This window comes from Lynx canadensis, chromosome B1 (genome assembly GCF_007474595.2).
Source record: "Lynx canadensis isolate LIC74 chromosome B1, mLynCan4.pri.v2, whole genome shotgun sequence".
NCBI lineage: Eukaryota > Metazoa > Chordata > Mammalia > Carnivora > Felidae > Lynx > Lynx canadensis.
Window position 1 is genome coordinate 103,668,859 of NC_044306.2, and position 72,089 is coordinate 103,740,947.

Sequence of the window (72,089 nt, forward strand, 5' to 3'; positions counted from 1 at the left end):
ACATTTCACAGCCTGAAAGAAAGAGTATAAATATGAAGGTCAAGGTATATTATTTAGGGATTTCACATCACAAATAACAGAAATCAAGCAAAACTAGATAGTTTTAACAAATGGAGACAATTCATTATAAGGACATGGAGTGGTTCCCAGAATACAAGGGTGGGAAGGCAGTTATGCCTTAGAAAAGGCTTTTTCAGAACTAGAAAATTGTCAGGACTCTCTCCATCTCACAGCCCTGCATTGTCCTACTCATATGCTTCATTCTTAGCTCCCTCCGCACACAGAAGAAAATCTCTTTGGCTGGGATCAGTTGTTTTCTTTTGGTCCAATCAATTATAACCAAAGACGTGAGGTCAAGAAGTGTCAACAAGCCTGGCAACAAGCTCCTGGGAGTTACTCTCGAAGAAAGTAGTGGGTTGGGCAGACAAATCAAGTAACTTCAGCCACATAGGTATACAATTAGGTCATCCACCTACACATTCATTTTATGTGCAGACAACTTTGAAAAGTCCTCCTAAAAGATCTCCTACCCCAATCCTAGGTGTTATTTTTAGGGGCTGAGAAATGATAAGGCAGGCAAAAAAAATGTATGTGAAGAAAAATCACATAATGTATGCATTTTTCTTGTGAATTGTGGTTTTAGTGAGAAAATTTCTCCATCATGGCAAGATGGCATAATAGGAAAGAAAATGGACTTAAGTCAGAAAATCTGGTTTAAATCTTGGCACTGTTAATTAATGGTCATGGGAATGTAAGCAATTCATTCTGGTTTTCAGATAAATGATAGAATTGGACGAGATTCTCCTTAAGGCAAATATTCTTTGACTCTAATATAATATTTCCATTTGGTAGCACATAATTGCTTATAAATTTGTTCTCAGATTAATTGCAAACATACAGCAAAATGGTTAAGATAGGGAATAGTTTACAATAACTAAGACAGGGAAACTACCTAACTGTCAGTAATGAATATATGAAGAAGTGTGTATACACACACACACACACACACACACACACACACACACACACTGGAGTATTTTCAGCCATACAAAGACAAGGAAATTCAACTACTTGTGACAACGTGGATGGACCTTAAAAGCATTATGCTAAGTGAAATAAGTCAGACAGAGAAAGACAAATACTGTAGGTACTATATGATCTCACTTATATGTGGAATGTAACAACAAAGCAAAACAAAACGAAATGAGAAAACCCCCACAGAACTCTTAGAAAAAGAGATCAGGTTTGTGGTTACCAGAGGGGGTGTGGGGGGAGCAAATTGGAGGAAGGAGATTAAAAGGTACAAACCTGCAGTTATGAGATAAATAAGTACTAAAGATGTGATGTACCATGTGATGACTAGAGCTAACACCACTGTAGAATATACGGGAAAGTTGTGAAGAGTGTAGATCCTAAGAGTTCTCATCACAAGGAGAAGTGTCTCTTTCTTTTCTTTTTATTGTATCTGTATGAGAAGATGGACGTTAGCTGAACCTACTGTGGTAATCATTTCACAATATATGTAAATCAAACCATCATGCTGTATGCCTTAAACTTATACAGTGATGTGTGTCATTTATTTCTCAATAAAACCGGAGGAAAAAAAACAAAACATATACACAGGCTATAGAATCCTATAGATTTGAGTTTGCTTTTGGCCCTGCCAGTGTTTGACTTTGCATAAATTAGCAAATTAGTTAATTTCCTAAACCCAAGTTTGCTTCTCTACAAAATGAAGGTATGGGTGACCTCAGTGGATTGTTGTGCCACCGAATAAGAAAGTGTAAGTCACTGGGTTCACCGTGAGCACTCAATTCTGGTCATTGTTATCAGGCTGTGAAAATGCCTAAGCTTGTCTGCATCTTACTCTATACTTTGTATAAATGTGCAAGTAAGTGAAAATTAAACTCCAATAATCCTTAAAGTGTTCCAATGGCATGGACTGATGAATAAAAATGAGATTAGAGACCTGGAGATTCTAGAGAGGTACTGTACACAGATAAGACCTCCGTGCCATTGACAAACTCATTGTACCCCTGAATAGTTTGTAGTTAACTTTGTAAAATGTGACTTTCCCATGTCCCCAAGCAGATGTGAAAGCATGGAGTTGGACAATAAAATCAGAGATCTGATCGAGAGGAATGATTCTCCTGATCTTAAAGGGGCCACCCCAGGAGCCACACCAGGTCACAGAAATTCATGTTCTCTAAAGGTAAGAAACCACCTTTTTTCTACTTTTTCTCAAAACACCCTTCAACAGTGTGTTCACTCAGAAGAGTTTGGGACAGTCCCCAGATCATTTACAGTAATGTGCTTCCTTGATGACTGAGAGGTTATAAAGCCAACCCACTCTAAAACCCTCTTACACAGTCACTTCCTGTTACTAAGGAAACCCTTCAGCACAAACACTTTCCCATTTAAAGCTTGATACCAGGCAGGCAACTGTGACAACAGGGAAGCAGGAACAAACTTGTGCTATGAAAAATAATGTTTAATACAGCAACATCTCTTTTGGGGAGAGGAAGTAACCCAATTTGTGTAAACTCTCTTACCTTGGGTTACTAAAATCAGCATAATCCGTTGTCCATTTTTTAAAGAAAAAACAGGCTTTCTGTATAAAAGGAGTGGTCCGACTTTGAGTTTCCTCTTGTTTCAGGATATTTGTTTACAGTGCTTCATGGAAGCAAATAAAATTCCAGGGTAAGCTCAAGCTAGGAACTTTGTGGATAACTTCCTAGAAATGCATCATAAATGACAATACGAACCCATAGCCGTTCTGATTAGAAACCATCTCTAATGACCTTTTAAAAAAATCCAATAGAAATAAGTTTGAAAGCATGGCTGACAAAAAAAAGACAAAAAAAAAAAACAAAAAAAACAAAAACAAAAACAAGTGTGCCTGCGTGGCTTAGTCGGTTAAGCATACGACTTTTGCTCAGGTCATGATATCATGGTTCGTGGGTTTGTGCCCGGCGTCAGGCTCTGTGCTGACAGCTCAGAGCCTGGAGCCTGTTTCAGATCTGTGTATCCTTCCCTCTCTCTCTGCCCCTCCCCTGCTCACACTCTATCTCTCTCTCTCTAAAAATAAATAAACATAAAAAAAAAAGAAAAGAAATAAATAAATATTTTAAAAATAAACAAAAACAACTTACATAACTTCTTTAGTCCTTATTTCTAAAATAACTCATGTTCATTGTGAAAAAGTTATCCTAAGCATAGAGAGAGAAAACAATAAAAATCATGTGGAAACAGATTTCTGGTGGACCTAGTGAAGCTTGGATCCCCATAGCCAAATATTTACTTAGGTACTTAATTTACATTCATACATTTGTAACTTTTTCTTTTAAAGGAGGCCCTAGAATTGTATATGGTATAAACTTCTGGCCTCACTACACTTATATCTGTCTCTGAAATCTCCTTTTGGCCCACCACTCCCAGAGAGCATCTCTTAGCATTTGGGGTCTCTCTGTGTCTCTCTTTTTGGCACACACACACACAGACACACACACACACACAGAGGCACACAGAGGTTTGTTGAACTTACCTTTTTTCACTTTAAAAATATGTTATGGTCACTCCCGTAACTCTTTTGCATGCATTTAATAAATGCATATGTGTAAATATGCATTTATACATGTATTGTGTGTTTGTTCGGTATCTATGTACTCCTGTTTAGAAATCCACTTCTTCCTGAAAAGGTAGTATCTATTTTTTTTTAATTTTTCTTTCAATGTTTATTTATTTTTGACAGAGAGAGAGAGAGAAAGAGCATGAGTGGGGAAGGGGCAGAGAGAGAGGGAGACACAGAATCCAAAGCAGGCTCCAGGCTCTGAGATGTCAGCACAGAGCCCGACACGGGGCTTGAACTCACAGACCACGAGATCATGACCTGAGCCAAAGTCGGATGCTTAACTGAGCCACCCAGGCACCCCAGTAGTATCTATTTTTAAAGTTAGAAATGAGTATATGCTGATGGTTAAGAGCCAAGGAAGGTTTAGTTCTCCACTTCTTTCTTCTCATCTTACCCCATCCTCCCAACCCTCACACATACACATCTAACTCCCACTTAGGACTTTCTTTCTTCATAGAAATGTATGCTTTTCTCAAGTGGCCTTCTTGTCTACTCCTGAAAATAAGATTTTATGGTGAGACTTTGAATCCCCTCCAGTACCCTAATCCTCATATGCTCTGATTATCAGCCCCGAGATTTATTTGCTCATGACTGACTTCCCTCTCAACTCTGTTTATTTTGTCTTCTGGATTCCTCCTTATATGGTAAAGGCCTCTTCTACATCCTCATTGCCATCCTCTTGGTAACTAGTTTCCTCTATTTTGGAGAGTTAACTAAAACTTGTACTTCTCTTTAAGATACAGCTTCTCTCATCACTTCCCTGATGAAATGTGCTCGTTTTCCTACATACCACACATCCAGGCAAAGGATTAAAGATTCTTAGCTGATGTTTTTGTTTTTGTTTTTGTTTCCTTTTCCTTGTGAAGTGTGAGATAAAAACATTTAGAGAAAGTGAGAAAATGAGAGGTGAGATCCAGTGTATATGGAAATTGGGGATGGTAAGAAGTAGGGAGTGGGAGACAGAAAAGAGGCATAAAACTGCAATGAGTTGCTGAATAGCAGTGAGGATGGAGTTAAGCTTCACGGCCACCACTTTATGATAAGTCCGGTCACTGCATGGTATTTGAGTTCCTATATCTTCCACATCTCCATCACCTCTCACCAGCTTAAAATACGTTCTTGCCTCTTCTACCTTCTCCACTTTTAAACATATGTGAGGTCCCATATTATTTTATGGGGAATGTTTTATCTCATTCTTGGGCAGTATAGCCAAGCTTATTGATCAGGGTGTCCAGGGCTGTTCTGCCCCTTGTCACACCACCAATAAGCTCTATCTTGATAAATCCAATGGTCATTTTGCATCTGATTTTTCACTTGTCTTCTCATATGCATTTGATGCTATTTACTAATTGAATCTTTTAAAAATGTCTTACTCCATCAACAACTATAAAATCAATCTCTCATCATCTCCCCTCCCTTATACACACACTTTTGTTTCCTCTGATCTTTCCTTCTCATTCACCTTCACTTTTTCACTTCCATAACCTGCTTATGTTATATCAGTGTTACCCAGGGATCTGTATGTAGTCCTTGGGTCATTAAACTACAAAATATGTGCTGATGACTCCACACACACATAACTTCCTAAACATGGAGTTCTTTTCTCCATGCACATCTATTTCATTCAGTATTTTCCAAAGTGAATTCAATATCCTTTCTGCTAAAACTCCTTGTTCCTTCCCCCTTACATTTCCTACATTAGTTAATGGATCATTATTCACCCAGTAATCCAAATTTGAGTATAATCCTGTATTCCTCCAGGGCTACCATGCTGTCCAACTCCAGGAGGCATTCCTAGAATAATGGCCAGCCTTCACCCTGGACCCTCAAGTTCTTGCCTCTTCTACCTTCATAAAATCTTTGGACTTTGTTTCTTTTCCTTCATTCTTACTACCATATCATGGTTCAGATATTCATTATTTCTTGCTAGACTATCCCCAGAAGATGCCTAACTGGTTGTCCTTCTTAAGCGTTGCTCCACACTAATTCATATTGACCAATATAGATGTTGCTACTGTTCAAGTGCTTAGAACTTAAAAATAGACTTCCTTACCTGCATCGTAAAGTCCGAATGCCTTGACTTAATATATAAAATCCTCCAGGGTCTAGTCCTGGCCTACATTTAGAATAAAACAGTAGGAATAGAATCTAATATTTGTGGGTCAATGACCATAACAGATATGGAGGTGTTTTATATTATGTTTGATAACTATAACAACACTTAAATATGGCTATCTCTATCCTCATTTTCCAGATAAAAAAAAAAACTAAGGTTCATAGAAATTTTAAAATGTTACCTAAATTCATGAAGCTGCAAAGTTCTAGTCTCAAGATAGGAAGCCAAGCCTGTGCATATTTTTCTTACAGTGTCATGCTGTCTTCTACATATTCTGCCACTCTCCAAAATGCAACTTATGCTCTAGCCACACCATAATCCCTTAGGAGACCATGCAGCTTCATATGCTATGCCTTTTCATGTGCTGTTTATTATTTATGGAAACCCTTGCCTCCCCACCTATTTGAGGAACTGTCTGTTATGCCAATTCAAACTTTTCATTGTACCGTTAACCTCTCTCTCTAGTCCCACAGAGTGGCTCGAGCCCCTCCTGCTCTGTCCTAAACAATTTACCTTCCTAATAGGTCATTCATAGACTTTGTCATGTTGGGTGTTTAATCCTTTATGTATAGATATATCATCCCCACCAGTCAGACTTCTTGAGGACGAGGTATAAAATGTCACATGAAGTAGGTTTTTCTAGGAGGTATCAGTATGAAACAACACGTTTGATTTCATGAACCTTGATAAAGCTAGCTTTTCACTCAGCCTCTAGAGTCCATCCACAAGTAATTCTCAAAGTTTGTGGGGGAATCTCAAAGGTATACTCATAGATCCAGAGTCTTATCCTTTGTGTGGAAAGTACCGTTTGTTCTTGCCCATTCTGGTCTCCTAAATTATTGTCAATGACTGTCAGGTGCTTACCTATCACTGCTACTTCTAGATGTCAGCTGTACCACCCTTAAGACTGCTATGGCACCGCTCACTGTACTAAGTATGCCCAGCATGGGATATGGCCTCCAGGGTGCCAAATACAGCTAAACACTATTCCTGTCTCCACCTCAGTGGGAAGGCTTTTTCTTTCCCAATTTTAGCTACACAGGCTCCCAATGCTCCCTTACAGATCCAGTGTTTCACAGAGATATGTGTATGGTTTTCTATTTTGGGTGTTTTAGCTACCATCTACTGAGTGATTACTTTGGGCCAGCACTTTGAAAAGCATTTATATACAATCCTTACCCATCTATAGATGGGAATAATGAGGCTAAATCATTTTCCTACGGTCTAATGGAAATTAGACTCTGGACTTAAACTCAGTTCTGTATATCCTGAATTGAACTTCCTGCTCTTAATTCCCTCTCCCTCACATAAATCATTTGGCAACTGGGCCATACCTCAAGCTATTATCAGGAGTGATGTTGTTGTCAGAGCAACCCCTCCTCTCTGGACTTGAAGCATATCCTTGGATCAAGCCACTGTGATGAATGAACAAGGCTGGAGTTCCCTGCCTCTGCCCTGAAGGCTCAGGAAGGTCAGTTTTCCCTCCTGGAAAACCAAGATGTTGTCCAGACAAGAATCTCCATTTGTCCTTGCCCCAGCATCCAGGTATTCAGAGACAGCTGCACTCCCCCTACCCCTGCAGCAGGGATCAGTGAGCAACACGGTTTCTTGGGAAAATTCCCTTTTTTTGGCTCCATAGTATGAGGTAGGAGCTTCAGAGCAGGTCCTGGGAGTGGAGAAACTCTTTGTAGCTTTTGACCTACTTTTATCTTATGAAACAGTGTTTCAAACCCAGAAGGGAGCATAACCCTCCCATATCATGAAGGGGAAACTGAGGCACTGAGGAGCAGCCCTTTGGATATGGTTCTTACAGCTTCCATCTGAAGCTTCCATCAGGATCCCAGTGCTTCTGTCACCTTCTTGTCATCCTCTGGCCTAAGACAGAGTCAGAATGTGTGACCCTCCCCTAATAAAATGTTCCACAAAGACAAAAGCAAGCAAACAAACAAACTTGTGCTTTTACTCTCTCTATGAGTAAAGTTTGCCAAAAACAACCCTTGGGAGTCCTTTTTCATCCCAATAGATTTCGGGCATATCTTTCTCAATTGTCGTCTGAAAGTATCTTCCAATATTTGACTCCTTGAGTAAACATAGTTTAATTTCCAGCTGGAATCTTGGCTGAGTTACTATTTACCCAAAAGCACTCTACAGGGGGACTTCTACATTCAAAACAAAATGAAAACTTCTACATTCTCACTGAGATATTGATAGAACTGGAAAAAGCATAAGAAAATTTCTTTTTGGTGTAAGACAAGAGTGAGCCAATGACAGAGTGACAGTTGGGGGTGTCTCTTGTTTTCCACTGGATGAAATAACAATAAGAATAATAGTACAGTATACTTCCTTTCCAGGAGCAGAAAATGAATTTCTTTATAAGTTTATGAGATGGGAAAAGTGTTGCTGAATGAAGGAGACATGTTTTAATGAAAGAACCTGAGACATATGTCAAGTTCCCTTTTTGCCCAACTACCTTTGCCAAGAATAAGAGGGAGGATTACTAGAAGAGAAAATGAACAGACTGACTGTACTTTGAGGAAAGGGGACTGTACTTTGAGGAAACAGAGAAACATTATTGATGACCATGAGAAACTCCATCAGTATGAGAGCATGCTGGGACAGTTGAAGTAGACGGTTGGCAAACAAAGGGCATCAAAAGTCTGGTAAACAAAAGAAAAATAATTGCCTAAGTAAGAAAAATATTCAAATTACAAAATGCATGTTGAGTACGAGTTACACTAAGCCAAGACACGGTCCTAATGCTATGAGAAAATTAATATATGAATATTAATTTGGGACCCTATAATTGTAGGTCTTTAAATACAAAAGAAAATGAGAGAAGAATTAAAGTGTATTTTTTGGACAAATATATTCCCAGTAATTCTTATTTTTTTTAAGTTTATTTATTTTGAGAGAGTAAGAGAGAGGGAAGGGGGCAGAGAGGGAGAGACAGACCCCCAAGCAGGCTTTGCACTATCAGCATGGAGCCTGACACGGGGCTGTGTCTCATGAAACGTGAGATCATGACTGAGCTACAATCAAGAGTCAGATGCTTAACTGACTGAACCACCCAGGCACCCCTATTTCCAGTAATTCTTAGAAACAAGGATGCAACTTGGGAGTGAGAAAGAAAACTGTCCAAATTTTAATAAGATTCACTAGAATTGAATTTGCTTAAGAACCTTGTTTTGTCTCTGGATTCTATTTTGTTTTAACTGAGAGGCAGTACCCCAAATTGGCTTTTAGTAACTTTGCACAAGTTGAGGGAGGATTTCCCAGTAACTGAGGACAAATTCTAGATCCATTCTTCCCAATGTAAAAAGCCCTGGGAAAATTCTTTTGATGATTCAGAGGGTAATATAAACTTATGACACTTGGAAAGACAATAAAGGAAAAACTTCCTGCAAAATACAGTAAGCTGACACACGTTTTCTGTAACCACATTGTTAAAAAAAAAAAAAAGCTAATTTCCTCTTCCTTATTTCCCTTTTTTTGAAAGCTAAGCTAGTATTCTTTATCAAAATACAATTTTGATGATCTAAATCTCGTATTCTCATTTGTAAATTGGATTGTGATAAGAATACAAAGTGAGTGAAAAAGTAAAAGCATTTCATAAGTATAAAGAGCTAAACTAAACAAGCATAGCATTATTGCCATCACCATCACCATTATTTTTATGGTAGTAGGGTGACCTTGAACCCCCTCCATTTTTTTTCCATTTTTCTCATATAATGAGTAGCTTCTTTGAATCCCATTGTCTAATTTCAGTAGTGATGGCTTTGGAATGTTTTAATCCTTTTTTTTCTTCCTAACAGAAAAATATGTGTTGTTACATGAGTATTTGTTAACTCTTCATTAGGAAATGCCTGCACAGTTGGCTAGCTAAGCTCTGCCTGCATGTTCCCAGGCACCAAGAAGGCCTATCTTAGCTCAGCTGCCACACCTTGTGCTTGAAGCTCAGTGTTGGCAACCTGGGTGAAGTCACTTACATGAGCCATGTATCTTTCTCCATTTGTAAGTGCAGCTATTAGTTTTGAGTCTTCTAATTCTCAAAGTATAATCAAACTTCAAAACTAAACAGGTTAGTGGGTAAAGAAGCCAAGTTATGTTTCCCAAAAATATTTCCAGAGTTAAATTGATTCCATGGCTAGTCTAAGACTTATTCTTTCTTCCATTAATAACAAGGATTTTTAAAGCCTTCCACAATGCATGATTATCAGGTACATGTCCAGATACAGAGATCTTGCTGTGTATGCCCATCTTGAACTCTATTTTATAGTAAAGTATACCACCTGGCACAACAGAAAATAGAGACACGGGTCTGTAAGCTAAAACTGCACTCTAAGATACAAGAATTAACTCTTACAAAAGAAGGAAGGCAAAAGCTCTCCCTAACATTTGAGAGGCATCCGTTTGGGGTAAGAGAAGTGAAGCAATAAACTGAAACACTTTGAGAAGGACACTCTTTTCCTTACTCAAATGTTGCTCATTCCATTGCTGGGAGGATTTGCCCCAAGTTCCACAAGAAAGGGAGTTACAGAAAACTGGAAGATGCAGGTTGTCCTTTGAAAGATGGAAGCAATAGGTGGAAGAGTATTCTTTCTGCCTCAGTGAAAATAATAATTCTGGCAGCTCCAGTTTTGATCACTTGGGTCTGGAAGAACAGCATGACAACATGGGGTAAGAGTTGGGGTGGAGGCGGGGTGGCTGCTGGAGGAAGCCACCAAGACTTGGAGTGAAGAGTGACAACTGGGTGGAAATTATAATTGATTTTATAATTCCAACTGATTAAAAGAATATAAGGTATCCAGGAGTCTGCAAAGAGAAGAAAGAGAATTCAGAATCTCAGGGTTTCTACTGAACAGGTCAAAGGTGTTATCCTTCCTTTTAGAATTATTACTCTGCCTTTGCTTGTCTTCTCCCACACTTGTATGATTTCAACAAGCAAATTTGAAAAAAAAAACAAAACTTTAGCTATGTCTTCTTTATTATACAAGAAGAATAACATAAGCCTCTGGGTTAAGAAATTTGAAAACTTGTGATAGTATTAAAGAAGTGAAATATTTGGCTTCGGAGGTATTGTGAGTCATATGTTCGTAAGAGTTGTTAAGCAAATGTGTTCTTTATGTTCGTGATCTGTTTAGTTTTGTGACAGTTTGTAGATCACTCATAAGGACTTCTAAACCCTGTCTGGCTGGATTTTGGAATCCAGTGTCTCAAAAGCCTTGTTTCTCAGGCAAGACTTCCCACTTATAGTTTGGTTGATCACAACTTCTTTTCATAAGTGTGGGAAAAGTACTAGCCAAGTGGGCACTGTCAGCTCTCACTGAAGAATGCTCATATCATTATAATGGCTACCTTCTAGATGAAATGTATTAAGACTTTTTTTACTTTATATTGTACTTGTGGGGAAAATAAGGCTCGATCCATAAAGTTTATAGATGTCTTTTCCTACAGGATTCTGGGGTAAGTAGCAAAAACTGAAATCACTTCTTTTTTTTTTTTTTTTTTTTTTTGCCCTTTCAGTGAGGAAGCTTTACTTTTTAAAATACTTTTTTTCATCACTAAAGAGCAATTAGAAAATATTTGCAATTTTTCAGACTAGCATATTTTCTTTTGACTCAGGCTCATTTTCAGACAAAACCTTCCTAATACACACTCTTTGCATCACCTGTGTTTCCACTGAGTTATCACCACAGGCTCCTCCGATTCCAGCATCATCTTTATATACACATGCTTTTTCTTAATTATACTTAGTTATATTTTTATTTAAGAATTGTACCTAAATCTATGTATATGATGTTGGAATGTATTGTCTCAAGAAGAAAGTAGTCTCTTCTACATAAAATGTCCAAGCTAATTACTTGGTAATTATGAAATGACACAGAAACAATGTCATCATCAATGCAGTGGTCCCTCTGATCTTCAGATTTATAGTCAAAAAACAGAAAATATGTGAAAGACATGTCTGTTTTGTGCATCTTTATATCTTAGTACTTAGCATAGTCCCAAATCCATAGTTCGTAATCAATAAATATTTGTTATAAGAATATATACATGAATGAAACTGAGGTCAATGCATGAGCTAAGTAGGATAAAAATAAAGCAATCTGCATTAATATGGAGTGGTAAGGGAGAAGAGAAGAGAAAAGATTAAATTCAAGTCAGTTACCATCTCTAAATTTCAACTTAATCTTTGTTACCATCAAAGATACCTTTCCTGACAAGCTTATAAGGCTGTTATGAAGTTCAAATTAAAGCAAATAAAATGTTCCAAACCACAGAGCTCATGTGTGTGAAATTATATATAATATATATAGATTATATATATACATATACATGTACATATACACACATATATATGTATATATAATATATATATACATATTTTTTTTTCTAAACTGAATTTACCTTTGGTCTAGGACCCCCATCCTATCTCATAGAAGATAATTTAATCTGGTTGGCTACAGGAAATGTCAGTCATTTTATTGTTTTCTCAGGCAATTTTATATTGCAAAACTTCTCTCCTCTCCCTCCTTCTCCCCATAATGGAACCTAGGGTCTGTGAAGCAGATTTTGTGACGTAATCCAAGTGGAGTAGCATTGTCAGATGTAGAAATAAAAGTACAGGATACCCAGTTAACTTTGAATTTCATACAAACAACAAAATATTGGATGGGGCATAGTTATACATAAACAAAAACTATATCTGGAATCCAAATTTATCTGGAAGTCCTGTATTTTTTTGACAACTTTAGGGTGAAAACATTTAGGCTTCAATAATCCGCCATCTCACGATGCCATTGGGATTAATCTAAAGTACTCTTTATGGTCTTTTCATTGACCTATATCCTCACTGCAGTCACTCAAGCTTCCATACAATTCAATTCATCTCCTATCCTCAGGGCCATATGGTAAATATTCCATCTTCCTCAATTGACCACCTTTACATTTTTCTCAAGAAGGTAGCAAATTTCTGGTTCTGCTTCCACAGCGCATTAGGGTTGACCTGTCTTAGGACCTCTCTACCTAGACATGCCACAAAATCTCAGCAAGGTACCATGATGGGATGGAGAAATTCTCTTCAAGACTTGCCCTTTGCCCAGGCTTCACCCAAGGGTGAGGCTAAAGCTGTCTCTGCTCTTTGCTGTTCAATTTGGGCAATTGGATACATGATGGATGAGTCCCTAGAAGTAGGGGAATGGGGCTCCATTTCTTCATGAACCCTCAAAACCATCCAGATACTCTTTTACTCTGATCTTCCTCGTTTCCCTCAGGCCATGAAACCACTTGAAAGGATAGCCACTTGAAAGGATTTTATGACATACACCTATATGTCCACAACCTCAGTGTTGCCACCAATGTTTTTCTCTACTTATTTACCACACATCTATCCACTTACTCACCCCTCTTTCCATCAATCAATCCACATTTGATTTTGGATCAATCAAATAAAATCCACATTATTTTCTGAGGTATTCCAAAATAAACTGCACGAAAGGAATTAGTCTTTAAAATTTTTTAACATAATTTTCAGGAAAAAAATACTAGCTTTTGCAATTCAAAGCTTTGGTTTTCAAAGTTGGTTTTGGTCTCCAGAGTTTGGAGAGTCTATTTTGAAAATGACAGGTTGAACAGGGCTGTTTCTCCCTTTGCATTTACAGCAAATTTAATCAGTGCTGGAGACAAAAGATACCATTAACCAAGTAAACAAAGGAGTGGTTACATAAAACAAAGAGCAGTGTTCATTTGGAGGGATCATCAGTTAATACTTCAAGATATTAACTTGTCTCCTAAGATGTAAAAAGCACTGTACACATTTAGGAAATATTACTGAAGATCACATTTATGCCTTTTAAGAATTCCCGCATAGTAGGACACCTAGCTGGTTCAGTCACTTAGTATCTGACTCTTGATATTGGCTCAGGTTGTGATCTCATGGTAGTGCGATCAAGCCCCAGGTCTGGCTCCATGCTGAGCTTGGAGCCTGCTTGGGATTCTCTCTTCCCCTCTCTCTCTGCCCCTCCCCCACTTACACTCTTTCTCTCTCAAAATAAATAAATAAATAAACATTAAAAAAATAACAAAAGTTCCCCCATAGCTTGTACAATTATTTATATTGATTATTTATTAAATAATAATCAAGAGTAAGAGAAAATTAAAGGGGGATTTTTATGGAGATAGATATAGATGATACAGATATAGATATAGATATAGATATAGATATAGATATAGATATAGATACATAGATATGGATAGGTAGAAAGATATAGATAAATGATAGATAGAGAGATAGATCATATAACCAAAATAGGAAAGGTTAAAATATTTATACATAAAGAGAATAAAGTGAATAAAAAGTGAATGAAATAGAACAGTTTAAAAAAAAATACATTGAGGGGCGCCTGGGTGGCGCAGTCGGTTAAGCGTCCAACTTCAGCCAGGTCACGATCTCGCAGTCCGTGAGTTCGAGCCCCGCGTCAGGCTCTGGGCTGATGGCTCGGAGCCTGGAGCCTGTTTCCGATTCTGTGTCTCCCTCTCTCTCTGCCCCTCCCCCGTTCATGCTCTGTCTCTCTCTGTCCCAAAAATAAATAAAAAACGTTGAAAAAAAATTAAAAAAAAATACATTGATATTCCTACTTGATCTTTTTTTATTTTGAGGCAAAGTGTATAACTTTGTATATCACTGTGGTCGTTATCCTCTGAACTGTATTACGAGAAGCAGAGGTGTGTTATGATTCCCTACTGAAAATTCATGCATAAACTGATTCATTCAATAAAAATGAACAGTATCACTACTCTGATCTCTGAAGGTACTATGTTAGTTCCCAATGTTCAAGTGATAAAAATTGAGTCTACTACCTTCAAGAAGCTTACAGCCTCACAGAAAAGAAAGGTACATAAAATTCATGACTGTTTTACTGTAAATACTGGAAGTGATACTTCACAGAGCACCCTGGGATCACAAAGGAGGAAGTAACTAACACTACTTTGGAGAGCCAAGGGAGACTTCAGAGGGGGACTGATGGTCAAACTGTCTCAGATCCTTTAATACTTTGTGCAGTGCTGAGAAATCTTCAGACATGGAAGTTGCATAAAGTCTGCAATTTTGTAAAGACTACAGACTAGTTGGCAAAAGTCAATTTGCCCTAAGATGTATCTGAGATACACTAAAAACTAAAAGTATATAGTGGAAACAGACTTCAAGCAACACTTGTAAATTGCATGAAAAAATTGCTTCAGAGTTACAAGCTGGAGACACATAAGCATTTAGCCCCCATGAAGTTATAGGATTTGGGACTCCTCTCTCACCCAACTCTCTTAGTCCAAGCCCAGGCTTGGGGTCTGAAAGAGAGGTGATTTACTAGTTTTGAGGCTAAGAAGCTGAAATTCTGTTCTTTATATCTTTCATAGTCTCTTAAGAAGATAGCTGATTCAGGAATATTCTTGATTTAGTTTTTGGGTAGGGAGGGGCCATTATGTGTGTCTGAACATTATGTGCATGTGAGTAGGTACTAAAATAATTGGCATTATTTCAGATTTGAGAAATATGGAATGAACACAAGAGACAAAAATTATTGTCAATGAAGTTTACATTCTAATGGTGGAGAGCAACAAAGAAGAAAAATATATAGTATCTTATATATAGTACTATGGAAAAATACAGAAGGAAAGGTAGATAGAAAATGCTGGGTTGGAGAGCAATTTTATATTGGGAGGTCAGGTAAGAACTCAAGAAACAGGTGACATTTAAGCAATCACCTATTGAAGGTGAAGGGATGAGCCATGTGGATACTTAGGAAAAAGGAGTTCTAAGCAGAGAGAACAAGGAGTGTGCATAACAGGCTCATGGGGCAGCAGTGTGTACAGGACACAGAGCAGAATGAGCAAAAGGAAGAATACTAAGAGGCCAGAGAAGCACAGGCTACAGTGTATTTGGTCTTGTGGGACACTCTACAGAGTTCTGCTTTCATCTCTGAGTGAGATGAGAAGTCACTGAAAGGTTTTGTGCAGAGAAGTGACATGAAATGACATGTTCTTAAAGACTCACAATAGCTACTATATTGATAATAGATGGAGGAAGGGAGCAAGAGTGGAAGCACAGAGGCTATTAGGTTATTGCAATAATCCATGTAAGGGATGCAGGTGGCTTGATCAGTCCAAAGATGCTAAGCGTCTTCCCAAGGTCACATAACTAGTAAACATAGAGGTAGGATGTGACACGAAGTCAGATTTCAGCCCCTATTGGATGCTCTCTAAAAATTTTCATGTGAATAAAATCAGGACACAAACCGTAAAGTTCTCATTTTGAAAAAGTTATTAAAAGGCATGTTTATTTCACCTTGCCACTCTCTCATTAAATTGGGTCTTGTGCCAATGTGTTGCTCTCCTTTCTGGTATACTTTTGAAGTGCCTGCAAAATGTTCAGATAAATTGGATGCAGGTTGCGTGAGAAAGAGGAATCAAATATATAAACTCCAAGATTTGTAATATAGAGCATGAAAGTCACCATTGACTGTAATGGGGAAGACAAGTTTTATGGGGAAGATCAGGAAATAGGTTTTACGCAAGCAGAGAAAGAGGTAAATCCAGATAGAGATGACAAGAAGACAATTAATATAGGAATCTTACTGATTCATTCTGAGTGCCCTAGATGAACTGATTGTTAAATATCTGGATTACCACACGCTGTTAAATATTTCAAATATTGTTTTTGATAATATCTATGAAGTGGTATTGCAGTTCTCAATCTCACTCATTTGTTACATAATGCATATATCGAGGTCTATTTTTATGAAAACTCTACTTAGATCATGTAAAATTCCTTTTCTCAGGGATCTTCAGTGGCTCCTCCTGGCCTATGCAATAATCTCAAAATTTCTTAATGTGAAATTTAAAGTCTTTCACAATTTGATCCTAATCAACTTTAGATGAGCTCTACTCTAGTTACAGTGGGCTTGTTACAATTCTTCATACTTAGGTTCGTCCACTTCCATTCCGTTTATGTTGTTCACATTATAGCAATATACCTCAGCTTTTACCATCTATCAAAATCCAATCCACCCTTCAAGGCCCAGCAGAAAGTACAGCTCCTTCCATAAGGATTAAGGCTGGGAGTGAGCTCTCTGTCTGAATTCTTGCAGGCAGCAGATACATATTATGTGTATACATATTAATTTAATTGGAAGCAGGGACCTTTGCTTATTTTCTTTTGGCATCCATTCAGTGCCAAGTGAAACATAAATGATGTATGGTTCTTTCCTTTTTTCATATTATTTGTTGCACAAATAATTTGATCAATGTCCCCTTATCTTTAAGATCATATTATTAGCAGTAGTATCGAAGTTTTTATATGTGTTCTCACAAGTAGCAAGATGACACTATTAGGCCCCTAAGAGAAGGACACTATTACTATTCTCATTTTACAAATGTGGAAGTTGCACCTTAGAGGCCTTAAGCATCATGCCCAATGTCATGGGTAGTGAATGGGAGAGCCAACATATGAATCTAGATGACCTGAGTCAAGAGTCAGACCTTTTTTGTCACCAGACAAGGCTCTCAGTCCTGCCTGGATAACACACTCACTTAAAAATTCATGCAAATAGATTCAGGAAGCAAAAGAGGTTTTCAACCCTCATTCTAAAAGGATAATAAAAAAAGGGGGGGGTATGTTTATTTTACCTGATAAAGAATGCCTCCTAGCATTTGTAGAACTGTGATGATCTGTCTTAGACTAGTTCTGAGAGAATTATCATCAACTCAGATGAGAGTTACAAACTAACTAGTGGCTGGTAGTTCTTTGGTCCTTTTTCTTCACCATAGCTCTCTTTGTTAATTATTTTTCTCTGTGTAATATTTTAGTGACTTGAAAAATGAAGGCTCTTCAGAATCCCCTTGGAAACACGTCTTTTTCTCTGAGAGTTATTGCAGCTAGTAAGACTTCTCACAAAACAAAGCTTGACTGAAAGCCAGACTCTTTTTTTGTTTTTTTTAGAAAGAGAGAGCATGAATGGGGGAGTGGGAGAGAAAGAGAGAGAGAGCGAATCTCAAGCAGACCCTACACTCAGGGTGGAGCCCAACACAAGGCTTGATCCTCTGACCATGGGATCATGACCTGAGCCAAAATCAAGAGTTGGATGCTCAACCAACTGAGCCACCCAGGTACCCCTAAGAATCATCCTCTTAAGTACATAGTACATGTAAGCGGGCTGGAGGTGAGGTAAGAAGGGTATATGTAACAGAAAATGTCCAGTTTATTTCTAAGACTGGCCTAGTGCAAGCTCCTATTTTCTCAATCCAAACATGGGGCTCTCCAGAAGAGTTATTGTTAATTCATAAATTACCACATGTCTCTCTGAAGCTAACAGAAAATCTGTTTGTTGTTAAACTGCATAGCAGAAGACACAAAGGAATTGTAATGAAAAATGTAATGGTATAGGATTTCCATTCAATGGAAGCCATCACACCACGCTGTGCTGAAACAGTTGAGTATGCATCAGGATACTGTACAGAGGAGACCCAAAAGACACCAAGGCCAAGCACTGTACTTTCTGTCAAGAAATGATCTTTCCAACTACTTTTCTAGGTCAATGTTACCATATCCACTGGGTTATTACTACCAAATACACAGATAAGGCTGAAAGGAACCTTGAACTACATCTATATATCTCTATCTCTATCTCTATCTCTATCTCTATCTCTATCTCTGTAGCTCTATCTCTATCTCTGTCTCTATCTCTATTTCTATCTATATATAACTATGTTGTGGGGGATAGCGTTTGGAAGAAAATATTTTATTTTTTTTAATATTCATTCATTTTTGAGGGAGAGAGAGAGACTGAGTGGGAGCGGGGAGGGGCAAAGAGAGAGAGGGAAACACAGAATCTGAAGCAGGCTCCAGGCTTCGAGCTGTCAGCACAGAGCCCAACGTGGGGCTTGAACCCACAGACTGAGAAATCATGACCTGACCCAAAGTCAGCCGCCTAACCAACTGAGCCACCCAGGCACCCCTGGAAGAAACTATTTTCATGTTAGAGTTTTCTTTTTCTTTTTGGATGAGCAGGTTTTAGTGTTAATGAAGTGTCAGTCTCCAGGAAATCTCTGCTTATGTCCCCTAAAATCAGATCATATGTGAGTCATAACTCTTACTTTTAGAAATCATAACAATTTGATTCCCACCTGCATTTTTGGATATTGCCTTAAGGAAATATCACTCCATTTCACAAATGTACCCCCAAACCAGACCAAGAAACTAGCAAAAAACAAAACCATGTATACATACACACACACAGCAAAAAGTCTGTAAATGTGGCATGTAGATATTCATCAATTTATTCACTCAGCAGAATGTGTTGAATATGTGCTGTGTGTCACAGTACTGTAGATACGGAGGTGAACTTACAAACGTGCAAATACACTATGTAAATGCTAAGTAAAGGCTCTGTTTGGTTGGTAAAAGGAGATCAAATAAGGTTATGGGGTAAGAGATGCATTAGACAGATTTCCCAGGTCAACTGGTTGGAGGGGGCCCAGACAGGGGAATGTTCCAGCCAGAGAAAGCAGCAGGTGGTAGGTACATGGCTTGTTTCAGGAAATGAAGGGGGTTCAGGATGGCTGGATCACAGGCAGGGTTAGAAAGTGTAGCTAGATATGAAGTAGGAAAAAAAAAAAAAAGACAACAGCCACATCTTAGATACTCATCATTCTCTTTTAAAGAATTTGAATTTCAAGAATTGTAGGATTTATCCTGCATACAAGTGGCTATCTCATAGGAAGGTGTAAACAAAAATGTAAATTAAGTAATTGACTGTAAATTCTTCGTTTTCTTCATTCAGCAACACATTCTTTTCTTTCTGTATTCCTGGCTCTACTGTGGTCCCTCTCCTCCAAGTCTGGAATGAGGTCTTCTGTTCTACCATGACTCATTTGTGTAGCTCCAAGCATCATTTTTGCACGCTTTTATCTGCATTACCCAGTATTTCATTCCCTCAATACCGTATGAGTCAACTCATGAACACTAAAATATTAGTGCCAAAAAAACAAAAGATTGAACCGCAAATGGATCATGGAGAAACCTGGACTTAACAAATTACCATCAAGACAGTCTTAAACTTGAGAACCAAGTTTAAACTTTCTGCCAATATAAAACATTAGCTTTCCAAACAATGCCCATTTTTGCTCTAATGAATTTTCTCTTTTAGTTCCATAGGAATTAGTAGCACGTACAGAATTACGTATGACTCATTAAGTTCCACACAGCTAAGCTCACAGTTAGAAGGCATTGCCAGAAAATCTTGCCTTCAGGGAAGCAAGTAACCGAGTTGTCAAAAAGTCAATAGTTACCTAACTCTCTGGGAAATACAATGAAGTTATGGCAGTCTGGCTACTGAGGAAAGACTTGGTTTGCCCGGGCTTTCTGTGGTAACTTCCTCCTCCAGTGGGAGAAACTGCCAGTAAAGGAAGAATGACAATTTACATACCATAGTGAGGCTAATCGGCCTCTCCCTTAGTCACAGCCTGCCTACTTGAGACATCCTGGGAAATCCCTATTTGGAAGAGAAGAAAAGTTAAAATCACAGATGCTGTGCTTATAACCTTATTCTGTGTAATTCATATACAGAGTCACTTCTGTTCACTTTTAATGAAAAACAATTGCTGTTATTTTCCACCATGAGTTAACAGTGCGGTCTTTTAAAAATTTTGTATATTTGGTTTCACTTTAAAAGATACCACAAGAGACATTTTCTTTCTCTTTTTCCTTCTGTCTTCCAAGACTCCAGGAAAAACAGCTTCCATGGCATATTGCGTACAGGGCACAACTAGAATGAGTGCTGCAGAAAGTTCTTCGGAGCATGGAGAGGTAAGAATACATCTTTAGGGGATGAATTGACCATATATAGCATCAATTGCATTTTTAATGGTGAATTATGCAATGATGGATAAGAGTAGAAACGGCTACTTTGCTTTCTTTAGATAATAGCTGCTCTGTATTTTTTTTTAACTTTTTTTAATGTTTATTTATTTTTGAGAGAGAGAGAGAGAGAGAACACAAGCCTGGGAGGGGGAGAGAGAGAGAGAGAGAGAGAGAGAGAGGGAGAAGTAAAATCTGAAGCAGGCTCCAGGCTCAGAGCTGTCGGCACAGAGCCCGACCTGGGGCTCAAGCTCACTAACAGGGGGATCATGACCTAAGCTGAAGTCGGATGCTCAACGGACTGAGCCATCCAGGCACCCCTTTGCTTTGTATTTAATCAATGTTATTTAAGGAGGAAAAAGTATCTGGGTGACTGTTGCATTTTCTTTGATCCCTCTGAGCTCCATTTCTTCTTTTACAAAGTGAGATTAAATCCTGTGCAAAGGCCCTACAGCTCCCCAGTTCTGTGGGCTCCGTATTTTGCTCTTGATTTAAAGAAATTTGGTTCAATATAAATTTCAAAAAGAATATTTGTACGGTTGGAAATAGAATACAATATAGCAATAAAGTATCCCTAGTAAAATATTTACGGATCTACAATGAATACCATAGTTTTTGTTTGGTTACTGGTTACTGCAACACTTACCCAACTGAATGAATGAATGAATGAATGAATGAATGAATGTTCTTTCTTAAAGTTCTATTTAGAGATAAGCCAAGATATAATAGCAAATTAAGGGAACTCTTTTGTTCTTTAGATACTTAATTTAGCATGTCAGGATTTGAATATCTTAGAAGTTGGTCCAGGTGTTAAGGTAAATGAGAAAGAAATGCCCAGACACTTTAAACACACATTGCACCATATAAGGAATAATTTTTCTGTAAGTGGGGCCCTTAGTAGAACTAATGACTAAAAATCTTTGTGTTTATTGAAACATCAGATACCTTCATTAGCAACTGGAAAGCAAAGCAAATACAAATGAAAAATTTCCCCAAATTTTGTGTTTGATTGACTTAGTTCCATTTTAATACATACCTGAGACATATGAACCATAGTAAAAAAAATGTTGATTAATCTCCAGAGAAACTCCTGGTGATACATTTATGGCTTTTAAACAATTCTTACTACTGTGCTTTCTTTCTCTCACTTGCAGATTTAGTATCTAGCTTTTCAGTAACTCTTATTTACAAATAAAAAATCAAAGTCCAAAAGTTTTACTATTTCTTTCCAGAGAAAGTTATATATGGCAAAAAAAAAAAAAAAAAAGCACAGAATATAATTAACTTAATCTTAATCTGGATTCCCCGAAGGCTAAATCATACAAATGTTTGCTAGACACAGATTTTTTTTTGTCTCTATCACAAATAGCAAGGGAACTTTTTAAGGACCCCAAATCTGTGTTCCCAAGAAAGGTCTGAAATAGGAGAACCTTGAACTTTAGTGTGAATCACTATAAACTCTGAAATTTATTTAAAGTAGAGAAGGGACGGGGCGCTTGGGTGGCGCAGTCGGTTAAGCGTCTGACTTCAGCCAGGTCACGATCTCGCGGTCCGTGAGTTCGAGCCCCGCGTCAGGCTCTGGGCTGATGGCTCGGAGCCTGGAGCCTGTTTCCGATTCTGTGTCTCCCTCTCTCTCTGCCCCTCCCCCGTTCATGCTCTGTCTCTCTCTGTCCCAAAAATAAATAAACATTGAAAAAAAAATTAAAATAAATAAATACATAAAGTAGAGAAGGGATAAATACGCTGAGCACAGAGGATTTTTAGGGCAGTGAAACTATCCTATATGATACTATAATGTCATTAAACATTTGTTCAAACTCACAGAATGTACAACACTAAGAATGAACCCTAAAGTAAACTATGGATTTGGGTGATGTGTCAGTAACTATTCATCAATTGTAACAAATGTAACACTCTGGTGGGAGATGTTGATAAAGGTGTAGGTGTGGGGGTAGAAGGCATATGGGAAAACTCTGTCACCTTCCGCTAGATTTTCTTGTGAACCTAAAACTGCTCTGAAAAAATAAAGTCTATTAAAAAAAAATGGAGGCGCTATTCTTTTCAGAAATTTCAGAAATTCTTTTTCAGTGTTCGTGGTGCCCTACATTTTGCACGCTTCCATAGTGACTTCTATGCGTTCTTATAGTAAGAACCACTGATCTGGAATCTGGTCTCACTGTATCTCTGCTTTGCTGAGCTCAGGTTACACAACATACAGTTGGCTCACAACATTTTCCACATCAAAGGTACCTAATATTCAATCTGTTCTGATCCAGAATGAGTCTAGACTTCCTAAAAAAGGGAAAGCCCAATTTTAAGACCCAACATATCTGTCCCCTGGATTTTGATGTTACTTCTGGAACTCAGACAAACCAGCTTCTTGAGGTCAGAAGCAAATAGAATAATTCTGAATTGATAGACACATGGAAGAATATCTTTTAAAATGAGGTCTTAGGGGCGCCTGGGTGGCTCAATCAGTTGAGTGTCTGACTTCAGCTCAGGTCATGATCTCACAGCTCCTGAGTTCAAACCCCACATCAGGCTCTGTGCCAACAGCTCAGAGCTTGGAGCCTGCTTCAGGTTCTGTCTCCCTCTCTTTCTGCCGCTCCCCTGCTCACGCTCTGTCTCTCTGTCTCAAAAATAAGTAAACATTAAAAAAAAATTAAAAATAAAATAAAATAAGGTCTTAACTGTACATGGGTCTAGGAAGAAGCTAAGAAAACTAAGGGCAGCTTCTATAAAGATGTAACATATGATCCAGCCCTAAAATATTGAGTGAGACATAGGTAAGCAGAGAAAAGATAGAAAAATAGTTTTATAAATCATTTCTAATGAAAAAAGTCCTTGAAACCCCATGATGATTGTAAAAGAACACTCCCTGTAAGTGCTTTTGGCAAAAGCCAACATGTTTTGAAAATATTTAATTGTTCATGAATATCTTTAATTAATTTCCATAACTATTGAGCTTGAAACTAAGTAGGAGATTTAGGACTACCCTCATCACCAGATTTGTTGTACTGTTTATATGACTCAGAGATGAGATGGTAACAAGACTATTGAGTTACTATAGAGAAAACAGCACTTAAGTGAGCTTTGTTGGTGGTCCATTTAGACAGATGGCCCACAGTTTCCAGAGCATTTGTGCTTTCTTTAAATAAATACCCCCAACACTGAGGGGGAAAAAAAAAACTGAAAAGAAAGGTGGTTAACTTTTTCGTTGTGCCAATGATTTATTATTTAAACTTATAACCTACTGGCTTTATTCAAAGGGCTGGTTAAAATTGCACAATACCAGATAATCTATGTCAATCTCTGTATAACATAATTGTATGAAGGACACTGAGGTAGCTAGTTCATTACAGTCTTAGAATGGATTTGCTGCCTTTTAGTTTTATGTCTTTGTCTGTTTTTCTTGATGATTCTGTCATTCCTCTGACTTTTGTCAGGGCCACTCTTCAGATATGGACATGTCTACAGAAATGACATTTTAGAAATGTTTATTACTATGTAAATACCCAAAATGTATCCATGAAACTTACCTGATTTCCATAAGCATTATACTCTGAATTTCCATTTTTTGGGAAAAGGATTGAAATCCAAACTCATAAAATCCTAATTTCTTGTTTGACTAATGTATACATTTATAATTTATTAGAGAATTATTTTGTTAATTAATTCATATAAAGGAATTTGAAATATAATATAATGCTTCTTCATCAACAGGTCTCTATGAAGGAATAATGGTGTGAGGATTGTTACAACTAGAATAAGATATTTTTATAAATCACCATAGAAGAGTTAGCCAAATGCATAGAGTTTGTGAAGGACAACATTTCTCCTGCTTATTTTATAGAAGATTTTGTTTCACAATTTCTCTTTCTTTTTTTTTTTTTTTGTTTTTGTTTGTTTGTTTTAAGCATGATCAATCATCAAGCAGAAAGAACTTGACAAGTTCTCTTGAACAAAAGATAAGGTGCTTGGAAAAACAGAGAAAAGAGGTAATTTACAAATATTAGCTGAAGCAACATGTATCATGAATTAATGCTGAGAATAAAATAGAGTCTAGAGTCTTTTATTTTTGTTATTGGGTCACAGTATTTATCTTTAGGATTTTGGACTGCATTATTTTGAGAAGAAGTACTTTTTTCTTATTCACCTACATTTCTCTTACCCAGTCTTTCAGTGTTTGTGTAAATGAGTTAAAAATGACAAAGTCATAAATCTAATAATTATCTTAATTTTTCTCAAAACTTAGATGTTTCCTCCACATGGACTATGTGAGCTTATCACCTGTGCCTTATGCCTTGCAGCTTGACATACCTTGAAACTCAAACTTGCAAAGGCTTTAGGTGTAATTGACTTAGGTGCTATGACTTCATGAACTGGGTATCCAGTCACATACGGGTTAAGGAGCATTATTGAAAAAAATTTTTTTTGTTGTTTATAAAATGCCATTAGGAATGTGATGGATATTATTATGAGTTCTGTTTTTCTGAGTTTAATGAATGTTAGAACCTCTTTATTCTTCTTGAAGATGAAGAAGTGAAAAGTGTAACAATTTTAACACTGTGTATGTTGTCAAATTTTAAATTAGTTTCCTAAACCATTGTATATGTTTTATCCTTTATGTTCTTCTGTATGGTGCCTTCTACTCCTCTTTGATATTCCATAAAATATTGTATCCTTCTGGAAAATTATTGAACTATAGCAGGGTAATGTTACCATGGCATAGAAATGTTAATCCTTAAAATGCCAACAGATATCTTTATATAATAATATAATATAGTCTATACTAAATACCCATAGCTATTTCCAGCGTAAGATTTACCTAGGGACTGGGTGTCTGGATTAGATATTTTGTTTTATAATTAGGAGAATATGTTGCTTCCTTTTAGTCATTGTAACTATCTTCTCAATCTGTCCCATATTGAAAGTGTTGGAATTTCTCTTGATGTAGGAAGTTATAGGCTTCCCTTACAAGAAAACTAAAACACAGGACATAGGTTTTTTTCTTCCTTTTGATTAGCACATAATTTTAAAGCTTCTAAATTGCAGCCTAAATTATTTCTAAATATTCTTATGACAAAACTATTATTCCTTGAAAATCTATAATTTCAAAACGGTGATATTATCCATTCATTACATATACATTACAAGTCATGTGTTGATTTTAAAAAGCACAATATTGCAAGCACATGATGGTAAGTTATCGGGATTTGGAATTTGTTAATATAAATTCTGCTTTAGAAAAGCTAGAAGAAATATTTAATTATAATAATCAGTGTAAGCACACAGAAAAATATGGAAAGGTTTGAAAAAAGACCCTCATATATTAATAAATCTTACAGAAAACCATCAATACTCCCAAAGTTTTACTGGATTTTGATTGTATTAAACAAAGATGAAAATTTCAAATAACAAGCAAAGTTGAAAGTTCTAATAACGTTCAGCTGACTAGTCAAGATATACATAAGGCTAAATAGTTTTTCATATGTTAGCCAGTTATGAAAAGAGGGAGTGTGCTCAATTCAATCGTCCCAGCCCTACAAGAACTTGGTGGAAGGAATACTGTGTTCAACCGTGGCTTGCAAATCTTACTAGCCCCCCAAAAGTGATTTCATTTTGGCCAAATTTCCAAATGGGCAGAAATCCATATTGATTCACCAAATTTTAATAATTTCAGCTCCTGGAAGTTAACCAGCAATGGGATCAGCAATTTAGAAGTATGAAAGAGTTATATGAACGAAAGGTAAACACCTCTCTGTTTAGTATTTGCGTTAGATCAGTAAGCTGGGGGACCAAGTCTGTGAAGATTCTCACTGGTTTCAGCTTAAGGAGACATGTGGCTAACCAACTGTTGAAAAAATGATGGGGGGGGCGGTAGGGAGACGGTGCTGAGTGCATTATTGGTCTCTTGGTACTGAAGATTAGTGAAGGATATCAGTGAATTATCTTGAGCATGACAAAAAAAAAAGGTACTAAAAATAGCCTTTAGCCTCTGGCGATGTCTCTAGAGTTCTTATGCACATTCATCATAGCTCATGGAATAACCTGTTTTGGATTTGTTACTAGCAGCCATAAATACACAAAGTTATATGTGAGGTAGGATATGGCTTAAAGTTCATACTGTTTTATACAAGGCCATTTCTCTAATTCTTTAATTAGTTGGCATAAGCTATTTCCACAGATAAAGAAATGAACAATGGTAACAGTGACAGTGTGAGGGTAAGTGGGGCATTCCCTCTTCCCCCTACAGCATATTCTCTGTCAAGAATCTTTTGCTTTGATGAGAAAGAACTTTTTGGAGAGAATATCTTTTAATAGGTCAAAGTCAATTTGTAATTTAAATTATTCCACGTTCAAAAATAGAGAAAAGGAGAAAGTAAATTCCCCTAAATAATTCAGAATTAAGAAACCTGACCACAAGTGAGTAACAGAGCAGTATTGCTCTCTTCTTCCCCATTTTGATACACTGAAGCATTAAATTTAGTAAGTGCAGGATAATGCTCCCACTACAGCAGGCCTGTTATATTCAGTCTGGGGCAGCTTTGGGGTCTCCAAATTTTAAAGAACATGGTCCCAGAGAAAATGTGTAAGCTGCTCAGGAAGAACGGCCTGCAGGTGTGTGAAGGCCCTTGGTTAACAGTGGGCATAATTCCCATCTTTGATAAAACACTCTTTTCTAAGGCCTCTCTTACTGGACCGTCATCGCTCTGAGAACTAGCTTGGCATTTCGTAGGGCGTCAAGCATTGCAGATTACTGAGGAGTTAAAAATCCATGTCTGTTTTTCTCTGGCCCAGGCAAATTCACTCACCCCCTAACCCCATGCTGCCCTTTTCAGGTCAGGCAAGACACATTTTGAGAGTTAGGAATAGAATGACAGGCTCAGAAGCCTCCCCGTCTAAGATCTAAATCTTCATTCTCTCGGAAGTGGTGTGGTTTGGAGAAAGGAGGGAAGGGGCTTAAGGCTGTTTCGGTGTTTACTTTTTCCGGTAGGGGAAGCTCTTCCTTAAGTGCACAGGTCCCGACCTTTGCTAAGGCTGGTGGGAAATAGAACCTCTCTTAGGGGCCGCCCAGGAGTGGGGGCGTGTCCGTCCCTGCGTGCACGGGGTGGGGGAATAAATCCGGGGGTGGGAGGGGGTGTGAATTTCAGAAGTGGTGTCTGCCACACTGTGTATACGACTTCCTCAGGTCGCAGAGCTGAAAATGAAACTGGACGCCGCAGAAAGGTTCCTCAGCTCGCAGGAGAAGGAGCGGCTTCAAAGTCAGAGAGAGAGCGACCGGCTGCACGACCAGACCCGCCAGCGGCTGCAGCTCGAGGAGGTGGGCGGGGCTCAGGGAGAAGACCTTCCTGGCCCCGGGGCCTGAGCACGCTCGGCGGAGAGTGGTGGGCGGAGACTGGTGGGCGGGGATTGGTGTGCGTAGGAGCGGATGGGTTACGCAAGTCCCCGGGCCGATTCTCTGCGAACTGAAGGAAGGAGATGCCCAGCTTGCGTCCTCCTTTGTTGTCCAAATAAGCAGGCCTTTGTATGCCAGGCTCTACCCGCAGAGAGTGCTGATCCATAGGTTTGGTGCCATCTTTCTAGAGCATTTCAGCCTAGGAGATTAAATTTACCCTTTTGCTTTTACTCAGATACAGTTTTTATTTCAAGTGTTAATAATGGGACACTACCTTGTGTTTGTACAGCTGCTTTTGAGCTTACATAGTTTTACAAATAGGTATTGCGTTTGTAATCATAAAAAATAAAACATTTAAAAAACTGCCTCACCTTCACGATCTCATTTAACATTCTCAGCCCATCTGTGAGGGAAATGGTATTTCTGCAATTTTTTTTTAGCTTATTTATTTATTTTGAGAGAGACAGAGACAGTGTGAGTGGGGGCAGAGTGGGGTGGGGGGGGGGAGGGAGAGAGAGACAGGGAGAGAGAAAGAGAATCCCAAGCAGGCTCCGCACTGTCAATGCAAACCTGATGTGGGTCTCAATCCCAGGAATCAGGAGATCATGACCTGAGCTGAGATCAGGAGCCCCACCCTAACCCCTCTGAGCCACCCAGGTGCCCCCTATTTTTGCCATTTTAAAGCTGAGATGTGAAGAGTTTCCAGGACTTGCCAAGCTTGCCAACCTAGTACCTTGGAAAATGGGATTTGAACCCAGCCTCCAAATTTGAAATCTCCATTAATCCCCACTGAGAGCAAGATGGTGGCCATTAAGGTGACAGTCTTCTAAAATACTCTCGGTTTTACTCTTAGTTATGGGGCTTAATGGATATTATAGAAAATGGGAGGAAAATCTTAAGCCCTAATGGATGCACATTTTTTTTTTTATGTATGTTAAGAAAAAATAAGTGTAAATAGTCTCAGGTGTAGCCTTGTGACAGATATCATGAAGCGTTGGCTGTATTTTAACACGTGCACCAATCTTAAGGCAATAGCTGAAATCAATGCAGACAGCCGTTGGTGTAGATTTTCTTACCTCGATAAGGTTCTCCCTGTCCCAGTGAGTCAGAGGAAAACAAACAAGGTTTAGCAACTCCCTTCTGACCTTGTTGCAGTCCCTTCCTTTTCCTGACCAGGAATCATGACAATTGTTCCCTCATGAAGTTGGAACCATTTACAATTTGAAGTCACTTTTAGATTATGTCAAATTAGAAAATAATTGGCTCATTTTCTAAGTGTATATAAGCCCACTCTATTTAAGTGAAAGCCAATAGGAATGTTTTCATTAAAAAAAAAAAATCACCTCACGTACGTAGATATCTTTTTTTAAAAAACTTTTTAACATTTATTTATTTTTGAGAGAGAGAGAGAGATGGTGAACGTGGGGAAGGGCAGAGAGAGAGGGAGACAGAATCTGAAGCAGGCTCTAGGCTCTGAACTGTCAACACAGAATCCCACAGGGGGCTTGAACTCAGAAATGGTGAGATCATGACCTGAGCTGAAGTTGGATGCTTAACAGACTAAACTACTCAGACACCCCACATAGATATCTTAAATCTAATTATTGTTTTGGGAAATATTAATTACTAAAACAACATATTCTAACATGTGTGTTAGCTATTTTCTCATCTTGATTTACTTAACTTCCGGGATGTTTGTTTATTAGGTTAAAGTTTCAGTGCCATTAAGAATTCAGTTCATTCCAGGAGTGCCTGGGTGGTTCAGTCATTAAGTGTCTGACTCTTGATTTCAGCTCAGGTGATGATCTCAAGTTTGGTGGGAATGACCCCACATCGGGCTCTGCGTTGACAGTGTGGTTTCTGCTCGGGATTCTCTATCTCCCTCTCTCTGCCCCTCCCCACCACGCTCACATGAGCTTGCTCTCCTTTTTTTTTTTTTAATTTTTTTTTTTTAACGTTTATTTTTGAGACAGAGAGAGACAGAGCATGAACAGGGGAGGAGCAGAGAGAGAGGGAGACACAGAATCTGAAACAGGTTCCAGGCTCTGAGCTGTCAGCACAGAGCCCGACGCGGGGCTGGAACTCACGGACCATGAGATCATGACCTGAGCTGAAGTCGGACGCTTAACTGACTGAGCTACCCAGGCGCCCCTCCTTCTTTAAAAATAAATAAAACTTAAAAAAAAATGCAATTCACTCCACAAAAAATTTACTATCTAAAATATAAAATTAAGAATTAGAAGATAGATATTGTCAATTAACCTTGCTTCAGTTATGTAAAACAGAGGACTTCTTGAAGGTAATCGGAGACATGGAAGAGTGATGGCACTTGGACTTGTTGATCTCTCCCTTTTCACAGCAATGAACACAACAATACAGTGCTTTGAGTAATTATCTGTAGTGGAGGGTCTTATTTGCCTGAAGTTTTATCCTCTTCTCCCTCTCTTCAGTTCAGAATGATGCAGGCAGGATTGGTCTTTGAGATATTTCATATTTTTTATTGCAGTCGTACTTTTTTTTTTTCTTTGTAGAACTTTACTTACTTTTACTAAATCGCTTACCCATCACTCTGTAACAGTACATGGGAACTTGCTTATTCTCTGAACCCATTTGACCCTTGAAAGTGAGGACTGAGGATTTTGAGCTTTTTCTGGGGTCATGAAACTTGCTTAGTAGCACTAAGGAGCAAAGAAAGATTTTTTTCTATCTGAACCCTGTCCTCCAACCAAAGAATATTGCTTAAATGGAATGTCAAGGGGTGCCTGGGTGGCTTAATTGGTTAAACATCCAACTTCTGCTCAGGTTATGCTCTCACAGTTCGGTTCATGAGTTCGAGCCCCTCCTTGAGCTCTGTGCTGACAGCTCAGAGCCTGGAGCCTGCTTCAGATTCTGTGTCTCCCTCTCTCTCTGTCTGTCCCCTTCTTATGCTCTGTCTCTCTCTCTCTCTCTCTCTCTCTCTCGCTCAAAAGTAAATAAATATAAAAAAAAAAATTTTTAAGGAACATTAAGTGAAAATCTAGCAGGTTCTGTTTTTATTGTATTTCAGAAGTATTCCTACAACATTATCTCATCTGAATTTTATTGATTTCGGTTTTGTTTTCTTGCTGTTTATTTCAGAAGGAAAAGGAGAGCCTAAGTGAAGAATTACATGAATTGAAGAAAGAAAATAAGCTTTTGAAGGAAAAAAACACTCTTGCGAGCAAGAAGAAGGAACAGTATGAATGTGAAATAAAGCGCCTCAATAAGGTACCAGTCCAGGTCAATCTGGGGAGCTGGAAGGAAAGGTCCCTGTAGAAAGAGCACATTCCTAACATTCCTAACTGAGAGTCACAACACAATCTGTGCAGCAGTACAGCTCCTGGTCTTGGGAGCCTGCACAGGAGCTTCTCTGTAATTTTATAAGTCACTCGTAGCTGCATCTTTCAGCCAAGGCTTTAAGGAATACATGTCCCTGCAAAAAATCATCATGAAAAAGAGAAATGAGGAGTAACTTCAGAAGACAGTAAGAACTTTTTTTTTTTTTTTTTTTTTTTTTTTTTAGTTCAAAGAACCACGTAAAGCAAGTGGGTGTTTGGGAACAATAGCATATCTCTTGGTCAGCCACAAAAGTTTCCTGAGGAAACAGGCTGCTCTTTAAAATCATCACTATGGAGCTGGGTATGATGCAGACTGTATGGAATCATGCTAAAGGCCAGCCCCAAGGCTGATATAGTGGCCTTCCAGAGAAGAAGCCTAAAACTCATTTTTAATTAGGGTGTGGGGTCTGGGGGATGGGGGGGAGGAATGGAGGTAGGTGTGTTAGAAAAACACAAGTGGTTAAGTGCCTTGGCTTCAACTTAACTATTCAAAGGGGCTACCTGTGGAGTGCTGCCAAAGGATGACTCTAGAGAATTTGTGCATTTGTGTGTGTGTGTGTGTGTGTGTGTGTGTGTGTGTGTGAGAGAGAGAGAGAAAGAGAGAGAGAGAGAGTTTTATGGACGGATAGCTTAATTTCCCTGGGGAAGGGATTGCTCACTTATTCAAGTTAGCAATTGAATCCTTTGCTGTTGATTTTTCAAAGGGCCACATCAGATGTGGACCATAGGAGCACTCGGAGTACATGTTTGAGTCAAGATATTCATCTCTCAAGTTAGATATCTCTTGACCTAAGTAATAGAAATTGCCTTCCAAAACAAGAGTGGGTGATTGGCCTTGAAAAAGTGGTCAGTGCCTGTGCTTTTCGGACTGTGTATATTTTAGTCTGGACTGTGTATCTTTTTAGTGTTCAGAGGATCATTTAAAGATCCCCAAAGGGTTGAGTATGTGCCTGTATGGTTGACAGAATGCTTTACAAATGTGATGCTGCATTTGATCTGTTTGTGGGGCAAGTTACTGGTCAGGAGAAAATGGGAAAGTAGAGACTAACATCATAAACAATGCACTTCTCTATGAGAGGAAACAGTGTTCAGAGATACAAATTTAGAGCAAATAAATTTTCCCTTTTATCCTCTGTTGGAAATCCTCCACAGATGAATTAGAGGAACTAATGTTGGGATTATGCTTGAAATCTTTCCCATCTGTGATATGTTATTTGATAAGTTTTCTTCTGCTCTCTAATTCATTTCTGTAAATGTTGACACAAGAATATACACCCTATAGAAATTAGAACAGCCATGAACTCTGTTTTTTGCTATGTGTACCCTTAATTTTTGTGTCTCTGTATTTATAGTCTAATATTTTCAAAGTTAGTAAAATATTTTTAACTCTTGTGATTATAATAAAATTGAGAAAATGAGAGAAATTAATTTGAGTAAAATTCAGGCCTTTATGCAAATGTCACCTTCTCAAAGAGGATTTTTCGGGCTACCCTAATTAAAATTACATTTTCTGTCTCTGATATTCCTATTTTAATGTTTCGTTGGAATTTATTGCTATCTAATATATATTTCATGTCTCATATTAATTACCCTATTTGTTTCCTGTCTCCCAATCTTGATTGTAAGCTCCATGAGGGTAGGACTGCACAATCGACTTCTCTATTTGGCATAGTAGGCACAGTATTGAGGGCTCATAATACTTTTAGTGGCCTATTAATATGTTTAATTTCTCTCAAAATCTGAAAAAAAATGGACCTTTAAGTAAAAAAAAAACATTTTCATATTAATATGAAATATATTCATCTTTGTAAGAATGCAGGTAGGAAACATAATTTTAATATGCATTTATTTGGAGGAATGGACTCACAAATACAACATAATGTAGCCTAAGTTTTTCTAATTTTTTCATTCCTGTGTTCTGGATGCCAACAATAGGGCATTGCTCACAGTATGTTCTTAAATATTTATTGAATGGATAAATTAATTAAATAATTTAGCTGGTACATAATATGTTCAGTAGCCAATTCTGGCCCCAATATTCATGCTTTTTTTTTTTTTTTTAATTTTTTTTTTAACGTTGTTTTACTTTTGAGACAGAGAGAGACAGAGCATGAACTGGGGAGGGTCAGAGAGAGAGAGGGAGACACAGAATCTGAAACAGGCTCCAGGCTCTGAGCTGTCAGCACAGAGCCCGACGCCCGGCTCGAACTCACGAGCCGTGAGATCATGACCTGAGCTGAAGTCGGATGCTTAACCAACTGAGCCACCCAGGCGCCCCCCAAGATTCATGCTTTAGCAGGCATAACACATTACTTATGAGTAGTGAAAAAAAAGTAATAAAAGGATACTTTAAGCCAGCTGTACTTCTACTACATCTATACCTTAAAATATCATTTAAAAAGCATAGATAGAAAGTGATGAGCTATGAAAGGTTTTTGTCTCATTTAGTGAATTTATTAGTATCTAATGAAATGTAAGCAATTACTATTCATACATACACTGTGGATTGTTTCTTCTCTTAGCACAGGAATAAATAAAAGTTACTTAAAACGTTCATTTGGGTAGTTGATTTTGCACACCCTCCATCACAGCTGGAATTCAGGGCCCACCCTGCTTGCACTAGCAGACCCCCTGCTGACTCATTCACCACAGCAGAAATTTGTAGCATATCAGCTTAGTAATTAACATATGGTTTTCAGAAGTTCACACAACTCTGTGTACTCAATTCGGCTTATTTGCTTTGAAGGAAATACCCAAGGGCATTGTTTTCATTGAGTTCTTAAAGAGAAGCCAGATGTTTAACCAAAGTGAGAGAAATTACCTGAGGCTCGTCAGCCAATGCCACCCATGGGCAAAATTGATTTGTCCAGCATCTCACCATTGTGAGATGGGTAGATCTGTTTAGTATGCCTGTGCTGATAGTAAATTACTATTCTGGAATAGGTTACAGGTATTTGTTCAAGGAAGTTAAAAAACCCCAAGATGGAATAAATGTCTATTAAACTCACCTTTCAGTTATGACTCATTTGAAAATTTTCTAGAAGCCTGAATAGCATGAAAGGTAGACCAGGAAATTCAAATATAACAACACCCACAAAAATAGTCTGTTCATAGGTGTAGAATATGAAATCGGCATAGTTGATTGTCTTTAACTCGTTTGGCTCACCCCATCCTAGATTTTCTCCACTTTTAAAAATTGTAACTAATATACTACTTCTTAAAACCATGTAGCTTAACAACAAGTTCTAACAAAACATAAATTATGAAACAACTTTTATTGTTTCTTTAAATTCTTCTTGGAGGAAGAAAAAAGTTCTTGTTTCTCTTGCAACTTCATGAAAAATGATATTTACATTAGGCTAGACAGTATCCATAGACTATAAACACATTCTATTAGGAAATTCCTAGCCTGCCTACAATATTTAAGACCATAACTTTGTTTTGTTTTTCCTACTTTTATGATCATATTGTACAGTAATGCAGGAAAGTAAGTTACAAATAGTACCACCAAACGAACGTCATTGAAGCTACTAAAGAAATTCAGAGGAAGTGAAGTCTTGGAGTTCTGAAAGCGAAACTTTTCTGTTTGTATAAAGGGATCATTTGATAATGAGCAAGTAGTCATATCTTATGTGGGCTCTGAGACCACACCAGGATGAGGTGTGTTGTGTCTTAATTTTGGCGGCCGTTTTATTGAACTCGATCATGAACCAAGGTCTTCAGGATAGAGAGAATGTATTCTATATGATCTGACAAAGTATAGGATATGTAAGGTATTATGGTCTAGTGAATAATGATGGTTGTCTAAGAGACTCTTGTTTCCTTCATCTCCTCACCCCACAGTAAAGCCAATAAGTTGTACTGAATGTCAAGAAAGCAGAGCTTCTCTGCACCCTGTAGTGAGTTCATGCATGTTTTATTGGAGAATAAATATGACTGTGGCTAAGCCAGGGCATGGTATACTGAGGAGGACAGTGCAACAGATCTAAGGAATAGTGATCTGCACAGGTTCACATTTCTGTGGGTTTTCTTCTCTCCTATTGGGAGCAGGGCTGTAGAACACAGTATCACTCAAAATGTCATCTGGAACCAGCAGCGTCAGCTTTTGAGGATTACAGATTCTTAGACCATCTCCTTAGATCAACTGTTTCAGGATCTCTGGGGAAGGTGCCCAAGGATTTGCTACCTCTCCAGCTGATTCTGATACTCTAATGTTTGAACATTATTGATAGAGTCTGCTTTTGATTAAAGCAGGAAATCTGAAAAAGGGCTATTGATATGTTTTCTTTTCATGGTTGGCTTGGTGGAGCAGGACATCCCTGACATCAGTATCAGAAGCCCTCCTTAATAACAATGACAGTTGAATAACATAAGCATCATCATGGAGAAAAGACAGATTCTGAAAAAAAAAAAGCATATGCTAGAAAATGAGAAGGAAGAAAAGTAATTCAGTCATAAAAGGGGCATCAAAATGGAGTTCTTTCTTGGGGGGGGGGCATTTGAGATAATTCTAATAATCATAGAAGAATTCATAAGATGTGGTAACTCTCAGTTCAACGGTGTGCTTATCTTATAACCTAGGCTCTTCAAGATGCCTTGAAAATCGAGTATTCTTCATTTCCGGAGGATTGTTTGGGAAAATCTGAACTGGAGTGCAGACATAAGGAGATGAGAACAGAAATGGAAGTTCTCAAACAGCAGGTGAGAAGTGGAAAGTGACATGATCATGTGGAGAACACAGGGCCCATTGTTCGTGCTCCTTTGGATGGTTTTGGAAGTCTTCCTATTCAAAATGTGTCTAAAATTATTGCATTTATTTTCATTAGAATTATGTAATTTTAAAGCTTGATAAGAGAATATACATCGGCTAGCCCAACTTCCACTTTATGAAAGAGGGAATTAAATTTCAAATGGGTTGAATGGCTTGTCCAAGATCATACGGTTAAAAGAAGGACTTACTAATTAACCTTTTTGGTGAGATTTAATTAGCACTGGTCCAGAGAACTTCATGTAGACATGATTTATTTTGAAAACACTATTAACCCAAACCCTGGACCTTTTCAGCAAATGGTAGCAGCCACGCTGTTACTCCGTAGCTGCTGGTTTCCAGGCCTTTGAACAATGAGGGCAGTTTTAAAGGGAAATACTGTGCAGTGATCATAATCTCTGAAGAGCCAGATCTGCTCATCTACCGCCACGTATGGATGGCACCACCTAGCAATTTATTGATGCACTTCTTCTTCCTCTTCCCCACTCACCCAACCTCACTCCATGTCACCAAGTGGACAGAAGAGTAAAGGAGGCTTTCTCTAAGCTTCTATATACATCAGCAACATAGGGCTGTGGGCACTGCCTAACCTATCTGGGTCTAAATTTAGTTCAGCCAGCTGGAGCTAGCTTAGCCAAGGGGCCACCCATGCATAACACATCTCTTTTCCTGTAGAAGGTTAAATAAACTAATGAAGGTAAAGAGCTGGGACAGTTCATGGCGATGTCAATAAATATAGGATACATGCAGGAATTCTAATCTCTGAAGCACGCATTGTCAGTAATATATTAGCAATGGGGGAGAGGATGTTATGGAACAAAGGGCTGGGAAGTATGTCCCTGGAACTGATTTGTTGACTGTTTTGCTCTGAGCAAGGCCATTTACAAGGACTTTTGATGCAATACACCAAAGAATTAAGCAATTGTATTATTGTTGTTGCTGTGTATTGTTATTACTTCATAGGAAGTAACCTATCTGTAAATGTAAAAAATTCAGAGAAGCTGATGTTAAAGTTGAATTTTTTCTTCTGTCAACCCCATTTGAATGATCTGCCTCATTACATTTAGCTTCAAATACATAGTTTAAAATAAGCCTATGAAGAGAGTAAGAGTATTAAAACTCTGCCAAATTCTCAACTCCTAAAGTACCATTGGCACTAGCCAGGATTCCTCTGAAAAAAAAACTACTTCTTATGTTCGGACACTTGAATCATCTTGGATACTCTCATATAATGTATCCCACATGCAAGTGAGTCACTCTTACACATGCATGGAGTTTACAGCAAGGGTTTAGCTCATGTTGGATGCAGACAGTGGCAGGTATCCTTTTTTTCACTATCCTCAAGAGGTCCAGAATCCATCTTCTTAGTTTTTCTGTGGCTCTTTTGCTAACTTTATGCATACACATTTTAACTGTGCATATTTCTAAATGCTCAGCCACAATCACTGTTTCACTGAGTGTCACATGATACACTAAAGGAGTTAAATTCACAAAGAAACTGAGTTGGAATCTTGGCCACCTGAATGACGTGATGACAACGCTATCATATTGTATTTGATAAAGAGTGTTCAGTTTTGATCAGATGAGCTTCTCCCATTTCAAATGCCTCTGGTAATTGTTTACAGAGCATTGGTTTGACTCTGTCTGGAAATGAGCCTCAGCCCTTAACTAAAACCAAAACCAAAACAAAATGTCAGCTTAGCTGGGTGTAGTTCCCTTGCAATGCTTCTGGTGAATAAAACCTTCAAAATTAAATGTGTATATCTTCATCTAGATATATATACAATGTTTGATTTCATCCTCTCTCGCCTATTATATTCTGTTCTATTATTATTGACTTTAATCAGCCTCTAGTTAAAATGTGCTGCATTATTGGGGGTGAAGGTGCAGTGTGCATTAGTACTAATAGACAGAAATCTAGCTACTAAGTTCCCATGTAAGTTGTACTTTAAATCCTTGTCTTAAAGGAACTCATTCCCTAAGCTTCATTTATTTTCATAGTTCCATATACTAGCCTCCAAGCCATCAGTCGACACTATGCCAATTAAAAAGAATAATGATTAAATCTGTTTTTCTTTTGGTTTGATTGCTTTTCTGGAATATTTGGAGTATTTCATGAGAGGCACTCCACTAAAATATTACTATGCTTGTTTGTTTGTTTTTAATGATATACCCCCAAAATTACGGGGGCAAATTGTGAATACCTTTTAACAATCATTTTGTTTTTCCACATCCATGAGCCTTTTGTTTCTATCTTGTGTTCAACTTATTATTATATTTGGAACCTAGCATGCCAATATTTACTGGCTTCACTTAACAGCTATTGTCAGTAAACTGTCTTTTAGAACTTCAAGCACCCTTGGTACATCAAAGCCTTGTGTTAGGGATGGGTGACTTGCTCCAGGATAGTGACACTTAAGCCTGGGGGGCAGGGCTCATCACAATAAGGAAATGTGCAGCAGAATAATGGGTGAGGACAATGGGTGAGGATAATGGGTGAGGGGAATTGTTTTTCCAAAATATCCGTGCTGTTACCTTAGTTCTGAATTCCTGACACATACTCAAGGAGGAAAAAGTTGAGAACTGCCATTCTAAACAAAGCAAAAGATGAAATTTTGGCCATATTCATTAGAATAGAGTCTCACCATGAAAAAATATTCATGAAGAGGATAGGGATTATTCAGATAGGACAAACCCAGATAGTACCTCTTCTGAAATTCATTTACAATGACTTAGGATAAAAGGATGCTCACAGTAACAGTAAATCAATATTTCCTAGGTGCAAATATATGAAGAAGACTTCAAAAAGGAACGATCAGACCGTGAAAGACTTAATCAAGAGAAAGAGACTCTACAGCAAATTATTCAAACTTCTCAATCCGAGTTGAATAGGCTGAATTCTCAGGTATCAGTCAAAACAAAAATAATCTTTACCAGCTCATGTGTATTGTTTTTAATTTTTTTCATTAAAAATTTTCAAGACTTTGGGCTTCTGTTAATTGACATTGATTTTCTCTGAGAGGTAAGCACCTGGGATGAAATCACTCTTAAACAATCTCACAAAGAGATGAAAATGACTGGAGGTTTCTTTTAACTTAAGTATATTAAGGAGTAACCTAAGAATTTGGATTCCAAAGTCGTGTATAAAATCCAGTTCTTCTGATCTTTTTCTCATAATATTTATCTTGGTGGAATGGGAGTTGAACTACCTAGTACTCAAAATTCAAATCCAAAATGCGCCAGCACATTGAAGTCGTTTCTAAACTCTTGTCATTTTCTTTGAAGGTCTATGGTGGAATGTTCCTGTCTTCCAAAAACATACATATCTCTGAATGTCATTTATATATATAAAATACTGAGAATTTTGTTCCCTGGGTTCCCCAGCTAAATGTGACTGGCACACTCTCAAGGAAGCCACATAGCATTTGCCAGTTTATTGAAATAAAATATATTAAATATAAGCACATTACAATTAAATGCAATAGGATATATTAAGAGTAGACTCAGCAAGTTGCCACGATGGGTAAATATTGATGTTAATGAGGAAGACGTAGCTAACACAATTTTGGCTTAAGAAAAGAAAATGAACCACAGAATTTTTGATTTGCAAAATCATCCAATACTTCTAAGTAAATAGGAAATTGTTGCGGGACATGGTGTGACAGCTCTGGAGCTGCAAGATTCTTAGTGTCCAAAGAAATTTTTAACTATTTGTCATCCCCTTCTTCCTGATAGAAAGTATACTGTGAATTAAATTTAATTTCTTTTCCGATGGTTTTCAAGGATTCACTTGAAATTCCTAATTTTACATGCAAAAATCATTTGGCAGAACTATTTTCCAAGAAATGGAAAGGAATAAAATTGTGGTAAAAATATAATAAAATGAAAATAGTGAAAATAGTTCAGTTCTGATTACTCTCGGTGAGGAAATCACTCTGAATTTGTATCCTTTATATGCAGAGCTCCCTTAATTTGTTCTAAGTTGTCACTGCACAAGTTATCTTACCTCCAGCCATATTTTAACTTGATTCATTCTACTGTATTAAGTTCAGACTGATGATAAGTTTATGTCTGAAATTGGCAATGTCCTTGTCATTGTAGAAGGTCTAGTGCATCCAGGAACACATAACCATCTAATTATACTATAGACTATAATCCACAAGTAATTTTCATTTCTGTGTCATCTGCAAACTAACTTTCTGTTGATATTAACAAAATAATGCATTGTCTACATACAGTATGGGATAACTGTGTTAATGAACTAAGGGATAATCTTAATGATATCTTAAAACTACCAACATTTTTCTTTAAATAATGATAGTCCAAACATTTATTTTTCAAAAGTCTCACTCACTCTGGTAAAAGGATGGTAGAGTTCACAAAGGGAACTGGTAGATGGCTTAACAATCTATGTTAAATGTATTAACAGCAGATTAAATGCCATGATATAATAGAATCGGCATGATGTTATTTGAATAGCATATTATCTGTGGTCCAAATGGGCCATTTGACCAAAAAGGAATTTTTAGGTCAAATCATTCTGGCCCTAGTTGCTTACATACCAGAGGTTATTCATTCTATCACTAAGGATATTTTAAGTCAATGACTGATAAAATAAAAGTGTGGTGAAGGGCAAGATACTTAGAGATACTTAGGAGTAGGAGAAATTTAGGGGTAAAAGCTTTGTGTTTGTGCCCGCTTTGACAATCAGGAATGACATTGAGCAGGTTCTCCAATTTTTCTGTGCTTCCTTTTTCTTCCTTCATCTGTAAAATGACAAAGTTGAACCAGATGACCTCTAAAATATTTCTTATAACTCTAAAAGCTCTGTCTCTAAAAGTGAGTTACTAATTCTCATTATACTCACCTGTAAAATATGGATGATGGTTCCTACCTCATAGACATCGCAACGTTGTTTTCAGGGTTAAATGAAAACAATCTATACAAAAACATCTAGCTTCGGTCATGGATCACAGGTATTTCACAAATGATTTTTGTCTATTGGAAGGGGACATTTTTAAGTAGAGTTTAGTTGTACAATTAACATGCCACCTTTAGTTCCTTGTAATTTAATTTTGATGCTCACTTTCTTTCTGCAAGGCACTTTGTTATATACTATGAGGAAATTAAAAAATGATCCTTGCTACTATTAAAGACTCACAGTACAATGAGGGGGACATATATAGTCTATCCTTATCATTTGTGGACTCCATGTTTGTGAATTTGCCTACTCACGAAGGTGTATTTGTCACAACAAAATCAATACTAGTGCCACCTAAAGTCATTTGTGAACATGCAGTGAAAAACTTGAGTTATCTTATATGCTTGTTCCAGTTGAGGTCCAATAAGTCCTTGCCTCCTCGATTTGGCTCTCAGACTATAAAAAATGTCCTTTTTATGGTTTATTTTGTGTCACATTTTCTCATTCTTGTTCTTTTTGTTGCTTCTTTCATTGCTTAACATGGCCCTCGAACGTAGTGCTGAAGTACTACCTAGTGTTCCTTGGCACAGGAAGGCTGTGCTATGCCTTACAGAGAAAAGACACATGCTAGATAAGCTTTGGTTAGGGATTAACATAGTGCTGTAGGCCAAGAGTTCAATGTTAATGCATCAACGGTATATGTGAGATGTCTTTAACAGAATCATGCATAAAACAAAATTATATATTGATTGGTTAACAAAAATGGTATGACCAGAGGCTCATAGGAACCTAACCCTGCATTTCTCTAGGAACACTGGTTCAGTTAGCCACTTTCGTGTTAATGGTGACTTTATTAGAACATAACTACCGCAGATAATGAAAGTCGACTGTGCACAATACCCATTGGACTATAAAAAGTCACACGGAAAATGTATAATGTTAAATGGGAGGACAAAGGAAGTAGAGAATAATTCTGATAGGTGAGACTTGGAATGGTATCATTCAGTGGGGATACATGCCTCACAGGGTTGTGGACCATGCTGTGGAGGGATGACGATAGCATGACTAATGAGTCCAAGAAAAAACAGCTTTCTGTCATTGTGTCAGAGGTTGAAGGAATCCAGAGTGGGTGACTCTGACTGAAGAGGTTGGGTCTTAAACAGTGAGAAGCCAGAAAGTACAGTAGTGTGACTCTGAACAAGTTACTCAACATCTCATGTCTCAGCGTCCTCATCTGCAAAGTAGTGATAATACTATTTAAGTATCACACAGAGGCACTGGGAGGATATGGTGAGTTACTATATGGAAAGCACTTAGATCAGTGCCTGGCATGGATTAAGTACGTGTACAACTTCTAACATTTATGATGGAAGCTTTTGAGTGTACAGCTGACCAGTTCCAGTACATTCAATTGGCAGTGGAAGCTGTTTCTGTATCTGTGTCTATTCCTATGTCTCTAGATATTTATATCTATATCCCAGTATATCAGCCTAAAACTTAGACTTACAATACTTTCAACAAATAGGGAGAAGAGTTTAAAACTGTATTCAACTTTCCAAAACTTCATTTGGGAATTTCAAGATAGAACCAGTACCCTTCTAGAAAATCCAAAACTTGACTGTTTTCACTGTTGGCATTGCTGCTATCAGTGCTTCACCCCTTGGGCGTCTGAGCAGGTCATTGACGGCTGGGTCAGGCAAGAGTAACTTTAGGGGGCACCTTGGTGGCTCCGTCTGTTAAGTGTCTGACTCTTGATTTCATCTCAGGTCATGATCTCACGGTGCATGGGATCAATCCCCGCATCGGGTTTCATGCTGAGTGTGGAGCATGCTTGGAATTTTCTCTACCCGCCCCCCGCCTCTCTCTCTCTCTCTGCCTCTCTCTTGCATGCGCTCTTTCTCTCTCTCTTTCAAAGTAAATAAGTAAACGTTAAAAAAGATGGTAAAGAGTAACTTTAGAACAAACCATGTGAACTCTTTCACAAACAGATGTCTTTGTTTTGTCCATAGATAAAAGCTTGTCAGATGGAGAAAGAAAAACTCGAAAAGCAGTTAAAACAGGTATGTTGCTCCTGACCTGAATTCAACAATCTTCTTGTCATAGTTGAAATGGCAACCTTATGTTCCACCCCCACATGTATTTCCAAGCACAGCAGTTCTTCGTGGTTCCAATTAAAGACATATTCAAGCTCTGCTAAAGATGGCCCAGAACACCCATACTTTTCCTTATCAACTAAAATGTCAGTGGACACATAATGCTTAGGCACATCCAAAGTTTCTCAACCCTAATGTGCATGAAAAACACATGCTTTTCGGAACATGTTAGCAGTAGCACAAGCCTTAGTGTGTGTTCACACTAAGGAGATCTCGTCACAGACCCACGAACACCTGGGAAATATATTTCCTTGGTATTTTTTGCAAATGCTTATACAATTTACATTTCAAAAATTAAATCAATTATTTGTGCCTTTTTTTGAGAAAATACAGTATCTTCTTGGGCACTGAAGAATTCTGTCCCGTTGGTTCTCTAGTAGCCTTCAGGAATGAATATTTCTTCTCTTAATTCTTGATTTCCTCTCTGGACTTTAGTTATGCTGTAGGAATCTCTGGCTACAATTTAAGAACACTTGTTTTATGGCTTACTGGCTGATTCTTCTTAAGCAAGGATCCTCTCTGAAGATAACTCAAAAACATCATGTTAACTCTATTCTTTTCAAGTGTTTCCAACTTCTTCAAAATGAAAAGCTAATTAGAGTTTCACCCTAAGTGAAATTTGACCCACGAGCCTTATCTATATCAGTCCAGAGTCTACACTGATACATCTACTATGTCGAGTTAGGATTATGCAAGAGTAGATTATGCAAGAGTTAAATCTAAACCTTAAGATTTAAGCCAAACCTGTGGTTGTATGAAGCAAGTATCAGTGAAGTGTCAATGTGGCTCCCCAGTTCTACCCACTTCCAGTGAACGGACAATATTATCCTCCTCAGATGTATTTCCCAATCTGTAACTGTGGCTTCAATTTCCATCTGCGGGATCCATGCACACTGGCAGACCCTGGGACTGCACAAGATCTACATAAGCACCCAGTAAGTAACAGCTTGCATTTCAACATACAAGTGCTTATATTATCTAATAAGTGCTGGTATTTTTTTTTTTTTTTGGTAAAAATTATGTCTGTTTCAGGGGCACCTGGGTGGCTCAGTTGGTTGAGCGTCCGACTTCAGCTCAGGTCATGATCTCACGGTTTGTGAGTTCGAGCCCCACATCAGGCTCTGTGCTGACAGCTCAGAGCCTGGAGCCTGTTTTGGATTCTGTGTCTCCCTCTCTCTCTCTCTCTGCCCTCCCCTGCTCATGCCCTGTCTCTCTCAAAAATAAATAAACATTAAAAAAAAAAAAGAAATCATGTCTGTCTCTGTAATCTGAGCATGTAATATTCTCCACAGAAAGAGCCTCTTTTAATCCCAGCCTCTATGTTACAGTTACAGTGGTCAATTACACTATAATCATCTTTTGGGGACACTGGACCCACAGACCACACATAGATATGAATGAATTAACTGAAATGTATCAAGTTAAGCTGTAATTCTTTGAAAGAACATATAACATACAGGTCCTTTTAAATGAAATGCCTGACTCTTCCAAGAGGACATTTTTGTCTATAAAGAAAAAGCAAAGTGAATATAGTAAGTCTGAGAGATGCCTTTTTCAGTTATAAACTTACGTTGAACTACTGTGGACATTGCTACATTTGTGCCACAGAGTTTTTGACATTTTCCAATTAAAAGGATATTCCTAAAGCATCCAAGAAAAAGTGACCCACTTAAGTTGCTCTCTGTGACTGTGTCTACCCAGGCAAAATGAAACGAATAGTGGAGCAATTATTTGTGAGTGGAATTGATTTGGACAGTCAACCTGAATAAGTCAGAACCAAAGCACCCTTCTTTCCTTTCTCCATAGCGGTATTCCACCCACCCTCCCCCATGGTCTGGATGCGTCTCTAATTTGTGTTTTGGCTACATAGAATCTTTATACCAGAAAAAACATACATTTTTTTGCATTTTGGAAATGTTCAGACAACTCCCCTCCTCCTTAGTTTTTATTAGCTGTGTTTTTAATTATGCAAAGAATCTTGAGAATCCCTTTACCTGGGATTTTCCTAGCAGAACATGTATGGAGAGCATGATTCTTTTGATTGCCATAGTTTTGTATTTGAGTGTAACTCAAAGCCCTTTTCCCAAGGGAGGAGGTAATGACTCTTCGGGTGGCAGAAGGATGTCAGAATTTAATGAGCATCCTTTAGTTGACCCCGGTGTGACACAGCACACTGCTGAGAATTTGCTTCATTTTGTGTTGTTGCCCCATGTCACTTCTGTGACCCACCCCCATTTCCTTTTTTCTTTACCTGCTTGCTTACTTTTCAATCTTCACCAGAAACATTCCTTGGAATTCCCAAACATAGGTACAATTCCCTAAATTTGCTTTCAGAATGTAGAAGTAAATTAATATTGGGGGAAACAGAAAGCGACAGAAATGTACTTTGGAGTTATCTCCTACAGGTTGGGAAATTGTAGAATTATTCTTGTGAAAGGTTAACTTATAGAGCCAATGAGTCAGGCAAGCTCATCTAGAAGTAAAAATGACTATTGTCTTCAAATATTCATTTATGGAAAGAAGGCAGAAATTCACCTAGTCTAAAAGCTCATCAAACTTTCCTGATCAGTTATAAGAGGAGTGGTCCAGACCTTGTAAAATTATCACCAAATAAAGGTCTGTATTTGAAAAAAGATTCTGAGTCATGTATATAATGGCTTGTATTCAGTTAAACAGTATTCAGTTAAACACGATCTTGCTATAACAATGGAATTTAACTCCCAGGGTTCATTTTAAAAGAATATTTAGTGTTCTATGCTTATTTCTAAGCCTGAATTAAAACACAAGTGATAGTGTTTGTAAAATTACAGTATATTTGCCTTCTTTTGGCAACTCTCCTGGAATATAAAACTGAGGCTCACGTCACTTATCCTACGTGTTATTTGAGACATCTAAAAATAAACGAGGAGATAAAAAACAGAGGTGATCTCATTTCCTCTTTTAGCTTTTTCGTGGACCAAAAGGAGCCAAGAGTCTAGGTGTCTGAGTGGGGGTAAAGTGGGGTCAGACTGTACGAAATGCAGCATTTCTTAGTGTCTTGTCAGATAATTGAACTTTAAGGCTACTTTCAGTGGTCTGGCAGCCCTGTAAATGCTCCCTGTTGGCTCATTGTTAGAGAAAATTTCCCGGAGTTATTTTCTGGAGGTAATTGAATAATAGAACAAAAGGTCTGTATTCTCCGTGTCTTGGGGGAGGAAGGGGGCAGGGGTGAGCATTGGCAGCAGGAAGACAGACCATCCTCAGGGGCAGGTGAACCTGAGATTACTGTGTTCCAAGTGGTTCAACACAGAGACTCTCATCTTAGAACTGAATCTTGAAATGCAGGTCTATAGCTCATGATTTATTCAATGCAGTTTGTTTGACATGTTCCTTGATATTCAATATCTAGATGTTCTTAACTGGTGAAACCTAGAAGAAAATCCCACAGGGCAAATCCAAGTCTGCCCTTTTCTCTCACTGCCTCTCTAGTCTAAACCACCTGAGTGATTTAGAGAAGAGTTTCCGTGGAGGAACACTACAAAGAGAAAGATCTGCCCTGCTTCACCATCCTGAGCCTCTACAAGCCATGTCCGCAGTTAACGGCTTAGATTCTTCCTTGTACCAGAAAACGTTGAGCTTGTAATTGTTTTCTCGGTCTTTTTTTTGCCTCCTGTGTGAGGGATTTAAACATAGTATTTATTGATGATAAACTGCTTTGTTTTGTTTATGGGCTGTAGTAAGTTTTACAGAAGTGTTTATACTTCTGCAGATATCCAAAACACATCTGCTTCAAAAAAAAAAAAAACAACAAAAAACAAAAAAACAAAAAACACCATGACACAACCCCAAAGTACGAGAAATTCTGGCCAGCACAGTGCACAGTGTGGATTTAGAGGGGGGTTGGGAGATGGTAATAGTGATGACGGAGGTAAGAGAGATGAGCGTGATTGGCAACAGGTTTGGACAAAAATTACTTTTGTGTTGCCTGCATAATAAAAGCCACATAGTATAATTATATATTTAATGCGCCTCTATGTTTTGTTTGAAGTCCATATTGCTATAATGTTGTATTGTTCCACACAGCCAGACTATCAGTGGTATGCTCCTGACCAGTTTCCGCCAGATGTGCAGCACAAGGCAAATGGTAAGACCACAGCTGTATTGAGCATTCTTTCATGTTTACATTTTAATGGGGTCTTTTCGGGATGTTTACTCAACATACATTCATTCCTACTCAGGGAGGGCCTTCTCTAAAGTTGTGTTGCATACACAACTCTAATTTGATGCACCTGGGGTTAAATTGAACTCCTTCAGAAAAAGAAAATGTTCAAATGCAGAAATGCATGAATCTCAGTCCTGGCTTCTGTTCCCATTCCAGTCTCAGAGTCAGTATCCCATCTGGGGTTAGAAATGAAAACTTCAAGTAGAGCTATACTGTAACAACAACAACAAAGCTCTGTGATTCCACTACAAAGGGCAGATGCACATCCACTCTTCCAGGTTGAGTTTGCTAGACAGATGTTTTAAATGTCACTGGCAGACAGAGGAAACAAAGACTCAGAACTGTGTTCCCTAGTGACTAAATGTCAGACTCCAAGTTTAGGCCAAGGTAGCCCACAACACCCACCTCTAAGTACACTGGAAAAAACCTAAAAAGGCACCTAGAAAGTACTCACAACTAACTACTCTTTTATCTTACTTTTCTTTAGTTTACCATTCTCCTCTTCTTTCCAGAATCTGCCATACTTTCTACTACTTATTTCTATGGTCTCAGGAGGCCATCTAGGAATGGGCTGTATAAACTGTGCCATAACCATAATCTTACCTCTGTTTTCATCACATATCGTTAAAAGTCAGCCATGCCTGCTACATGCTTAAAAATCTCCTGTGACACACACTTGTGACTCTATGTTGTTAATTTCCAGAGATTTTAATCTATCCACAAAAGCTGAAGATGAGCCATATTCCAATTTCAGGTCATACTTGAAACTTGATCTCATTTAGTTCAGATCTGAGATCATAGAATTCTGGTTTTTAGTATAAGGAGCCCATTATGGAGTGGAAATAGAAAGCTAGGGATAACATGTAGTTTTCCAGGTTGTATACTTCACAGTCCAAAGAGTTCTTCATGGTAGTCTATGCAAATGTAGCCCCCTACAACAAAGAGTTGTGCTTTATACAACCTGGACATCTGTACCCAGCAGCACTAGGAATGGCAAATGCCATAGCTTACAGAAGGCTTACAGAAAAAAAAAAAAGGTAAAAAGTGAGAGCTGTATAATAAAATGTCTAGTTATTTATCAGAAAACTGTGGGTCTTTGTTTTTCTTTTCTTTTTACTATGAATATAGCCCTTGGCTTTAATGAAGTTCTTGGGTTCCAGCCATAACAGAGAGCTTTTATTAGAATGGCATACTATTAACCATAATGATTGTTGTATAATGTCTGTGTTTTTGAAATCCGTTGTTGTATAATAGCTGAACTGCCACCCAATTATAATTTTCCACTTCATATTATATTGGTCCAGAATGAATATTAAAGATCTCTTCTCTCTGAGGTGGAGTTTAATCACTAGAAAATACAATTATGCATAGAGAATTCAGTAACATCATAAAGCCATTTATATATCACTACTAGATTCTTCTCGGACTAATATAATAGAACCTAATAATTATGTAAAATAGAAATGAATTGTCATGACCTTCAGAAACTAAATAAAATTATGCAAAAATAGAATATTATAGTCAGTGTGCAAGACCCACAGATTTTTGTCTACTTGGGAAGAAACATAATGAAATTTGTGGTGTGTAATATGTTGTGTGACAGTCTATAGATTTAAAACTATAATAAGAAAAAATAACCTCTGTTATGTAGCAACCTGAGTATTTTTAAAATGTTGTTTAAATCTTCACAATATGACATAAAATAGGTTTTGTTATTATGCCATTTTACAGATTAGGAAACTGAGGCTTAGAGAATTTAAGTAGCATGCCTAAATCACGCAGTTGGTAAAAATTAGCCCTGAGATGAGATTCCAAATGTATAGAACTTTAAAACCTATCTTTGAATCACATCCTATCGTTCTCTTGAAAACCCCCCTCTCACTATATTAAAATTTTCTAAAATGATTGATATAAAGTGAGAATGGGGGCTTTAACTTGGATAATTATATGACCAGAATCTAACCATGAATAGTCTTTTCTTCCTATGAACTTGTAACATACGTTATTTGTGCTACTCATTTGATATTTTGCATATCATAGATAAAAGACACAGTACAATGCAAGGTTAAATACATAATAAATGCTATCAACGAGTTCATGCTTGGGCAGCCCTGGTAGAAACTGATGGGATGCGTTGCCATTTGAAACCTTTCTTTCTCCATACCAACACAGCTCTGCAGCTAACTGTGGCTTCTCTGTAGCAGAGAAGAGGGCTGATCATGGGCCAGGCCATAGAAAGAAATTCCCTGCTCAGAAATCTACCTGTTTTTGATTTCTGTTGCTCCTCTTCTAGCTTCCAAAGCTGATGCTATTTTAAAGTTCAAGCCAGGTCATAAAAATTGGCAAAAGCTCTGGAATCACTCTTGTCAAAAAACAAAAACAAGAACAAAAACATCTCATGTGCCATTATTTAATTTCAGTGGCGATTCTTCTTATTTTTTCTTTCATTTAATTGGAAAGCTCCTTTTGATTTGTAAGTCCAACCCAATTTCTCAGAATTCCTTTTTTTTAAATATTATTTATTTATTTTGAGAGAGAGAGAGAGCACAAGGAGGGTAGGGGCAGAGAGAGAGAGAGAGAGAGAGAGAGAGAGAGAGAATCCCAAGCAGGATCTGCACTGTCATTGCAGAGCCTGATGCAAGGACTCAGACTCACAAACCATGAGATCATGACCTGAGCCAAAACCAAGAGTTGTATGCTTAACCAATTAAGACACCAAGGTGCCCCTAGGATTCCTTTTTTCAAATGTTTATATATTTATTTTGAGAGAGAGAGAGAGAGAGAGAAAGGGAGAGCATGTGCACACAAGTTGGGGAGGGGCAGCAGAAAGAGAGGGAGAAAGAGAATCCCAAGTTTTTGGCGCAGAGCCCAATGAGGGGCTTGATCCCATGAACCATGAGATTGTGGCCTGAGCCGAAATCAAGAGTCAGACACTCAACCAGCTCAGCCACCCAGGTGCTCCCAGTTGCTCAAAATCCTTAAAAGTAGCTTTGTGGTATTATTAAATATGAGTTTAGAAATCTTTTTATTATACAGATTTTTTAAATAATAGTACTCAATATCTTACTATATGGCTAATATGTTTATCTTTCACTATTCAGGAATATACTGCTAGCCAATATACCCTATTCTTTGGGCTATAAATACCAACAATCAAACAATGGAAGGAGAAATGAGTGGAAAATCAGGTTCTGTTTCTGATAAATTATAAACAGAAAGTATTTTTTTAATGTTTATTTTTGAGAGGGAGAGAGACAGAGCATGAGCAGGGTAGGGGCAGAGAGAGAGGGAGACACAGAATCAGAAGCAGGCTGCAGGCTCCAGGCTCCGAGCTGTCAGCACAGAGCCAGATGTGGGCCTCGAACTCACAAACTGTGAGATCATGACCTGAGCCGAAGTCGGACACTCAACCCGACTGAGCCACCCAGGCACCCCAGAAAGTATTTTTAAAACTCATATAAATTCTATTCATATAATAACTATGTAAGTAATTTACTTGTATTTAAACGAAAATGATCCTTTCAGAAATATGGTATTTAAATTAATACTAATTTGTATGTGTGCTTTGTACATTGCCCTAGTTCTCAGTTTTTTATTAATTTCCTGTGACTCCTGACAAATTTACTTTTTTACCGCAATATATATAGCACATTATATTTTGATCCTTATAATTATTCCTCTTAAGATCATCTAACCTGAAATAGCGGCTCTGATGTCTATGCATGAAGTGTTTGTAGAGCAGTAGCCTTGTGATTTTTCAAAGGTACAGTGGGTAATGAGTAATTAAATTGCTCTGACACCACTAGATCCTCCTTTAACATTCCCAGGGCCTGAGGCAAGAATACATGGAGAGCTGCATACTTCATGTTAAATATTTAAGTGTCATGAATCAAGCGTAGAAGCTATTATAGTCTATCCTCCTACTGATAAATATACCTGGAATGGCAGAATGAAATTTAAAATGCTCATATTCCAACCAGTTCTGTTCCAGGAAACAGTGGCACAGGAACACCTGAGCCATGGCCAATCCCCTTCTCTTCCCACCTTTCCAGTGGGAGGGGTCTTGAGTGTGAATTTGAGTACAGCCCGTTTGCACATCCCAGCTTCATCCATATACCCCTCATTATGCTACAATAGCACCCCTTCACTTCAGGCTTGGGAAAGAGGACCACATGAGGCCTAGAAGCAGAAATAGGGTCGGTTGGGCAGGAAATTTGGGGATCTGCATGTGGGTACCAACAGCTTGTTCTAGAAGAAAGCAGACTCAGGTGAAGGAGAGAGATGGCTAGAGGAGGACCACAGCAGGGCCCTCTATAAGTGTAGACTAATGAAGGACTCCCTGGCCAAGGATTAGTCTATTGAACAGTCTTTGAGTAAACTAATTTCCATCTTTGCTCTCAGTTACTGTCTCTGGTTATTTTAGAATGCTTTGGGGACGCATTGAAAATTAAGTCTTCTGGGGTGCCTGGGTGGCTCAGTCAGTTGAACATCTGACTCTTGATTTCAGGTCATGATTCCAGGGTCATGGGATTGAGCCCTGCATCAGGCTCTGTGCTGAGTGTGGAGCCTGCTTAAGATTCTCTCTCCCTCCTTCTGCCCCTCTCTCCAACTTGCACATGCACACTCTCTCTCTCTCTAAAAAAAAAAAAAAAAAATGCAAAAAGAAAATTCTTTTTTCAAAAACTAAAGATTTAAATAAAGGTTTTCAAGACATTTAAGACTTGCTTGGCTTTCTCTCTTCATAGCACTAGATTTTCATATAGCATTTTAATATATTGAAGTACACAGATGTTAAGGGGTTACACTTTCTGTTTAGAAACATGATTTTACGGGGGTGCCTGGGTGGCTCAGTCGGTTAAGCGTCCGACTTCAACTCAGGTCATGATCTCGCAGTTTGTGAGTTCAAGCCCCTCATCAGGCTCTGTGCCGACAGCTTGGAGCCTGGAGCCTGCTTCATATTCCGTGCCTCCTTCTCTCTCTGCCCCTCCCCTGCTCATGCTCTGTCTCTCTCTGTCTCTCAAAAATAAATAAATGTTAAAAATTTTTTTTTTTAAAAATGTGATTTTTACAGAGAACATTTTAATTTCATTTCATTTGTTATCAGAATGGGATGCAAAATGACTTCCATGTTTCTAGAACAATTATGACATAGTTGAGTTAGTATAACTTTGAAAACATGTTTTGTTTCTTCCTTGTGAAATGTCAAAAAGGCTATGTTTTCTAACTATTTTGCCTGCCAGTCACTTCTGTACCTTCCAAATTTTTCATATGGTACAGAGTTGAACTTTGTCTAATGAGCTAGAGCTCAATTCTTACATATTTGGAAAGACATGAAATGTAGGCATGTGAGATTGTGTTGTGAGAAAACATAATTATTTCTTTACAATACAGAAGATCAAAGTCCAACTATTATAATTGGCCTTTACTAACGTCTAATAATAACTTATTAACTGAACACTTACTGAATTCGTTTCCTAGGGCTACCATAACCAAGGAGCAAAAACTAGGTGGCTTAAAAATGGCAGAAATTTATACTCTCACACTCTGGAGGCTAGAAGTCTGAAATCCCAGTGTTGGGGTCATGCCCCCTCCAGATCCTCTAGGGCAGGCTCTTTTCTTGCCTTTTCCTGCTTCTAGTAGCCCCAGAATGTACTTGGCTCGTGGTAGCAGAACACCAATCTCTGCCTTGCTCTTCACATGGCTGTCTTCCCTCTTATCTGTCTGTGTCCAAATTTTCATCTTCTTGTAAGGACTCCAGTCCTGTTGGATTAGGCTAATCCAGTATAATCTCATATTAACCTGATTCTGTATGAAAAATCCAGTTTCCAAAAAAGGTCACATTCACAGGTACCAGGGGTTAAGACTTACACATATCTTTTGGGGGGACACAATTCAACCCATATCACTAATTCTGTGTCTGGCACAGGATTGCTCAAAACCTTATAGCAACCCTATGAAATGAGTACCACTGTTGCTCCTGTTTTATAATTGTGGAAACTGAGGACCAGAGACGTAATGTCACTTGTCCAAATCCACATAGCTGGTTATTGCCTACAACATAGACAAGCCCGAGCAGTCTAGCTCCAAAGCCCACATTGTAACCACTGAGCAACATGGACAACCCCTGGCTATACATTAAAATATAGTAGTGTTGTCGTTTTCATATATTTTATTTAAATAAATTCATTTTTTAAATATTTATTTATTTATTGAGAAATAGAGCAGACATGCATGCACAGGCAAGCAGAGTAGAGTCAGAGAAAGAGGGAGAGAGAGAGAATCCCAAGCAGGCTTAGTGCTATCATCAGGGAGCCCAGCACAGCACTTGAACTCATGAACCTGAGATCAAGACCTAAGCTTAACCGACTGAGCTACCGAGGCACCCCTATTTAAATAAATTCTAAGGCCCTGTGCTGAAAGCCAGAATCTTTCTCATTTTGTGTCTTTTTATAACTGTCTTTGTATCTAACCATTACTGGTAATTTTACATTGGTAAGACGGCTGGATTAGTTGGACTTTTTTTAGTACCTGGTGATATGAGGAGATACAGAAACCAGTGTAAACAGTAAAAGCTACTTAAGAGATGTAAGAAACAGAAGAAAGTTAGAGGCTACATTGGGTGGTTTTCACTACAGATGGGTAAAATATTAAGAATATTTTTCTTTTATAAAATACATTACTTACTTGGGGTACCTGGGTGGCTCAGTCAGTTAAGTGTCTGACTTCAGCTCAGATCGTGATCTCATGGCTGGTGAGTTCGAGCCCCACATCAGGCTCTGTGCTGACAGCTCAGAGCCTGGAGCCTGCTTCAGATTCTGTGTCTCCCTCTCTCTCTGCCCCTCCCCCCACCCATGCTCGCTCTCTCTCTCTCTCTCTCTCTCTCAAAAACGAATAAATGTGAAAAAAAATTTTAAATATATTACTTTCATAATTATCTTACCAGGAGTTAATAAAGAGTATTAATCAATTAGAGACAGATAGTTTTATGCCTATTTCATTTCTGGAGTTTCAGAGAAGAATTGCAGGAGAAATTATAAGGTGTCCTCACCTTATAATGCTACAAAGTTCAGCTTATTGGTAAACTAAGTGATTTTGCTAAGGGAATATTAAATAAAGTGTAAATGTATATTTATATGTACAGGAACATATGAAAATGCAGGTGGTAAATATATTCCTATGCAGACACTGATTTATAAGCAAAGACTAAACATTCTAGTTAACATTATATATAGATATAGGTAGGTAGATAGAACCTAGATGAGAAAAATGCACACAATAAGGCTAGACTAGTCACAATTCCACTAGGTATTGCAATAAAGCTCCTAAATGGAAGATAAAATTCTGTAGGGAAGCGAGGTTTATATTTCATATTGCGTCTCAACTGGGAAGAATGTTTACTTCCCTAGGTTTCCTTACTGTTGATGCGTAAGCACCCACATTCTAAGAGGTGAGTGGGCATGATCCTCCTCTTTCTTGATTGATATCTTTGCCTTCTCTGTCCCCTTCTCTCCCCAGATTCCTTAGTTCCCCTCCAACCTGAGGGGACAGGGGAGTGTCGGGGAGAGGTCCCAGGCCTAAAATTCCATCTGCTCTCCTTCCTGGATCCCAGAGGGGGACAGGGGAAGAGGGTGGCATCCCTAACCCTCAGCAGTGAGGAAGAACAGGGCTCCTAGGGCCTGAGCTCTGACCACTACCCACCATCTCCCTTCCTCCCTGCTCCCAAGACTGGCCCACTTCTGCATGGGGCAGTGGGTTACAGCTCAGTTCGCACTGAGAATGTAAGAGCTACAAAATTTCTACTAAATTAAGTTTTGTGTCTTCAAAAGAGAGAGAAAGAGAGAAAGAGAAAGCAAAGTCCCCTCAATCCTTTTAACCTTTCTGCTGCACTGGTGCACCCTCTCCTCTCAGGGGACTTCAGATTCAGCTAATCCTTGATGTAGAGTTAGACATGGCCTCTGCCACCAAGATCTCTGGGTTCTATTCAGATCACTTCAGCATCATGCTATTTAACATGCACTCTTGTGAACATAAAAGCATGGAGTGTAACACATACCATTAATAGATAATAAGCCACACATTAGTGAGTAGAATTCTTTACCAACCAATAAGGCAAAGCAGACTGTGTCTAGCACTGTGAGAACCCATGATTCCCTTGTGGCATTTCTCTTGCCCTGCCATCAGAACTGTGGAGCCAAGTCTGATGACAGAAGTCTCTTCCACATTCACTATATGGGGACTCTGCCTTCTTTTCAAGGAACTGAAGACCTGTTTTTGCTTTTGTTCAGATTTCCATTCTGCCATGGATTATCTCGTGGGTCACAACCTCTCTCCATCTAAAACATGGAGATAATGACCTTTGCGTCTGTACCTATTTCACAAGAGTGCTGTAAAAACTACAGAAGAATTAATTTTTTTTAATGTTTTAAGATATCATTAATGTATTAAATCTAAACTTTAGATTGTTTTAGACCTGTGGACTATGCTTCTGGGTCCAAATTTATGTTCTTAACATATTGGATACCTTTTTAATGTAATGGCCGCCATGCTTAGAAGAATATTTTTTAAACCTGGAAAGGAAACTGTTAGTGAGTCCATTTAAACATTTGTTTATTTGAAATACCAAATGCAGGCCAGCAAAAATAAAACATTCAATATATTCAAAATTGTTATCATGAATAGGAAAACACCTTATTTCTTGAAATTTATATAATTGTATACATTTTATTTATTTTTTTATATTTTAAAAGTTACATATATTTTTTCTGTTGCCATGAGGAGATCTTTGATTTTGTCTTCCCTATAGTGCTTTCCTGTAGTCCTACTAAAATATACCGTGTTTTTCATATTGGTCTTCATGGGCCATTAACACATCTTAAGAACTGTGATCTTTTCTATTGCTTTGACAATAACATACCCTTTACCACACTTAAAGTAGTTTAGGTGACAGCTGTCATTCTGTGGGCTACGTACTGAACCCCATAGTATCATATATGACTTACTTTCACAAGCAAATGCCTGAGCCACCAAAATGCCAGCAAGGATACGAAGTAGTACCGACTATTCCTCTTCAGGCGTGAGTAGAACGAGGCCACAGCTGATTTCACAAAGTGGTAAGCATATGTCAGTGCTTAAAATAATAGCCCTCCATTTCCCGCCCCTTGATTTCTCAGTGTAAACTGATGGGAACTCATGAATAAAATCTCTCTCTTTTTTTTTTTTTTTTCCTGCCAGCCTCAATGTTTATGTTAGCCTTAAGCCAGAAGAAAAGAAATGAATTTTCAGTTTTTAATCTGAAACATTTTCCTGCTGTTTTTCATAGGCTTCTCCTCAGAAAAGAAAGTCAATCAGTAGAAGCACACACACGTGCAGAGCGTACGGGCGGAGGGAGAGCTTGGCCGAGGGCCCTCATTTCTCTTTTTTCCCGTGGCTTGCGTCTGCACAACTGCGTACCATCTACTCCATTATTTGTGCCCGGCAGTGTCTCCCTGTGGCATGGATAGAGGAAAAGACTTGTGATGGCTAAGATCCTGATCAAGTCTGAGAAGCCAGTGTGACACAACCAAACACAACTTCCAGTTTCCTCGGCATGAGATTGAGCAGACAGATTATGCGCCCTTCTTTGAAACTCTCTTCAGCATATCGCTGTCAGATTTTACAGAGGTGATTTCCCAATTTCAGCGACTCCACTTTTGGTGCAGTGGTGTTATATGTTGATTGAAATATGTATTCCCTGGGGGAAAAGCATCTGCAGGGGTAAATTTGTAACATTGCTCCCGTTAGTTGTATAGGGGCTTGGTTCTTTACCCTGTTTGATTAGATACTGTGTTCATCCTTGTTGGCCTCAGTGAACTTGTCAATAGGACTGAAGAGGTGTATATACTTCCTGAAGCTCAATGAATGGTTCAATCTGAATAACATATAAACTTGAAACTGTTCTTTAAACAGATCATTCCTTTAAGATGATGGGAAATTGTGAGCCTACTTCATTTCTAGGTGGACTAGATTATGAAAGAAAACCCTACTGTGATGATGACGGTATTGGCTGTGTTCATATACACGTCCAGTAGTAGTTCGGAGATACGTGGATTTGTAGTTAAATCTGTTTTTTCTTCCTGTGGATTTGAGTAATTATTGATGAAAAACATGTCTGACTTCTCAAACCTATTAAAATGGAAAATGAATGTATCCGAATTGTGTGGCAATTAAATTGTACAGTGGCATGACAGATGTCTAAAGACTAAGCAGATTTAAAAGTATTTCGTTCATCCATTTAATAAGGGTTTTGCTACGACCAACCGGAGATCCTCTTTGTGAGATGTATAACAGGAGCGTGAGATCCACAGATATCTGTGATCCTAGATGTACCTAAAGAAAACCGGGAGCATCTGCTGAACCTGAAGTCACATAAAACAATCCAAGATACTGCCGAAACTATCTAGCTCCGACTTCCCGAAGTTATACTACTTAATTCCAGCTCGGATGCTTTTCTTTTTCAGTTTCTGAATATACTTGAAACTTCGTGTAATGGAGAAGTGAAAGAGCTTTAGAAAGTTAACTACTTTCAGCCTGAGTCCAGCTACTCAAACCACAATTCCTGAGAAAGAACTATCCTTCTCTTACGTTATTTCTCTGAAGCTTTGTTTTTGTTTTCGCTGCTCCTTATTAAAGAGACAAACCATTCTTGAGCAATACTTCAGCATAAGTGAATCAGGAAAACAATGGAGTTTACAAGTCAGTTTCATGGAAACACATTTTTTTTTTTTTAATTTCTGTTTCCTCGGATTAGTGGAAAAGTCATTGCAGTAACAACTTTGAGTGGTGGATTAAGTTTACCAACTGAGATGTGCCTGTCAGAATAAGAACGGAACACACATACAAGAAGTACCCTTTGATGGACTCATTCTAGGTCAATCCAACAGCAATAAAACAAGACTTAACCATCCCATTACTATTACTGAAGTCTTCCTATTATTAATTAGCAAATTGGCAAACATTGGCAAGATGGCACCAATGCTAATGTAATGGGAAAAACTCCAATTTAAGTGAGACCTAATTTAATTTGAATTCCCAGTGGGTGACTGCAAATGTGAGAAGGGGACCCCTTGCTCTGAATACACCTGCACTTCCAAGAAGACAGATGTCTACAGCCTTGGCCATGGCCCGAGAGCCAGCCAGTCCCTCCTGGGTCCTTCTCCCCAAATCGTTTGTTTGGGGACTTCTGTCTCAGCCCATAATAAAGGTCATTCTCAGCTGTGGCACTTGCTTCATTATCACAACACAATTTGTGGAAATTGTATGAGGAATAGCTGAGGGGAAGAAGTCCTACCATACAGTCTCTTTTATCTAGGAAATGTACAACTAGGGCACATTTTAAGTTTTTGATGATCGTGGAGAATTTGATCTTGAAGGTATCACATTCACTTTGTCCTGATTGTGATGTGAAGTCAAAAGAAAACCTTCCTTGGGGTCTGGTTAGGTCTGGGAGTTAGGCCAGCCTCTGTTGCTACTAGCATAGAGTTTTACCTCATTTTCTTTTCAACAAAAAGGACATTTCAGACTAACTTGCTAATATTATTAATTATGGACAGAGTTCCACATGATTTTCTTTAGTTTATTTACTGAGCTCCATCACCCAGCAAGAGAGGTATAATTACTGCCTTGTTACAGATAATTAATCTAGGGCACAGAGAGATTCAGTCATTTCTGCAAAGTCTCAAGGCAAGGAAATGGCAGAGCCAGGATTCAAAATTGTGGGCCAGGGCCACCCAGTTCTGTGCATGCTGTAATTCTGTTTTCTAGGTTACCCCAGCAAGTTCTCCTTGTTTTTATAGTTCTTTCGGGTTTTCACAAAATTGCATTACAAGAACGTACTTGTTAGGAGAAAGTATTTTAATAAGGAAAATACTGTATGTTGTATAGAATTTAGTAAGTTACCCCTGGAGTGAAGACAAATATCTCATTTTGGGGCGCCTAGGTGGCTCAGTTGGTTGAGCATCCAACTCTTGGTTTTGGCTCAGGTCATGATCTCACGGTTCGTGGGTTCAAACCCCTTTCGGGCTATGTGCTGACAGTGTGGAGCCTGCTTGGGATTCTGTCTCCCTCTGTCTCGGCCCCTCTCCTGCTTGCTCTCTCTCATTCTCTCTCTCAAAAATAAATAAATAAATAAATAAATAAATAAATAAATAAATAAATAAATAAGAGAAGTATCTCATTTAGGCAACTACATGGGAAAAGAAAAATATACACTTAATGTTAAAGTGACATGAGGGGCACCTGGGTGGCTCAGTAAGGTAAGTATCTGACTTCGGCTCAGGTCACGATCTCACAGTTCATGGGTTTGAGCCCCATGCTGGACTCTGTGCTGACAGCTCAGAGTCTGGAGCCTGCTTCAGATTCTGTGTCTCCCTCTTTCTCTGTGTACCCCTCCTCTGATCACACTCTGTCTCTCCCAGTCTCTCTCTGTCAAAAATAAATAAACATTAAAATAAAATAAAGTGCATTACATGGTACAAGTATGGGTCTGAATGGTTGCTTTCATGTATCAATACATTTTTTAATGTTTGTTTATTTTGAGAGCAGGGAAGGGCAGCAAAAGAGGGAGAAAGAGAATCCCAGGCAGGTTCCACATTGTCAGTGCAGAGCCCAACCCAGGGCTCAGTCTCACAAACTGTGAGATTATGACCTGAGCTGAAATCAAAAGTCAGACGCTTAACCAACTGAGCTATCCATGTGCCCCATAACATAGCTCAGTCACTAGTGAAATCAAATCTAAAAGACCTATGACCTCCCAACTCAATAATTCAATTTAACAGTATTTTTTAATTAGTTTTTTCAATGTTTATTCCTTTTTTTGAGAGACAGAAAGAGACAGAGAGCAAGCGGGGAAGGGGAGAGAGAGGGAGACACAGAATCTGAAGCAGGCTGCAGGCTCTGAGCTGTTAGCACAGAGCCCTATGTAGGGCTGGAACCCAGGAACTGCAAAATCATGACCTGATCTGAAATCAGATGCTCAATTGACTGAGCCACCCAGGCTGTTCTTCTCTGTATCATTCTAATCTTAGTATATATACTGCCTAAGTGAGCACAACAATTATTATATGAATGCAGGCTTATTTTCAAAAATGTCTAGGCAGCACAAAACATCTCACACTGCTTTTGCCTCTGTGCACTATTTTTGGTTGAATACGTATTTGGGGGTGGGGAGAGGCAGAGTCATTTAGCAGCTTTTATTCTCCTCAATTTGAGAGCCCCTTTGCCCCCTTTTCCTTTTTGCCATTTTTCTACCCTTCTTCCCAGGGACCCCAATAATATTAGATCCGAAGGTGATATAGAATCATTTGCGTTGCTGTTGCAGCTACACTATGGTCTTCCTTCCCTGCCTCAAAATTGCTTAATCTCCAATTATACAGCTTGAAAGAAAGGAAAATATTTTCTATAATCCCTACTTTTAATAATTTTAGAAATATTTTCTCTTGCTTCATCACCATTTTACCTATCTACCTCTTCATGCTCATCAGTCTTTGGTCCAAGGAAGAAAAGTGTTCTGGGAGACTCCAAGCATTTGTGATTCTATAGAAAAGGAAACTTCTACCAGCATGCACTATGCACACACCCACATATAACACACACACACACACACACACACACACACACACACCCTGCCTCTACCTCTCTACCTTGCAAGCAACAGTTTAGGCCTCTAGTTTCTCCATTTATGTCTGGGTAGATTTATTCAATGGGAAATTTTGCATGATAAAGCTAATTTTTTTTTTCCATTTTGCCTCAAATCCCTGTGTGCATAATATATTGCCAAGAATACTGACAAACTCTATCCTAAACTCCTGCAGGAAGTGATAATGTTGAGATCTAGAACCAAATAATTTGCCAGTAACTGCTGAGTAATACGAGGGGACTTTTAATGTTCATGGGAGCATGTGAGTCTCACTAATTTGTGTACTGCACGGAAAGTTAAAATAATTCCTCTCTACTCTCCTTTGACTTTATTCCATTCCAACATCAGAAGGAAGAGCGCAATTTATGAGACTCAGGAAATACTGTTTGGTAAACTAAACCCAACCCTTAGGGCTTCCTCATGTGCTTATTACTGAGAATTAATTTGCTGGGAGAATCCATCTTATTAACTGATTTTCCTGAGTCTGCTCTTGACTGGCAGGGGTGTGCTTAGATGGACTGGTGATTTCATTTGCACATCCATGGGGGAACCTCACGGCTTCCCTCTCTCATATCTACAGCCAAAGAATGATGACCCACATTAGTCAACCACAGACACACACACAGAGGGCAAGAATAAGAACGCGACCCCCTCTATTCAGAGACTACTTTGCAGGCAGATCTCGCAATGCTGAAGTAAAAGAAAAATGAACTTGGGAGACTTGTTTGTTTCTTGGTTTCCAAATGCCCACTCCATCTTTGTTTGTTTGTTTGTTGGAATAGCACCTCAGTATCCTTTAGGAGAGTTATCTTTCCCCCACCGGAACCGGTTTGACATAAAGTGCCCTGCCCTCTCCTAGGTAAGAGGCAACCATGTGATCCGAACCAGGCTATGTGGACTCCATTGCTGGAATTTGAACTTTAAGCCAGCATAGTCCTGGGGAGGCTGTGGTCATTACCTGGCACCTTAGAATTGGTCATGTTTTACAACACATTGTAGATCATGTTCTACTCACTTTGATGTGAGTAACCCAGTGTCTCTCCAATCAATTTGTTAAGTCAGAGTTTCTTGAGTTTGAAAGAAAAGAATCTTAATTAATTGCAAGTGTGAGAGTTAAAGGTCAGAAAGTAACCATCAAGTATATTGTGAGAAATAAATATACGTTATGCACACACATTTTTTATATCTTTAAAAATGGAAAGTCAACCTTATAATAATATAATCAGATGGGTTAATTTAAATGTCATGCTTGCCAGTCTTACAAAATATTATCTTGGATCATGGTGCAATACATTTTAATATCTTTTAAAGTGGAAATACCACAATGAAAAATAAAATATACCTCTTCATTTGAATTTTCTCCTAAATCCGAAAAGCCCTTCAAGAAGATATTTTAATGAGGCAAACTTGGGAGAAGTTCCAATGAAGTAAAACCACCAAAGCCCATGTCTAACTTTCCTATTTCTTTTTATGAAGTACTAACTTGCATATAACTGTTAATTTACATTTTCATAGGTATTAATAAATAAATTATAGGAAATAGAATTCCTTTGTGTAGGAACTATACCAAATGAATTCTGCTTTAACATCTCAGTGGGATGATGTTTTGTTTTGTTTTCCCCCAGCAAAGTTAAACTCTAACATTATAAACTTTGGATTGTTCTGTAACAGAATGTTAATTGAGATACAGGGTAGCTCCTCAATGAGAAGTTAAGGTAAAATTGCTGATGGCTTCAAAATCATCTGAGTTAGTACATTCAATTCTACACATATCCTAACTCTCATCTTGATCGAATATCTATTTTGAATGTTATTATTTGTCAATGCCACTCACTAGGAACATGTTTTGTTTGCATAAAAATGTGTGTGCAGTGATGGGTGATGTAAAAGAAATAGAGGCACTTTCTATTCTTTCTATTGTCTAAGGAAATTTATTCTAGCACTTGTAGGGAGGACGGACTGAAGCCAGAGAGAGTGAAGCTCCTTTTAATTTTCAACATATATTTCGGCCTTTCAACATCTTTGGAAGTATCATCCTTTTATAGAAAGCACAGAAGAAAGATAGTCAGAATTTAGCAATTTATATTAAGCAAAATATTATAATATTCAAGTGCTCTAGCAAATTTTTAAAATTTTCTTACAAAAATGTATTATTTTAATAATTGGCAAAATCTAGAATAATTTTCTCCAAAAGGACAACTAGCCTTTGATTTATTTTTATAGTATTATTAGTTTGATACGGCTCTAGCAGTATGACAGAAATCCACCTTTCTCATAAGACATTAAAAGTTAATCCCAGAATGTAGATTAATTATTAAGAAAATTTATAAGTTAAAATGGATTTTTTTTTTAGATTCAATGAAGTGGAGAGCCAATGTTCTGGCATAAATTAATTTAATTTTTTTTTCCAGTTTTGTCATGTTTCCCTAAAGAAAATTATTACTAATACTATTTGGCAAACTTTTCATTTTCCTTTGGACATTCTTTCTTGCTTCATCACCAGATAATTTAGGATCTATCTCCTTCACTCCTCTACCAACTGGGGAGACAGCGTGTGTTAAGTTGATTTCCAGTAAGATGAAAAAAATAATCAGGTAAAAATAAGTTTTTGTGATTTTTTTTTCATTTGTTTTTTTGTTTTTTGCTGATAGAAGTAGCCAAGGTAGTTTAAGAGATTTTATTCTAAATCATTCAGGAGATCCACTTTTAGCAAAAAAAAAGTATAATGAATGGGTATAGCAAAATTTTGTAGAAGAGCATGGATTTGGAGTCAGGTAAAGATTCTACTCCTGGTTGTACCAGGTGTGAACACGAACAAGTGTGTGTAAGTCAGTGAACCTCAGTTTCTGTAACTGAAAAAGGACAGTAAGAAAACAATCTCAGACAATTTTTATAAAAATTAATTCATATCAAATGTATAATGTTTGGCCCTGGGTGGTATTCAGTATACATTAACTTCCTTCTGCTTATTGTGATGGTTAAAGAGATCTCTCTCGAATAACATTCCTAAAATGTGCTTGTTGGAAGGGAAATAGGAGCTGTACAGGAAAGGATTCCATCCCCATGAGTGTAAGATGTGTTTCATCCAACTCAGCCTTTACTGTAGGACACTTCTCATATCTCTTCACGTGAAATTGCAAATTGCAAAACTTACACTGTGAATTTCTCCCAACATGTAAAGATTTTAAGTTGTGTTGGTAAGGAGAACATACATAGAATTCACACAAAAATCAGATGCCAGTCAAGATTGATCTCTGCAAGAAAGAGGCATAAAATTCTAAATTCTTTACTAAATTTAGATATTTTATGTTTATTAAAAGATAAGACCACACACAGGAAGGGTTATGATATTATATATGGGTGAATGGGTGTGATATGCCAAATAGAAGGAGACAGAGACAAGGGAATATGTATTCCAATAAGGAGTAACAATTTTGAATTTTGTTCAAGCTGAACGTGACTGAAAATAGATCAAAGCATGCAAATCAAAAGGGCTCATCCTGATCCAGAAAGAATGAAGCAGAATATCTGGACACATTCTGAAAAAAAAAAAAAAAAACTGTATTGCAAAGATAATATAATAATCATAAATTTAAAAATAATTCTGATACAAGTTTTCAAGCTAAAAAAATCAATTGGTTTACAAAGGAACAATGGAGGGATACCAACCAATCCTGGACAACACGACATACAGGAAAACATTAATGGAGTAGCACTTGCCATTTTTTCTTTGCATGATACTTTTATTTTTCATTTACTTTTTCACTCACCTTTCAGGTATCAATGTAAATAACATACTGAATGTATATAAATAATACACTGAAATTATATTAAATTTTATATAAATTACTCTGTAATTCCTAATAACTTATTATAAGGCAGTTATAAATACCTTATTTCTTAGTAATATATATTTGTACTTTTAAAAATACATGTAAGTTTTATCATATCTAGGGTTAGTTAGAGTGTAGCAATGATACAATGCAAGGAGCCTGCCTCCCTGAGAGGTTATGTTCCAGTTATGAAAATCTGAAGGTTTTATTACTGTTCTAATATATAGGTCAAAGTTCAAGCCAAAGATTACTTGATTAAGAAATGTTTTATTTTTGAAACCTAACAGCATTTTACATTTTGGCCATTGCACAAAATCCTTTTTTATAATTTTTTATTCTATCTTGCAGTTCAGAAGAAATTCAAGTAAAACTCAGATTTCAGGTTTTCGTGTTTATATCCCTTAGAAAAACAAATCATCTCATGGAAGGAGAAACTAAATCACAGATGTGGATATAGAGTTACCAATCTAGCAGAACTACAGCTTTTTATATAATTTTCTAGTTTGTAGCCACCCTCAATGAAGCCAAACTTACATATGCCACCTTACATAGAGGAATTTTGGAGATATGACAATATTCCAGGGTAAAGCAGCTTCGGGCACATTTGTGATAGTAATGTCTGCAAGACACCTCCAATTCCAAAAGACAATTAGATCGTTGATTAGTTTCAACAGAATATGTATCCAAGTTCTTAATTAGGTTATTTCAAAAATTAGAAGCATAAGTACTCCAAAGATACACCTGAAGCTATTTGTTTAAGTAAGAGGAAATCAGTGGTAAAAAGCATAACATCCAAATATTTTTCCTTTATAATTAATCTGTCAAAACAACTTATATACAATTTATATATATTAAATAATGCATATATTTCTTAAGTGTAACACAAAATAGACAATTAAAATATTCTAACAGAAATGTAATAATGAAAGAAGAACTAAGCTTCTGATAAAAATATTTTTCTTTCTTTTGATAGCTTTCCAAAAGTTCTTTTGTACCAATAAACATGCCACCTGGTGCATTTCATTTCAGATTTTTGAAAAAAGTTTATTTATTTATTTTGAGACAAGGAACTTATTTTCAAAAAGTTTATTTATTTATTTTGTGAGGGGGATGAACAGAGAGAGGGAGAGAAAGAATCCCAAGCAGACTTTATGCTGTCAGCACAGAGCCCCACGCAGGGCTCAATCTCATGAACCATGAGATCATGACCTGAGCCAAGAGTCGGATGCTTAACCGACTGAGCCACCCAAGCGCCCCTTTAAGAATCTTTATAAGAGATATCCAAACTGATTGCTAAGGATGTTGTATGCAGCTTGTAAAAGTTAGAAACAGTCATGCTGGTGGGGCATTTGCATGTTCGTGGACAGAAGATTGCTAGAATCAGAAGCAGAACTCAGAGTGTAGTAAGCTTAAAGGAAATTCTTCTCCCATTTTCATCAAATCTGCCCCCTTTACAACCTTCTGATTTTACTAGGCTTGTAAAGTAAGGGGTAAGGAGTTGGCAGACAAAGAGATGAAGGGTTGATTGATGAGGTGGAGGAAAGGTAACATCAAAGAACACCCATCATCTGATGCATCTATGAGCAAAACAAAACAGCTTCACTTAATTGCAAACCCTGGGAACGTTACAGCCTGAAGTCAACTTAAGTGCCAATGTCTTTGAAGCACTGAGGTCCTCTGGTAAATTAGCATCCACTACAAGCTACATTGTGACCATCAACCAGGCCAGCCACCAGGAAACTTTTCTGTGAAATGCCATCTGTATGGCTCTTTATGAAACAAAAGTCATCATGTTCTTTTCTGGAGTTTTTGAACCTGAGCACACAGTTCACAGCCTAAGAAGTTTCTCTGTTCTTTGCTAACATCAGGTCAGCTCTGAGAGCCCACAACAGAAAGTGGCTGTCTTTGCTCTGCTATACTGGCATTTACCAAAATCACTGGATTTTCTTCTTTTATTCTCCACAAACTTTCTTAAGAAAAAAGCTGCTTTTTCCCCCCTTCACTTTTTCATCTACTCACAATTACTGTCTTTGGTTTTTTGAAGATGGTACTTGATTGAGGACCTCCTCATATTGACCCAACACCAGCAATGCTAAACCATGTGGTCCTTCCCTCAGAGGGTCAGGACTATATTCCCTCGCCTTCTACATGGCTGACACCAGCCCTCAAAAGTCAGAGATGATCCTCATAAGATAGCAAAAAGAAAATACTGTGACCCGATGTACTTGACAAAATCTTGTACCAAGAGCTCCCATATACAGGAGCTCAGAAAACACATCACCCATGTGAATGTCTAAATAAAAATATTTTAAACATACATTGTAGCTAAAGAACACATTCTAGAAGGATTAAACAGTAAAAAAAATGTATATATATATATATATATATATATATATATATATATATAAAACCCTATAAGCAATATTTAGCATAATGGAAGAAACAACAACTGAAACCAATATATTTGATTTATAAAATGCTAGCATAAATATGTAACTATAAACTAGGAAAACGTGTAGGCAAACACCATAAATACCATATGTGGTATTTACACGTAACATATAGGTGAATATCTTATAAACAACATAAATGTGTAAACATAAACCAGAAATATATATGTGCATCTCATATGATGGACAGTTGGCTAACATCCTAATGTATAAATAGTTTTAATAAATTTTTAGGGGCGCCTGGGTGGCTTAGTCGGTTGGGCGTCCGACCTCGGCTCAGCGACGTCGTGATCTCACGGCTCGTGAGTTCAAGCCCCGCGTCGGGCTCTGTGCTGACACCTCAGAGCCTGGAGCCTGCTTCAGATTCTGTGTCTCCTTCTCTCTCTGCCCCTCCGCTGCTCATGCTCTGTCTGTCTCTGTCTCAAAAATAAATAAAAACATAAATTTTTTTTTTAATAAATAAAAAATAAATAATTTTTTAAAAGCACATTTATTTAACAAATATTGATTAAGTACTTATATTCTATTCCATCTAAAATAAGCCTGGAACCTTCATATACTACTAGTGAGAATGTAAATTAGTTTACCTTTTCTGGAAAGCAGTTGATGCCATGTACCATGTGTTTTAATAATGTTCTTACTCTTTGATCCAGTAAAGTCCTCTTCTAAGAATCTAAAGAGTTAGTGATATGATCAAAGATCTATATGAGAATTGTTAAATAAGTTAAGAAACACATCACGAGCCATTTTGTCATTATTAAAGTCATCTACAAAAATTTAACATAGTAGAATGTTAATTTAACGTAACTATGTAAGTAAAGAAAAATCACCACTTAAAAAAACCTACTTAGGTTCACAATTCATCTTCAATTCTGAAATCTAAGAATTTCCAAATAGCAAAAACTATTTTGTAAGGCATTTAATAGCAAAATATAACCTGAATTTATATGAGGCTATTTATAGTCTTTATTCATCTTATTTATTGTAAAAATCAAAATTTCAGTATTAACGTATTTGATTGCAGGGTCCTTCCCCAGACCACACTAGGGCTATTATGTAATACACAGTTTATACCTCATTATCTTTTTATAGCCAATCAATTCTCAATTCCCAAGCATACTTTGGCTCCAAAAATTCAGGTAAGGGATAGAAGACCTATGCTACAGCCTATATATATATATATATATATACACATATATATATGTGTGTATATATATATATATATATACACATATATATATGTGTGTATATATATATATATATACATATATATATGTGTGTATATATATATATATATATATACACACACACACACATATATCCGGGGTGCCTGGGTGACTCAGTTGGTTGGGCGTCCGACTTCGGCCCAGGTCATGATATCACGGTTTGTGGGTTCGAGCCCCGCGTCAGGCTCTGTGCTGACAGCTCAGAGCCTGGAGCCTGCTTTGAGTTCTGTGTCTCTCTCTCTCTCTGCCCCTTCCCTACTCACACTCTGTCTCTCAAAAATAAATAAACATTGAAAAAAATTTATTCATCTGTATATTTATTTTTAATTCTATCTAGATGGATAGATGGAAGGAAAGGAGGGAGAGAGGAAGGGAAAAGGAAAGAGTACAGGCATAGGAAAGCAAGGAATTTTTCTAAAATATTAGTAGTTATCTATAAGCAGTAGAATTATGGATGGTTTTATTTTCTTTCTCTTTAATGTTTTGAATGTTCTGAAATAAGCAAGATATTAGAACCAAAAAAAAGCAAAAACATTACAAAAATATTATTTTGGAGTTATTTTACATTAGAAGCTCTTCATGGAAAACACAGAGATAAAATATTTAACCAATTTAGTGTATGAGTTATCACAAATTTACATTTTCTATCACGTCTTTTCTCTCCCCCATTGCACTTACCGCCTTCTATAATAGTACATTTATTAATTTATTATGTTTATCATCCCTGCTAGAATGTTAACTCATCGGGGTTTGGATCTTTTGTTGATTTTGTTCAAACGTATCTCAAGTACCCAGAACAGTGCCTGGAACATATTAGGCACTCAGTGCATATTTGCTGAATTAACAAATATATATAATTCTGATATACTCAATAACAAAGAGAACAACACACATTCAGTAATTCATAGAATTGCATAATTATCAGAATCATATTATCTGAAGGAAGCCTGAGCTCTCTTTAGTATAAATATGGCTTAGCTGAACATGGTTTTAGGACATTACTCACTATTAGATAGGCTATCCAAGTACATTATTTATTTTATGCTAAGAAATGTTTATAACCAGTTTCTAGTAGAAAATTTTCTTGAGGTTTCCTTTTCTTTAATGTTTTTCAAGTTTCCAAAGAGAAGATTAAGAACTCTTCTAGTGATACTATCATGTAATTCTGGCTTGGTGATTTATTAAAATACATCCCTTTGACCCTTTTAATCTTGTCTGAGAAAAAAAAATCCTATCATCTAGTTTTCAAGGGTAATGTAGAGCATAGTAAGAATATGCAATATGAACAAAATTATCTACATTAGTTTCGACTGTGTTACCTTCATAATCTACTTCATTTGACAGTACTTTTACATTGAATTCATAGAACCTAAAGAGCTCATGATTCTTCCTGAGAAAAAATGGCTTCCTTCTCATCTACCTGTGCCTTTTCTCCCACAGGGTACCTCAATCCTAGGATCAGGCACACAGTAACGCTAAATGTAGCCTTCATGAATTTGTGTATGTGTAAACACAACACATGGAGTTGTGCAGGGGAAAGAGGCAGCTGAGCCAAACACGATTGCTCTCCCAGCATTCTTCAGGGCAAGCCACAATCCTTCTGATACTTTTGTATGCACTAGCTGTGAAAGTGGACATAAGATCTTAGGCTGCTTTTGCTTTTGACAACCTGAAGTCAGAGATTAAGGGGCACCTGGGTGGCTCAGTCGATTAAGCATCCGACTCTTGACTTTGGCTCAGGTCGTGATCTCAGGATCTTTGAACTTTAGCTCAGGTCGTGGCTTGTGGGTTTTGAGCCCCGCATCAGGCTCTGCTTGGGATTCTCTGTCTCCTCTCTCTCTGCCCCTCACCCGCTTGTTCCCTTTCTCTCTCTCTGTCTCTCTCTTTCTCAAAAATAAATACATTAAAAAAAAATAAAGTCAGAGATTAAATTCCCAAATAGCAGAAGAGATAGAGGAAAACATTGATTTTTTTTTTCCTTTTCTTTTGTTCCTCTAAGTATATCTTTCACTTATACATTCTATTTTAGCATGGTACCTGCCATGCTAAAAGTTTCTCTCCATTGGGGGAGATTGACTTCTGTTGCTCTATGCTGTGCTGTGTAGCAGACACTTGCTTTTTTTACTGAGCCCTTTTACTTATTGTAAAACCCATATTTGGCACCGGTATTCAGTCTCAGGGAAGATTAGTCCTGTCCAGTCTCAGCCCCAGAGGGCAAATCTTGATTACCTTCAACCAACCATAATACAGTAGTTCTATTTCCCTTGCCGTTTCGAAATTGAGTCAGAAGGAGGTACCTGACCCAATTCTAAGTAATAAGACAAGAATGGAAATCTGCTGGAGTACCTCGCAGGGAAAGATTCTATGCTCTTAAAAAGGGACCTGAGAGAGAGAGAGTTCTTGTGCTTGTTTTGCCCCTGGACATTGATCTATAAGGATGTTTGGTTTGCAGGTAGAATCATTTTGCAAACATTAGAGGCCTATCAGAGATACCAAGGTTGGTAGAACAAAAGGAAAGACTCTGAGTATTTATTTAATGGCATTCTTAAATTGCTGAATTAACAAACCCTGGAGTCTCTCTACATCTGAAACACTAGTAAAGTGCAACAATAAAGTTTCCATGTTAACCCAGCCACTTTGAGTAAAAGCTAAAGGCATGCCTCTTCAGCAATATGGTAGCAAGCTAATTTGCAATTTTTTTGAGACAGGTTGGCTATTTGCAATAATAATGCATCCTTGTAAGTTTTCAGTTCTTATCTTTGCCAACCTCAGTCTGATTTCATATTGAGCAATCACTTGGAATTTTTGAAGTGGTCTATTACCTAAGTCCCTTTGCTTTTTGAAAAAAAAAAAAAAAGTAGAATAAAAAAGGCATACATGAAAAAAAAAAAAAAAAAAAACCTGGACGTCTAACTAGCTACAAATCAAATAATAGACTCACCCCCAGTCTTATTTCAAAGCTATTCTTTGAACTTAAAATTTGGCCTAAATTTGAGTATTCTCTTTTTTAACTTTTTAATATTTATTTTTTTTTTTTTTTTTTAATTTTTTTTTTCAACGTTTATTTATTTTTGGGACAGAGAGAGACAGAGCATGAATGGGGGAGGAGCAGAGAGAGGGAGACACAGAATCGGAAACAGGCTCCAGGCTCTGAGCCATCAGCCCAGAGCCTGACGCGGGGCTCGAACTCCCAGACTGCGAGATCGTGACCTGGCTGAAGTCGGACGCTTAACCGACTGCGCCACCCAGGCGCCCCAATATTTATTTATTTTTTGAGAGAGACAGAGAGAGCGTGAGTGAGGGAGGGGCAGAGAGAGAAGGAAACAGAATCTGATTCAGGCTCCAGGCTCTGAGCTGTCAGCACAGAGCTGGACCCGGGGCTCAAACTCATGAACCGCAAGATCATGACCTGAGCCAAAGTCGGGCGCTTAACCGACTGGGCCACCCACATGCCC

General features: G+C 37.8%; 1 protein-coding gene across 3 annotated transcripts; it reads left to right on the forward strand.

Annotated features, from left to right (window-relative positions):
* Positions 1–2,133: 2,133 nt before the first annotated feature.
* On the forward strand, positions 2,134–56,886 carry TNIP3 (TNFAIP3 interacting protein 3). 3 transcript variants are annotated; one of them, XM_030313145.1, is made up of 12 exons: positions 2,136–2,212; positions 20,518–20,604; positions 24,573–24,653; positions 26,339–26,404; positions 27,848–27,979; positions 31,172–31,300; positions 35,992–36,111; positions 38,958–39,083; positions 43,109–43,159; positions 44,089–44,187; positions 47,315–47,375; positions 56,773–56,886. In XM_030313145.1, exons 2-12 carry the CDS (start codon positions 20,539–20,541, stop codon positions 56,802–56,804), a joined length of 963 nt encoding a protein of 320 aa, XP_030169005.1. In that variant the 5' UTR covers positions 2,136–2,212; positions 20,518–20,538; the 3' UTR covers positions 56,805–56,886. The 3 variants fall into 3 exon arrangements, with proteins under 3 accessions (XP_030169007.1, XP_030169006.1, XP_030169005.1); XM_030313147.1 differs by lacking the exons at positions 47,315–47,375; positions 56,773–56,886 and adding an exon at positions 46,721–47,308 and having other exon boundaries at positions 2,134–2,212; XM_030313146.1 differs by lacking the exons at positions 47,315–47,375; positions 56,773–56,886 and adding an exon at positions 44,285–44,325 and having other exon boundaries at positions 2,134–2,212.
* Positions 56,887–72,089: the final 15,203 nt, after the last annotated feature.

Bases quoted from the DNA above. Each gene is read 5' to 3' on its own strand.
- TNIP3 (XM_030313145.1), top strand. From the start codon at position 20,539: ATGGCATATTGCGTACAGGGCACAACTAGAATGAGTGCTGCAGAAAGT. The intron at 24,654-26,338 runs GTAATTTACAAA...TAATAATTTCAG, and splicing joins TGGAAAAACAGAGAAAAGAG to CTCCTGGAAGTTAACCAGCA. The intron at 47,376-56,772 runs GTAAGACCACAG...TGTTTTTCATAG, and splicing joins TGTGCAGCACAAGGCAAATG to GCTTCTCCTCAGAAAAGAAA.